The sequence below is a fragment of the Mercenaria mercenaria genome, chromosome 13, assembly GCF_021730395.1.
Source record: "Mercenaria mercenaria strain notata chromosome 13, MADL_Memer_1, whole genome shotgun sequence".
In the NCBI taxonomy this organism is placed as follows: domain Eukaryota; kingdom Metazoa; phylum Mollusca; class Bivalvia; order Venerida; family Veneridae; genus Mercenaria; species Mercenaria mercenaria.
In genome coordinates, this window is record NC_069373.1 from 56,623,299 (window position 1) to 56,695,387 (window position 72,089).

The following is a 72,089-nucleotide window of genomic DNA, read 5'->3' on the forward strand; positions in this document are numbered from 1 at the left end:
CCGCGTGAACAGTTACCTGAGAGCCGGATATTCCCATCTGCACCTACAACCAGTGACAGAACCTTTTTTTTTTGCAGAAATAAAATCAATCGAACGGCTTTCTTCTTAGAACTATATCTTCTAGCAGCGTATTTAAACAAAGGTTGGGAAACTAACGTCCGTAAACAGGAAAAACGTCATGACATTTCAAAGACAAATAACAATGTTTAGTTCCGGTTTTGTTTTATCAGTTGCAGCGTAACGTTATGAATTTTGGATAAAATAACGTTTTTTGAATCGAGAAATATACTATCAGGAAACAAGAGGAACTGTCAAAGTATCGGATTTTTATTCCGTTTTATGAAATAAAATGTGAATTGCTACATATATGTAGTTCGTTATACGTCATTTACAGCACGAGAGTCATCTTACACCCCGGGGTATATACTCAGTTCCAAAAGAAAGTGTTCACTTTTTAAGTTTAAATATTTCAAAAAATTCCCCGACGTTTTTGTTTCATTTTTTCATACACTAACTCTCAGGTTTAACTCAAAATCTAAAATGCACACCAATTTGTTTACGAACTGATTTAAATTTTGGTACCAAACATTATAAGTTTTCAGGAAAATAACCGAGAAAAAATAACAGAAAACTAAGTGCACACTTTCTTTTGGAACTGAGTGTAAGATGGATTTTTCCAGCACCGATAAAAAATAACGGAAATCCCTGTCTAGTATGCAAGAAGTCATCTTATTGTTCAACTTTAAATATCTGCAGCTTTAACAGACATATAAAAGTATGTAAAATGCAATGGCATATTGAAGGGGCCTTGAAATGGTGATTTTGAGCCGAGAAAATGTTTTAGTGAGGTTTTAGTAAACATATACTCTATCTTGCCTAAGACCAAGTTCCAAAAAGCCATTCATATAGCCAGTGGTGTATATACGAAAATAATTATCACAACAATGTACTGTATTTACAAATCATGTCATTATAAAGAATTATAAAGTACTTTTGGAAAACAGCGGAAACAAGGTCTCAAACTACTTGTGCGTTATAAATTTTTCCGCTAATATCTATCCTTTCGGCGGAAACACATGGCGGTGTTTACAAACATAAACTTTAGATACTGTGAAGTTAGTTATTTCTGCGGTAGAAAATTCGCAGACCTGTCCCATCATAAGACATCATAAGAATTAATGCATGTTTTCTTGCACACATTTCTGTTTGTCAGTGAATCGAGAAATACACTATTAAAGGAACGGAGAGAAAAGATAAAGGTATACCTGATTTTAATTATTTTACATAAATAATATGTATATTCAGTTTATGAAGTAGTCCGTCACAGGAGTGTGGGATAACCTATGTGAGATAAGAATTTCCAGCATTTCTAAAAATAGAGATTTTTCTGTCCGATATTAACCACTTCTGTGCCAAGGGCCGATTTTGGGCCGATGTTGTTTACTACGTTGAGTGCCAAGGGCCGATTTGGGCCGATCTAAACTGAACATTTACCCCGTTTATTTGATGTCAGTGTTATTATTTTCCAAGCAGATATACATACTATTGTCTCTATGGAAATGAAAACATAACAATCTTACTGGCATTTTATGACGTCATTTTTGAGTTGACGTCACTTTAAAGACGTTAACGTATCAAAAGTTCCCGCCGAAATAATAATTACCAATCGTTGGTTTGGGTGTTGTACGACTGGCCGAAGAAACGTGATAAAATGACTACAACGCACGTTTTGCGAGAAGAAATATTCAATTGAAATGTTTTTTATTCAGTAAATCGAAATACATTGAACAAATTACTAAACATTATGTTGACAGTACTTGTTCAGCCTAGCAAACCATTTAAAAACTAAGATATTTCCTAATAAAAAGTCGAACAAAGTTCTATTAAATCAAACTGGAGGCATAAAATATTTTACTGAAAAAGTCCTTTTCACGCTCTGTGTAAGGAACTTCCAAGTGTCGTGCACTGCCTTTGAAATGTCTCGACAGTTTAACAAACTTGTAACCTATATCTTTCATAAAATCGTGATGAATATTTTACAGATATAAAAAATAATTGTGATCCTGAAATAAAGTAATACTTTGCAAGATTTTATTGTTAAGGTGCCTTCAGCTTGAGTAATGTTTACATTAATCTGAATCTAGAGAATGTTTACAGTTAGACCCCATTGAATTGTGTTTAGAGGTCTCATTGGCAGAGTGATAAAGGTCACTGACTTCGAATCACTTGACCTTCACCGTCGCTGGTTCGTTAGGGTGTTGAATTATTATATGTGAGGAAGCATCCGGCTGGCAAACGGAAGGTCAACGGTTCTAGAGAGTCGCCACATGACATACAATTATGTCGATCTGACTTTAAAAACCAAACAACATTTTATTTCATTTTTAATATAATATGATTATACTTTATATCTCGAAGGAGACTGAATCAATATTCAAATAATTTGAACTGTATAAATAAGTGTGCGACTGTTCGAGACATTCCCCGTACGGTACCGATGTGATAAAAATACAGTAGACATCCAATGAAGTATGTAAATAATACTAAATATATATAAATGTGTGTGTTGTAATTAGTTTATAAAGATATTATAATCATTGCCGGTGTTGAAAAAAATGAAATCAAACAACGCATACAACGCGCACTCAAGTACAGACAAACAAATAAAAATATAGTTTTACCTATAATATTTGAAACGATGTCGATATGAAAACAAAAGAACTTTTAATTAAACTATGGTGTGTTTAGATATTGAATACTATTAGGATAATTAGGATATTTTCAAACTTATGTTGTTGTTGTTTTTTTTTAAATGAACGACGGAACACAGTTTCTACATTCATCTTTATCGTACAATGTATTGTTTGTTTGTTTTATTTTTTTTTTTTTGTGATTCATTTCCCTTTCATGGCTCTTTTTGAAATATAGAAAAGTAACGTTCACATTTTTAGTTGCACACGTGTTTCCATAGTAGAGGGAAAGCCGAGTTAAGAGTAAAAAGTAGATTTTTAGGCTCACATTATAGTTACATTGTAACACCTCAGTACGTGGACTTTTATTTTTAAAATTAGAGAAGTCACACATGATATGCGCAACGCAATTTGCCTTTTCTTGCATGCTGGACAGGATTTTCCCGTGTTTTTGTCGGGGTAAGTTCACATCGAAGCTCTAGGGTAGAGTAGAGACTGACACTGTACTCGATAACCCACTTGAACGGTATAAGTTAGTACACCATCGTATCTTCCCTGCTGAAGACCTGAACTCCGCAAACTCCATGGCGAGGTAGGGTTTACTGGTTCCTTGCTTTTATCACAGCGCTCAGTGTGCAGGGAAAAAAGTCTTACATACTTCCACGGCCCAATTTTTGATTGGTCAGTTACTTTACTGGTGGGGTAAGTATCATTTACACAACAGCCTACCCTTCCCTAGAGCTCCGATGTGAACTTACCCTCGGGGTTTAAGATGACTCACATACTGTAATTTATGAATGAATGCGTAAATTCATACGCTACTATGATGAAATAGTACTTAAAAGGAAATCATTTGTTATATTTAATTGAAGAATACGGTATGCAGGAAGAAGAATCTACCATTAGTTGGTGTGGATTGAAATTTATGACTCTCGGAGCCTTGATACCGCCTAAACAGTTACCCGAGAGCCATATATTTTCATTCGCATCTTCAAGCGGGCCGCATTACCGCAAAACAGTTACCCGAGAGTTACATATTTCTATCCGCACTTTCAACCATTGAAAAAAAAAAATGATGAAAATGCTCGATTGTTTAATGAGAAATTGAAGGACACATTTTCGATAATAAATATGTCATCCGGTATATCGAATGTTACCGTAGAGGGATCGATCCCGATTTTCGTCGTTTCGCGCAGGATCGATTCCCTATCAATTTAAAGGTAGATTCTGGAATAAAAAACAACACTGCCCATATTTGTACTGATGTGCAAAACGCAAGTTATGTCACAAGGAAAAAGCGTATTCTTCCAAAGTCCGAAGTCAGACGCTCTGTGCACGTGCCGGAAGCACAGATTTTTTTAATTCGATAGTATATATCACATTCGGTATATCGCATGCTACTGTAGAGGGATCGATCCCGACTTCAAAGCGACGAAAATCGGTAGGATCGATTCCCTATAAATTTGGCTAAAACTCTCTCGATTATCATTTATTGTAACATGACAGCGTTTAAGCTCTTCTTTTCAGGTTTATGTAAAGAAATCGTAATAAAATAATTAAAAGAAATAATGCCATATCTACTTTTAAAGACAAGTACAATGAAATGTATTTACTTTATATAATGCTCGCCGGGAAGCTATATATTCATATTCAGGAGCTCGGATCCTGGGCGAGACATATCACGGCTCCCTGTGGTGATCGGCTGGAGATCGGGGGAAACTGGTAAAGAAACACCGTATGTAACTAAAATGCTCGTGAAAAAAATATCGGTAAATCCATAAAAACATCAACATATATTTTATTAATTTAAAACCACATGTAACTAAATCGCTTCTGAAAAATTGCATAAATAGTTCAGTTTCAGTTCCATGTATGTTGAAAGTAACTACCGTTGTTGATATTTTTTATTTAGTTAAGAATGTCTAATATTATGTTGACATTGATTGTAATGGAGCTGTTGTTGCAAATTACAATAATTACATAGTCAGAGGCATAACTATAATTGTCTTCAATATGTTGTTTTTTTTTGTTTTTGTTTTTTGTTTTTGTTGGATTTAACGTCGCACCGACACATGATCGGTCATATGGCGACTTTCCAGCTTTAATGGTGGAGGAAGACCCCAGGTGCCCCTCCGTGCATTATTTCATCACGAGCGGGCACCTGGGTAGAACCACCGACCTTCCGTAAGCCAGCTGGATGGCTTCCTCACATGAATAATTCAACGCCCCGAGTGAGGCTCGAACCCACATCGATGAGGGGCAAGTGATTTGAAGTCAGCGACCTTAACCACTCGGCCACGGAGGCCCCTATTGTACGCCATTAAGGTTCATGTAAAGTGTTTGGACACCACCCCTAAGGTGAATTTTGATTTTGGAAATTTATTCTTCGAAGACCGTTTCTATTTATTATAAATACACTGAATTGTTTAGAGGAAGTAGGGAATACATTACACAAAGGTAAGCTTCTTTGAGAATAAGTATTTTGTCTAAAATTGCAGGTACTTAAACCGTCACGGTTCTATTTTGTAGAAAATATCAAACTTTTTTTTCAAAAGTATTTTTTCTTTAAATACGTTTTGTTTGTGTCTGTAACATATTTATCTAGTACTCCTAGTATTGGAATACAGTTAACTTACATATTTTCTGAAATATAGGAGTATTTTGTCATTTTGACAGCTCTACTTTCACTTTCGTTTTGCAATTTTGGCAAATTTTTGAAATGTAGATGTATTGTAGCAATTTTAACTCTGGGAGTACCTGGAGAAATATGTTAGGCAAACAATAAGTAAATACCTAATGTCAAAATATTTTTGAAAAAGAAGTTTGATATTTTTTACAAAACCGAATGTGGACAAGCAAAGTACATGTCATAAAAGAGAAATATTATTGTACCGAGCAAAACAACCTCTCTTGAATGACATGTCTACTCCTTCTGAACGGTTTGGTATACAATGTATGCAAAACAAAGGCTTATGAGGTCTCAAAACATGAAACAAAAATTTACTCGAGGGGCAGTCTCAAACACTTTACATGAACCTTAAGAGGCTTGCCTAAAAGCTCCCTAAAGCGGTAGTCAGTCAATGTGATGTAAAACAGAATAAATTAGCTGCGCGTAGTTTTATATCAAACTTGAAATACTAATGATTTGTGACGTTTCATATCAAGTATGTATACATATCCAATATGTATACAATAGTGAACGTTTGCTATCTGTTCGTCTTGAGGCTGTCCCTTTGAGGCAAAAGAAAAATAAAAGCAAAATATTAAGACAAAATTGAATCGGTTAAAATTGGTTTGAAGAAAAACGCTCAAATATTTTCAAATCATGCACAACTCATAAGGAGATTTAAGGGGTAATTAATTATCTTGCTCAAAGTTGTAAACATCCACAAAGCAGCGGATATATTTTGAATGAGTTTCAGGAGTATTCGTATTAGGAAAGATCAAGTGTGGCAATTTGTCTATGTAAATCATAATGCTGCCACAGCGATTATCAATTTTAAAATTTGTTTGTCATATATCGAACGTAAAATCCGATCAGCTTACGATGTACTGCAAACGAGAAGTCTTTGTTTTTGTTTCTTATCCGCCAAATATACAGACGAAATATATACTTTTTTTCACAGCGTAAAATATCTTGTTTCACGGGTTATCCAACAGTTCTCGGCATTCGCGCATGTTCTGTCTTCTGTAAATTGTCATATGTAACATCATAATAAAGTGTTTTCATAGTTTTATGTCCTCGGATGTTTCACAAAAGAGAAAAATTGTCTGTTCTTATCCCTAATTAAGAGTGATCAGAATATGCATGTTGAAGCTTACAGTTATATATGTGATTTACCCAAGAACGAACCCACGACCCGAGAAACAAGTACAGTGTATTGCCAAAGTATTCATTTTAGCTCTAAACATATAGAATTACCTGTCTTATTAAATGTTTTTCAGTGACTTATCGAAATGTTAGAGTGAAATATAGCTGGTATTTTCACAGTGAAAAATATTAAATACTGAAGATATTTTTCACTTGTAAGAAACTATAAAATGGGTAAAGTTAGTCAAAACAGAAATAAAAAGAAAATTTCTTTGTTTTTACATGTAATATCTAAATATCTTTCACTCATGGACGCCATATCTGATATTTTCACCTGTGGGTAAACCACTCATGAAAATATTGTATTCGGTGTTCACTCGTGAAAGATACTTTAATCTCACACAAACAAATAACCTGTATATGATCGGATTTAAGAAAATTTCATTTACTGACAAAAACCCCTAATTATAATCGCAATGTAAAACAATTCAATTAAAGCATCAATTAGCATGAACATAACCGCTGACGTCAAGATTCTCTAACGGTTTTCGACGTCATCGACGTCACTTTGGCATCTTTTGAATTTTCCGTTGGCAGCGAAAGGGTTAAAGTGAGAAAACGACCTCCTACATCTAGTGCTGTCACTGTGTTTAACTGACTGTGTATTTTAAAATATATTTTATGCTCTTCAATGAAATACTGCGGAAATTTATCAGTGAAATAAAATTGATATTTTCACTGTTTCCAACAGTGAAAATATCATTTTTATTTTTCACTGGTACGGAACAACACTTTAATGCGAAAGAATATGAATTATAAATGGAGCTTATAGAACATTCCTTGCAAAATATACTTCAGTAAAGATATAGATGTATAAAAATACTAACAGGATTATAAATATATACACTCTATCATAATAAAACGTTTACAAAAGAAATCAGGAAACGGAATAGAACTATTTACAGTTTGCTCTGCGAAGACATCCTGACGTCACGACATTATGACGTCATGGTGTCATTCACGTGATGTTTCGCAAACAAACTGGATATAATTTGGTTAAAACCATTAAAAGCACATAAAATAACTAGAAAATTTGTTTGTTTTAGTGTAAAATCAAAATACATTTCACTCGCGAACACCATAATTTACATTTTCACTCGTGGCTGCGTGAAAATGTTGCATAGTGTTCACTCAGTGAAATATATTTCGATCTTACACTGAAACAAATATCCTCTCTCTATATATATTTTATATAAAGTGAACTTTTCAAGACTTTTACAGAATAACTGTTCTAAGATAACATAATTGAATTTTACAAAATACAAAACACCCACTGTCTTCAAGGCCAGACTCGGAAATAATCCTACCGCAGAAATTATCAGTATTACGCCCTACTTGTTTATAAAACGTTGTTTTGCTTGAGAGAAAAAAGATCTTTCATACACGTGTTTTTAAGAAAATGCATCAATCGAATATGCTTATGCTGTGCTTGTTTGTTGTTTTCGGATTGTCAATCAATGTTTGTTTGCTTGAAGAACCATGCTACAATAGATGTGGATGCGATTTTAGTGTAATAAAAAAGCTGATTAAATTGGAGGAAGAAGTCGAAACTATTAAAGATGCTCTTAAAGGTATATTTTGAATTTTCACCCCTTCACGCATGTATTTTGCTGATGTGTTAAACATCACAACGGCACAATTATAGGTGTTATGTCAATTTTTAAGCTTTGTATGTGGAAGAAGACCCAATTAATGTTCCACACAGCATTTTTGTCAGGCAGGCACCTTGGTAGTTTAGCTACCGACCTTCCGAAAGCCAGCTGGATGGCTACCTCACATGAAACAAAGGCGGTTAGTGGCAAAAATGATTTAAGATTATTGTTCCGTTTCATATTTTGATTTAAAAAGAGGTAGGTTACCTGAATGTTTGTATGTGCGCATGTCCAACCGCAAGGTAACGTGACGTTTTGCGACGACGTTTACGACAAACTAAATGTGTTTGTATATCCATTCTTCTGAAAAAAAATCATGAACCTGCCACCGATCTGATGCTTAATGGTTTAATAATGCAGAAATAATGAATAAATTGCCGCAGAAACGCTTCAAAACATTATTGCCTTAAAATGACGTCATTAACGTCAAGACGTTACGTGTTACCGCGCAAAATTAATAGGTTTTATTTTGAATGTTCGTAATTCTGTGCATTTTCTTCGTCTAAAACATTTTTATACAGCCATTATTTGCTGAAATATTTTTACGAGTCTTTCGCTCTGAATAATGATCAATATTTTGCTTTTTTTATGTAGTTATATTGAAATGTTGTGCAGAATGTAAGAAAATGGATGATGGTAACTGATGTTATTGGGAATATAGCTGGGTGAAAGGTTACTTATTACGGCCATTTTCAAATAAAGATTGGGCAGTTTGATTTGTAGTTTCCGTTTGTTACTTATATACTAAACCAAGCTCTAAAATTGTTCAAATTTCAGTAGAAAATTGTGGTTTCTTGAATTAAATTGATGTTACCATGAAAACGAAGCCCCGTGACCTATATAATTATCTAAATGTAAAATCCAAAAGCGTCGACTCTGGTCTATTTAAGGAACACAGCTTCGGCTTTTTATTTGCATTTCAACAATATCCATGAGAATAATAGCAGCATGCAAAACTATTTTCCATAAAAAATGTCAGACGAGGGGTGCTGCTGTAAATATTTTAAGCTGTGAAATTTGTTTAAATAAATGCAAATAACACGATAATATTACTTGCGTTAGAAATAAAATGTTTTAAATCTACATTAACAAGAAAGATAATTTTATTTAATATTTTTTATAAGAAATTACGATAAAAAGCAAGATATAAGCTATTCTAAACATCTTTGTTGCCATTGTTACTTTAAAATTTAAGAAAAATAGGGTACCATGTAAAGTGCTTGGTATTTTGCTAATTATATTACCCAAATATTCCATGTTGGTCATTAACAGAATGGCACTGAAGCCGTCGAAAAACCCGTTTTCATACATAGTTGTTTAAAAATGAGAGAAAATGCGTTACCATGGAAACACGAGCCCCGCGACAAATACATTTAAGCTAATATTAGTCAGCTAACGCGCATACTGATAACATTATCAATTATGCCGACTTCTACGGATAGCAATGAAACCAAAATACACTGACAAGTGTTAGATATCCGTATTTTCCTTCTTCTTTCAATATAAAATACCTTTGGAGGGTCATGTACTTAAAACCTGGATAACAACTGAACTTGAAGGGATAGAGATAAACGTAATTGAGATTTTAGCAGTTAAAACATTTAATTACACGAAATACAAAAAAAATGCTGCGGTTCAACTAATTTGAATTTACCCTGGTAACAAGGTAACCTACCTCCATAAACAGTTTATAAGTACGTAGTTTATTTCTACAACTTTTGCTTGTACCATGTGGAGCGACTAATGAATGTCGGTAATTAACTTCATAACATTTATAGCTACAAACGGTAAAAGCAAATGAGAAAAAACTGACCGCAACGTAATAATTTATTACAGAATAACACATTGACAATAAAGCATAGATCAGTATGCTGTCTATTTACAGAAGTCACAGGCAGTGCAAATTGCAAGAATGTAGCATTCAGAGCTCAGTTGACGCAGGATCTGGGATCTGTCACTCTTGGACAAAAGATTATTTACGACAGCGTTGAGCTGAATCTTGGCAACGCATTTCATCCTTTCCACGGCGTATTCACCGCTCCTTGTGACGGGATATACCTGTTTTCTATCACCATTGGGAACAGTAATAGATCTGGAGTTATTCACCTGAAGAAAAATAACGTTACAATCGAGTATGCCTGGGCTGGACACAATGCAGGTTGGGACATGGGAGGGGTCACAACCGTGGTAAAACTGAATGCTGGAGATGATGTGTGGGTAGAAGGAAGAGGAATTATCGCTGGAGCCAACAGTTTTGATGGAATTGGTGCACGTAAACACACCGCTTTCTCCGGAACATTGCTGCACGCCCTCTGACGCTCTAGAAATTTGGAAATATACAAATCACATATAGTTTTAAGTGAAAACAGTGGACTTAAAATTCATTTTGTTTAAAAAAAGTATAAAATAGCCACATATTAGCTTCTATACCTATGTTATGTACCTGATAATGACGATCTAGAAATGGACTATTATAAGTGATGCCATTAAAAAACTGCATAAAATACATATTTTGCTATCTAATGTTTCGTACTTACAAGTTTTTGTTAAAAAGATGAAGTGGTTAGTGAAACAGGTATCATTTCTTAACCACCAGATGCAAAAATATATTGAGATTTTATATGCCCACCACTATCACACAATGGAAAGTAACTACTATATATTAACTCCTTCTACCCTATAATATCATACTTGTTCCTTTTCAAATAAATAAAATGTTTTTAGAATTATTTTAATATTCTTGTCATTTAATTTTGTAACGTCATATTCTTAAATTTGTTAATTGACGTTGGATGAAAACGTGTCTTTTGAATTCGGACATTGGGTCTCTTAGTGTACTGAACCCGTTCAATATTGTATATGTCTGCAAGAACACAACTTGCAACAGTTATACAGATTTTAATAAGTCCCTTTTTCGGCATATATTCTGATGAATTTTTTCAAGAACAAAGCATTATATACTACGCATAGCATACTAATATAATAAAGAAATGCTCTTTTTACATACCGCCATACACTTTACAAATAAAGTCACATATTATCATAAAGCTCCTTTGAATACGTCCTTTCGTCTACTAAGCTGACCAATTTAGCAAACTGTATCGTCAAAATTTCTTTTAGTGGTGTCCTCAAGTACTATAAATTTCTGGTTCCCTGTCCTATAATGGTTCCAATCAAAATGACTGCGATGTTTGCACGGGACTAGTCTACAATTACTGCGCTAAGCAGCCATTATGAATGCTTACTTACATGGATTTTCAGGGGTAAACCATATTTCGTTATCGGGTTAAGATAACGATATAATGCACTATTTTACCAAAATCACATCTTATAGCAATAGAAGAGGCATCTAAATCAACTAATCAAAACGTGGCTCTTTGAAATTTCTTTCAATCGGTTTAATTACCTCTTATATGCATTGAAATTGAAAACCGTAGCCATTCGTATTATTTATGCCGATTTAATTGCAAACAAATTCCAAGACTGACGGTCAGGAAAGAAAAGATTGTGATCACAATGAACTAATATTCACCGCTATGCAACTTTTTCGTTTTCTTGCATGAATGACTTCAAAATTAGTTACTGACAGTTTATTATTGTGTATCTCTATAAAAATATTCCTTCAAATATTCCATTTATTTCCTACATTCGAATTTTAAACTTGTTGCAAATTAATACATCTCTCATTGTACCTTAAATGATAAATGGATAGAGTCAAGCGTAAACATTGTCTATTTGACCTGCTTCCTTCAGCAATGAAATAAATATGCCGATTAGGCTAAACCAATATTAATTTATTTCATATCGATTGCGAAACAACTTCTACAACTCTACAACTAATCGCTTTCGACAGCAGGCATTCATCGACACAAGGGAAAGAAAACTAAGTTCCCGTTTGAATGCATAGCGCTAAGCAAGTGAGCTACTGGTACAATATTCGACGTTTTCATCATGTATATCCGAGAAAATATATTTACTTTCCTTGTTTTACAAAATTATAATAGATGTCGGCTAATTTTGTTGACCAATAATTTTGAAACGTTTACCTTTTACATGCATTCAACGTTTTGTATTTCTTTGTATTATGAAAGTCGAAGTGTTTTTAAAGTTACGAAAATTGAATAAGATGTGTACAACAACGTATAAACCTTTATGACAATGTTTCAATAAAAATGCGTTTTTCTCTTCTTTAAAATGATATTAGAATGCTATGTTTTTATTTTTTTAAATGAATAGTTTTTATATCGTAGTATGCAATAGTAAGTAATGAATTAACAAAGCTTGAAAGATAGAGAATAAAATAGAATAATTAAACAAAATGAAATGAATTACTTTACTGTTTTATTTTTGTTGTCTTCTTTTTTAAACAAATTACACATGCCTTTCTATTACAACAATTAAGTAAAAACTTTGATCGATTTAATCCTAATAGGCCTGCAAGCAAAACAAATGTTAAGATCGACTGTCTTTACCGAAAGGAGTGTCTGTGTAATGAAAAGCTGTTTTGTGAGAGTAAAATCTTAAGATATATTTCATATATTTAAGAACACGCGTTAACCGAATATGTTTATACTGTGGTTGTTTGTTATGTTCGGATTGCCAATCAATGTGTGTTTGCTCGAAGAACTATGTGGCAATAGGTGTGGATGTGATTTCAGTGTAATGAAAAAGCTGATGAAATTGGAGCAAGAAGTCGAAACTCTTAAAGGTGCTCTTAAAGGTACATTTAAAAGTTTATCTTTTGACACATGTTATTGTCGGAGGGTGACCTCAGTTGCTCCACAGAGCATTATTTCAGGTGGGCACTTGGGTAGAACCACCGACCTTACGCAAGTCACATAAAACGTCTACAATCCAATCGAGATTTCGAAATAAAGCCAGTTAAGGGCAAGTGATTTGAAGTCGGTGACAGTATCCACTTGGTCACGAATGCACTCTCCAGTTCTCATTCAGATTGACCAGTACATTTTATTATATTTCATGTAACATTTTTATATGTAACAGAAGTATCTTAAGAATTTTTGTCAATGATTGGCTTACATGCTTAAAAATACAGCCATCTGGTTAGGCAAGTCTATATGGTGGTGCAACAAGGTTATTAATTAAGACTTAATTAATATTCGAACTCCGGTCATTGGCAAAGCTGTGAAAATTTGACTAAAGACATCACTTACATTTTAGTGTTCCTTTCAAACACTAATTCGCATTTTTATAGGTAAAGTAGAAACATTTATGGCTACACATGGAAAATGGCAAATGAGTAAGAATACAAACGTATTGGCCGTATACATACTAATTTATTACAGGGTCATAGCTTAACCAAAACAAATTGACAATAAAGTATGAACCAGTATCCTGTCTAAACTTTATTTACAGAAGTCACACACATTGCGAAATGCAAGAACGTAGCATTCAGAGCTCAGCTGACGCAGGATCTGGGATCTGTCACACTTGGACAAAAGATTGTTTACGACAGTGTTGAGCTGAATCTTGGCAACGCATTTCATCCTTTCCACGGCATATTTACCGCCCCGTGTGACGGGACATACCTGTTTTCAATCACCATTGGGAACAGTAATAAGCCCGGAGTTGTTCATCTGAAGAAAAATAACATTACAATCGAGTATGCCTGGGCTGGTCATAATGCAGGTTGGGACATGGGAGGAGTCTCAACCGTGGCAAGGCTCAATGCTGGAGATGATGTGTGGGTGGAAGGAAGAGGAATTATCAATGGAGCCAACAGTTCTGATGGAATTGGCGTAGTGAAGCACACTGCTTTCTCCGGAACATTGCTGCACGCCCTCTAACGCCCATAAAACTATTTGGAAACATACAACTCACATATGTTTAAATAAAAATAATGGATTTAACGGTTCATTTTGATTTCAACAAATTGAATATGATTTAGCCGCACATGGGCTTGGAAAACATATATTATATTCTAATTTAAGTACCTAATAATGACGGTCTAGAAATGATGATGTTGTAAGTGGTAGATGCTTTTATAAGTGATACCCTTAAATCATGCACAAAGTACATTTTTTATGCTATTTTGTGTTTCGTATGAACAAGTTTACGTAAAGAAAAAAGTAGTTTGTGAGAGCGATATCCATTTTCGTGTTTAAAAGTCTTATCAATATAAATATATGAACAAAGAACAAAGAACAAACACAGAGTTATGCAAAAGATTGATTATTAAAACTATACAACTTGTATTAAAATAGAAGGATCCTGACGGACTAATCTCCAGATTTTCTATTTCCTACTGTTTCTAATATCTATGAAAAACTACAGGACTGTATGTGAACTATTAGAAAATATTAACGACAAGTTACAGAAATATAGTATGAGTTTATATGCCCATTACTGTCACGCTACGGAAAATAACGACTTCGCCCGACTACCGGCGAAACCGTTATATCTCAAGGTAGCAGGATACACTTCGAATATTTGTAATAATTAGAACTTCGTGATTTTGGATGTCTGTAAATTAAAGTGAGAGATAATGATTGTTAATTCTTTAGAAAATTTAAACAGCTGATACATGTAAAATTCTGATGTCAGTTGTAAAACTAACTGCTGCTAGCTTTGTATGAATCGATGAGTCACCTTGGCGCGGGAAATTCAAATAATAGAAGGGTTTCATGCTTGTTGATTGATACTCAGGAACAGTTTTGCTATTTTGTGAAAAAAACGAGATGGATGGCCCCCATTCCATTAATATCCTGTAGTTCAGTAGGGACTATTAAATTGAGAAATGCAATAAAATTGGACATTGTTCCTGCAACGGGATCATTGCAGGCTGTTCAAAAAGTGCAAAATTGATGATTTTGGCATGTTATTTTTAATGGATGGTGTAAAACTTTCGTTTTGATAATTTTCTGTATTCTTGTATGAGAGTCTTGATCTTGTTATTAATTAAAAGCACAAAACATGCACACAATTTATAAAACGGCCGCCCTGATTCTGCTCATTAGGGAAGTGCAATATTGCGATTCGCTACATGTAAGCCTGGCCGTGCCCAAAATTTACGAAACTAAGTGTACCCTGCTACCTCACTATCCTATGCTACCAGACTTGTTCCTGTTTATTTTCAAACAAATAAAACCTTTTTGGAATTAGCTTATATTCTTGTCATTTAATTTTGTAATGTTATTTAATTTTGTAACATTACTTTGATCAATATTTTTATATAAAAACACAACAACAATTACTTTATTTGCAATCAGGTGACATAATTGTAACAACATGATTAAATAAATTCTTCAGAATGTGGGAATGTATTACTACCAATAATATATTCATAATATTTTGGAGAGACAAAAGTGTCATATGGGGACAGTGCTGTTCTTTTCAGCTAATCTATATACAGGTAAAATAACTAAAGCAACGAAGTTAATCAAATTATGGTTGTGGAATGTGCACGCTCGTTTGTACTGCTAGGCGCTTTGCCGTAATTGGTCTGGTATATTGTGGATGATGATTAGTTCTACATATATATATATATATATATATATATATATATATATATATATATATATATATATATATATATATATATATATATATATATATATATATATGTCTGTCCTGATGATTGTATATGAAACCGGTAGGTAGACAAAACAAAACTGGATCTTATACCTTATGCCTGAGTTTGCATTCTATAGTTTTCTTATATCAATCATCACACTTTAAGCGTAATTTTGTTTGCGAATTAGCGGGGAAAATGATGAAAAAATACAAACATGTGTATATTGTTTTTATCATATAAAAGGGATGTGATAACATGTACCAGCAAAATAAGAATGTTAATTTGGAGGCCTGTGACATTGAGATTTGGGTCTAGTTATTGCACATGTCATATCGTCTTGTAATGGTAAATATTTATTCAATTTTTTTTTAATATACTTTAAAAAAGTTACAGACCAGAAAAAAGCATTTACCTAAAATATTTTATTTCAAAGTGTGACATTAACCTTTGAATTAGGGATCTGGGTCTTGCATGCTACAAATCGTTTTGTTATTCTAAATGTTTTTGCCCTGTTACTTGAATATCCATCCGTGCAAAGCGACAAAAATAACAAATTATCTTTAACCTCTGAGTAAAACCTTGACTTTGGAACTAGAGGCGTGGGTCTTGCGTGAGACACATAATCTTATTTTTAGGAACATTTGTGCCGAGTAATCTTAAAATCCCTCAGTGGATGACAGGGATATAAACCGGACACAAAAATAGACACGGTTAAACTTTGACCTCCAAGTGCGACCTTAACCTTGAAGTTTGGTTATGTGCGCGACATCATACAATAACATTTTTTAAGTTGACGTCCTTTTAAGTACAGAAGACGTTAGTCGAATGGACTTTGCCTATAAAATGGTAAAGAATGAAGAAATTTCGATGATTCAGCAAGAAATAGCTTACATGTACATGTGATTACACTTTTCGTCTTTCTATATTGAATTCATTAAAGGAGTTAAATAAAGGCAATTCTCGACAGAGCTTCGCATTTTATTACTTTATTTAACTAGTCCAATACAGCCACTCCTGTAATATCTTATATATAAGATTCACAAAAGACGTTCAATAATGTGAACCATTTCATCCTGCAAAAGAAGCTCCAAACAGCACGTCTGGTTAACGGCATCTTACTCTGGTTCAGAATTAACGTTTTGATAAAATTGCACGTACAGTTCTCAACCAGGCATCGAAAAAGTAATAGCTGTTATAGATGTAATACAGTAACTACTCTGTTGCTGCTACCTCCACGCTGGCTACATTTCAGTTATGAACGAGCTGATCAGATAATCTTTGTCATGTCGAAAAATTAAAAATGGTTAAGCTCCAGATTACACAGGAGAGCATTTTGTTCCTGAAGATACTGTTCCTACTTAGCTACAAGGGTGTCTTTAATAGATTGTTGCCACTGTCAGTTTAGTTGTTTTAATGACAACTTGCCTGGTCTGCCTGCTGCGTCTTTGTTTGTCGCGTGTTAAAAAATTTGCAGCAGTCCAAAATGAAACAGAAACAAACAAATGAAGAGATTTATTAAATACAAAAACGAACCCAAAATGCAACAAATTATTTATTAATACACATTATTAAAATTAAAACTAGCATTAAATACGAGTCATACCCAGCTTAAAGGCTAGTTTAAAAAAGTTTTGATGGCAATAATTCATACTCAATTTTAAAAATCTATACAGAAAAGTTAAAGTAACAAAGGTATTATCTGGACAGAATCCAATAAAGGAACATAATTTTAGAATTGTTCAACAAAAAGATTTTGTTATTGCGCAATGCAATATTCTTTTACCATTATATTGATTAACCACACACCCATCTCCCCGTCCCAAAACCCATTGCCCATTTATAAAGATATTTCCTACGAAGGGGATATTGTTTAACGATTCAAGGTAGAGTTGTATTTTTTTTTAAATATATCATACTGCCGCATCATTTAAAGTCATTTAGGAGGTAAACCTTTATTGTTTCAAATAATGAAAAGCTTTACTGTACGAACAGTGAGGTAACGTTATCACTGTTGTTCAGCTTGTGAGCTCTTTACTTCCATTTATCCTTGTCATGTTTCACTGATTTCCCAGCACAGCAGCCTTAAATATATCGTGACAAACAGTCGGATATACAGACGGTACAAAATGACATCAGTATAGCTCTATTGTTTGGCTGGAAGTATAATAAATACTACATTAGAGTAGAACGAATTAATATAAATGTGTGTAAAGTAATGGACCTGCCATTTTTTAATATTATCACAGAATAGGATATAAAAAAATCTTGCTCAGAAAATTGTATGCAAACAAACCAAACTAAAATCTAGAAATTCTTTTTAAGGACTGTGACTTCTTCGAGAAATAAATTCAGAAATTCCTTTTAACTCTTGACAGATGTTTAAATATCAAAGATCTGCCTTTTCAAAAAATTATTGATAGGTAAGATCTGAAAAAAATGTTGAAATGTAACGAAAGGCGTATATAATAACTGTCAGAAATAGGTTTTAGTTTCGTATCTTCTTCCTTTACCTTGACCTTAACCTTTAATTGTCTTTTATGCTCCCTAAATATCCTGTAGGCTACTTACTGAGCCGGAAATCACCAAGTATACAATTATTTATCGCAAGCTCGCAGACTGTCAAATGAACTTGTTAAAGATTCATGTCATAGCAATAAAAAATAGGAATGCTAGGAAACAACCTAAAAAGCATTGTATTAAAACAATTTAAATTGGTGTGTTTTCATACAGTATGACATTAAATACAATGTCAGATGTTAAGATGCTAGGTTTCGACCAACGTTTTGACGTAAGCGGTTAAAACTGTGTATACGTAAGAGCCTTTGCATCATCTGTTCGAGTTTGATTTCAGTTATATAATTGTACAAGTAGATGCCTTTGCTGCACTTTGCATTTCCTGTTTGAGTTTAAATGCAGTTAAAATAGTACACGTAGAAACATTTGCTGCTATTTGCATTTTCTGTTTGAGTTTAATCACAGTTACAATATTGTACACGTAGAAGTCTTTGTTGCACTCTGCGTTTTCTGTTTGAGTTTAATTACAGTTACAATATTGTACACCTAGGAGCATTTGCTGCTCTTTACATTTTCTGTTTATGTTTAATTAAGTTACAATATTGTACACCTAGAAGAATTAACCTCTCTTTACATTTTCTGTTTGCGTTTAACTATAGTTGCAATATTGTACACGTAGAAGCTCTGCTGCTCTTTACATTTTCTGTTTGAGTTTAATTATGAGTTACAATATTATACACGTAGAAACCCTTGCTGCTCTTTGCATTCTCTGCCGGACTCTACGTCTATGGTTTTGATGTAAGCGGTTACATCTGTGTATACGTTGGAGCCGTTGCATCATCTGTGCGAGTTTGATCACAGTTACAATATTGTACACGTAGATGCCTTTGCTGCTTTTTGCATTTTCTGTTTGAGTTTTATTACAGTTACAATATTGTACACGTAGAAGCCTTTGCTGAACTCTGCATTTCCTATTTTAGTTTAATTACAGTTACAATATTGTACACGTAAAAGCCTTTGCTGCACTTTGCATTTTCTGTCTGAGGTTAATTACAGTTACAATATTGTACACGTAGAAGCCTTTGCTGCACATTGCATTTCCTGTTTAATTTTGATTTCTGTTACAATATTGTACACGTAGAAGCCTTTGCTACACTCTGCATTTTCTGTTTGAGTTTTATTACAGTTACAATATTGTACACGTAGAAGCCTTTGCTACACTCTGCATTTCCTATTTTAGCTTTATTACAGTTACAATATTGTACACGTAGAAGCCTTTGCTGCACTTTGCATTTTCTGTTTGAGTTTAATTACAGTTACAATATTGTACACGTAGAAGCCTTTGCTACACTCTGCATTTCCTATTTTAGTTTAATTACAGTTACAATATTGTACATGTAGAAACCTTTGCCGCTCTTTTCATTTTCTGTTTGAGGTTAATTACAGTTACAATATTGTACACGTAGAAGCCTTTGCTGCACTCTGTATTTTCTGTTTGAGTTTAATTACATTTACAATATTGTACACGTATAAGCCTTAGCTACACTCTGCATTTCCTACTTTAGGTTAATTACAGTTACAATATTGTAAACGTAGAAACCTTTGCCGCTCTTTTCATTTTCTGTCTGGGGTTAATTACAGTTACAATATTGTACACGTAGAATCCTTTTCTGCTTTTTTCATTTTCTGTTATAATTACAGTTAAAATATTGTACACGTAGAAGCTTTTGCTGCACTTCGCATTTCCTATTTGAGTTTAATTACAGTTACAATATTGTACACCTAGAAGCATTTGCTGCTCTTTACATTTTCTGTTTATGTTTAATTAAGTTACAATATTGTACACGTAGAAGAATTTGCCTCTCTTTACATTTTCTGTTTGCGTTTAACTATAGTTACAATATTGTACACGTAGAAGCTCTGCTGCTCTACATTTTCTGTTTGAGTTTAATTATGAGTTACAATATTATACACGTAGAAGCCTTTGCTGCTCTTTGCATTCTCTGCCGGACTCTACGTCTATGGTTTTCTATCACATCCATCACTTCCTGACATTCTTCTTCTTCAGCAATATCGTATGCTGTCTTTTCATGCTGAAACAGTTAAAACTATAGTGTCATTGCGCTACATTCCTTACTGTCTTATTATGATCAAAATATGAGCCGCGCCATGAGAAAACCAACATAGTGACTTTGCGACCAGCATGGATCCAGACCAGCCTGCGCATCCGCGCAGTCTGGTCAGGATCCATGCTGTTCGCTATCAATACCTATTGCAATTAGAGAAACCGTTAGCGAACATCATGGATCCTGACCAGACTGCGCGGATGCGCAGGCTGGTCTGGATCCATGCTGGTCGCAAAGCCACTATGTTGGTTTTCACATGGCGCGGCTCATATGTTAAATCATAATCCAACGGTTTTATTTTCTTTACGAAGTCGTACTACGAAATAAGGCTAGACTCCTAGTCTCATTTTGATTTTCTTATCAGTGGAAATATTAAAATCTTGATTTAAATTAAGTTTGAAGAGATCATTAGGAATAGCAAGTTTTCAAACTGAAGTGTCTGTATTGAAGAGATTTTTTGAATTCTCTTAAAATGTTCCATTAAACTGAATTATGGTTGGACGATCTTAAATGAATGCTGCCCTGCTATGTTTAGCAAAACAATTCAAACTAAATGGACGAAATAGTGTAAGAAAAATACTCGTATATTACATAAATATTTACCTTATTTTTCAGATTGTAATCACATTTATGAGTATCAAGGAGCACCTGTGCCTCTTCATACTGGTTCTTTGTAGCAGCCACATGCAGGGCTGTACTCTCACTCTGTGAAATTCAAATGGAAAAGTACGTGTATACTGACAAATGTCCTAAGGCGAAAACTACTTAAAATATGTGAAGTTTTAATATGATCACTACTACAAGTTAAGTATATAAATGAGATGACCCCTACAAAGAATTGCATAACTACAATCTATAAGACGATTCTTTTAAGGATAGAGCACAACCAAGCAGATAATAAAAGACTCGGTCCTGGAGATGTTATGAAATGCGCAACAACTATTAAAACCTCTCTAACACTGACAGAAGCAAAACTCTACTATTCATGAAATATTGAATGGACTCAATGATCCAACTGTACTAGAAAATATAACAGCACTGAGCGTTTGCAACAATGATACTGTAACTCCTTTTTTATGAGCTCTCGAAACTAGCCTGCATCAAACTCTTCTTACGAGGCAAGTCTATACTGAAAGAAGAGAAAAGGCTTGTCTGCGTTTTTAAGGAATTATAAAATATTCTATCCATTTATTGTAAAAATGATCATGTCTATATTAAAAGAGCATGTATACAAATCCTACATACGTTGACAGTTTTCTGGTTAATATCAGCACCAGCCTCTATCAAACTTTTTAACATATCTATTCTTTCATCTTCGTTTTCCATCTCTCCACGGATAAGTACGTGATGAATGGGATAAAGTCCATCCTGTACATTGAAAAGTAAACAAGAACACAATTAATGCTCAGCATTTAAGTCGTCGCAAACCGGCAACTTCTGACATTTATTAAACCTACGTACGGTTTATAGTTGCACAATATAATTTTGTAGCTTCTATCAATTTTCTGTATTAAACATATAGATTTCAATCAATTTCCATGTCTATATATATCTGATAAAAAAGCACATAATAAAACGAACACATTTATAATTCAATTCCATGAATTCACATATTATGTTAAAATATGTGGCCCAGACATTTCTAAATCATGGTCAGGGTCTATTTAATGCAAAGTTATATTTTCAGTTGAACCAAAACTTCATTTTAATATTGCATTTTAAAATGTGTGCATGAGAAGAAAACCATGATAATGGCTGTAATTTATGGAGTTAATTTTTCATCATTCCAACAGCGTTAATTTGTCACGATTTCAATGGCCACTCCTTCAACACCAGTTTCAAAACACAGGTTATTCCAATAATGGAAACAGATCGATTCGATAAAGTTCTTCAACCGGTATTGTCCACCGACATTTCTAATCAAGCTCCCCAGTTCAATAATCGGAAACAAAATAAATACAAAAGGACAAGTAGAATTTTGAAACTATGCATCAAAGTCGCCGAAAACAATCTGATTTAGAATGAAAGAATTTCTCTCTTTTAAAATCCACCAAAGTGTATTTCAAAACGAAACGTTAGGACCAACTGATATTTCTATCTAATGGATTATCTTTCACGATGGGCTCTATGAGCACTACAATGGGTACTATGAGCACATCAAATACAGATTACAAATATTCTTGCATATGTATTTCTTGTTAAGCAAAACAAAACAAAAAAAAACCAACAAGAAAGTAAGGGGCGCAAAAAAGATCAAGTTTCTGGAGCAAGTTATTTGTGCTCTTGCTCATGAGTAAATTATCTCGACATGGTATTTCGAGGCCACGAGATCAATTAAAATGCACACATTTCCCCTCGGAACTATTTCCATGTAAAAGTTACTTCAGAACCTATTAAGTAGAATAACTACATGTAACCAAATCAGTTTTGGTACAAACAGAGGTATATTGACGATGCTTAAAAATCTATGCTGAAACAAAAACTAAAAGAAATAAACACAACTAGATACAACTAGATACAAAATTCTTACATCTCCAGGTATATTCGGATCAGCCCGTAGTCCAAACAGGGCCTCGTTCACTTCTTCCAACGTCCCCTCTCGGATTGCTCGCACAAGGGTATCCTGGTAATAAATATCAGATTTTAGAATAGGTATAGTTCATGCCAAATAAAAATTATTATAAGGAAATTAAAGCAGTTAATGTGAAATAACCACATAATATTTGTAAAAAGTTAACGCCATATATACATTAGAAATAACTTGCAAATGAAACTGGAACGGTTTGGATATATCATTTACGTAAATGTGAGTGTACTTTAAAATTTGACTGCCGGCTTAAAAACATGTTAAGTAAGTTTGATACGTAAAACCTATATGCAAACTTCATAATATCAATTTAAAGCTATTTAACACTGTTAACAAAATTTAACCTTTTATTTTTGTTTACACCTGAAATAAAGACATGTGTTATTAAAACTACTTACTAATGTGAGCGAAAACTGAAACGTACATAGTGACAATGTTATTTTCTAAAGTAACGCATTACAAAAAGTGTTTATTTGTAAAACGTATGTCTACAGTGAATACTACGGTGTTGCGTTTGGAAAACACAGATTTTTTTTCTGAAACCCATATTACGAAAGTCGAAATCGTGAAACTACGATGATGAAAGTCAAGCCCAAGTACGATTGAGAAAGTTGAAATCACGAAACTACGATGATGAAGGCGCGATACGATTTCCCGTTCCTACCGTTTTAGTTTCGATTTTCTAGTTTCATCATTGTAGTTTCCATTTTCTACTTTCATCATCGTAGTTCGCAGTTTCAACTTTAACCATCGTAGTTTCGACTTTAAAATCAATACCAATTGATGTATTTACTGTCATCATCATTTCATGTAGAAGTATCCCCTTTCAAAATAGATTGATATACAATAATAAGGTCCGAATTAAGAATTAATTTACTGGTAGGGACACAGGTTGAGAGTGAAGGCCTCGCCGGTGCGACGTGTAGCCCAGAGTCGGGATACGGGGGAAGCAGGCCCTCCTGTAAGTGGGGTCAGTAAACAATTGAAAGTCGAAAGACGAAACCACGCTGGTGAAAGTCGAAATCACGATGGTGAAAACGCGAAATTGTATTTTCGTGACTTCGTGTTTTCATCATCGTAGTTTCGTATTTTTTTCCATTGTGACTTCCACTTTTAGCATCGTTTTTTTCAACTTTCGACTTTCATCATTGTAGTTTGAATTTTCATCATCGTGGTTTCAAGTATCGAGTTTTAGGGAGAATGGTTCTTACGTTTGATGGTGCGTGGATACTGTAAAAATTACACAAACATATATAGTGTATATATCATGCAAAATAAACTGTGTGCTGCTACCCTTAGTCTACGTGATGCCAATTTTCAATACTTGTGCGCCAAATGGAAAATGGCTTAATCACTTTAATACAAACACTGGTAAAAGGAATAACGTGACTTTTATTCCTGTAAATTGTGATATTATTCTGTGAATTATAAACCCGGATTATGGCATTTTACCCATTCTTGAGCGTTGTAGCCCTGTTCCGATTCAGGCGGAACCGGGGTGCTTGATTGCCAAACACCGTCACGTGGGGTCAGGAAATCGTTCATTATATGCTTTAAAGAAACATGTAATTATTTCATATACATTTTCATAGCAAACAAAGCATTTTCATCATTTCGTGGCCTATTTTACGGTTTTTCCTTTTCCATAACATTTAGCTACTAGAAAATCACACTGATTGAACAAAACCGAACAGTTCTAACAATAATCTTACAATCATGGAATACAATATACTAAGTAATCTGGTATATGAATCATGAAGAACAATGGGAAAGGAAGTCAAAAGATCATTAAACAAGAGCTGTCTCCATAGGATGACACATGCCCCCGATGTCACTTTGAATGAATAGTTATTGCCGATGTTAGAGTTTAGGACCTTTGACCTACGGACCTGGGTCTTGCGCGTGACACGTCGTCTTACTGTGCCACACATTCATGCGTAGTTATTTTAAAATCCATGCATGAATGACAAAGATATGGACCGGACACGCCCATCAATGCAGTATCATGAAATATGACCTTTAACGTCTAAGTGTGACCTTGACCTTTGAGCTACGGCCCTGGGTCTTGCGCGCGACACGTCGTCTTACTGTGGTACACATTCATGCCCAATAATTTTAAAATCCATGCATGAATGACAAAGACATGGACCGGACACGCCCATCAATGCACTATCATGAAAAATGACATGTAACGTCTAAGTGTGACCTTGACCTTTGAGCTACGGACCTGGGTCTTGCACGCGACACGTTGTCTTACTGTGGTACACATTCATGCCAAGTTATTTGAAAATCCATCCATGGATGACAAAGATATGGACCGGACACGCCCATCAATGCACTATCATGAAAAATGACCTTTAACGTCTAAGTGTGACCTTGACCTTTGAGCTACGGACCTGGGTCTTGCACGCGACACGTCGTCTTACTGTGGTACACATTCATGCCAAGTTATTTGAAAATCCATCCATGGATGACAAAGATATGGACCGGACACGAAAATTGCGGACAGACTGACAGACCGACAGACCGACAGACGGTTCAAAAACTATATGCCTCCCTTCGGGGGCATAAAAACAATTAAGAATACTTAGCAAAGTAACGTTCATGATATTTAATTAAACAGGCCTATATTAATTATAAACATTACATAATACACTGTGTAGAAACCAGCAATTCCTTTGAGTTGACATTAAATTTCATATAATATGTTTAATAAATATACTTATCGAAAAGTCTAATGCCCCCCAAAAAAGCAAAGACATCATTTCATTCATTTCACGACCTCTACACAGAGATGTACATTCAAGTTGTGTTTTCATTAAACGTGCAAATATAATTTATAAGGCTGCATACTTTTCACTGTTAAATGGTCAAATGTTAATCCAAATTCAAAGTTGATTCCAAAATATGACAGAATAAAAAGAATTATTTTGTTTTTGTCATGATTTTATTCTGCCTCAAAACGAAATTCGTTCGCTTGTAAATTGTATCTATTTATGTGTTTTTTGATGGCTGTTTAGAATTTGACAGAGGCTGTAAAATAGATAAAATGAGCCGCACCATGTGAAAACCAACATAGTGCATTAGCGACCAGCATGGATCCAGAACAGCCTGCGCATCCACGCAGTCTAGTCAGGATCCATGCTGTTCGCTTTCAAAGCCTATAGCAATTAGAGAAACCGTTAGCGAACAGCATGGATCCTGACTGCGCGGATACGCAGGCTGGTCTGGATCCATGCTGGTCGCAAATGCACTATGTTGGTTTTCTCATGTGCCGCTCAAATGATATAAAAAAAAATGTCACTTATAACATGCTGTTCTAGACATGTAAGAAATTTCAAAAATATAAAGTAAGTGATATGAAAGAAATTGCCGCTATATCGAGGTGCGTTAGAATTTTCGTTAAGTGTATATTATCAATTTTTCACTAATGTAATTACACTCACATAGAATTACTGTTAAATAAACACTGCACCTAAACATTAAACATAAAAAAAACAAAAATGAAATAAGGAAACTACTACAGAAAAGGTATACTAGTGCCTGTGAGAAGTTGAAATTGTGTGAAACATTGTGTTATGGCAAGAGGATAGAATGCTAAAATTAAAGTGCAAGGTAACGTATTACTTAATGAATAATGTATCATAAAAATGGTGTCTGGAACTTCCTGTAGTGCTTCTCAGTTAGGGCAGACACCACAATCCTATATTTAAAGACATGTATGGGTCTTATTTAAGTATACAGAAGAAAACGTTAACATATGAGCCGTGCCATGAGAAAACCAACATAGTGGGTTTGCGACCAGCATGGATCCAGACCAGTCGCATCCGGCAGTCTGGTCAGGATCCATGTGTTCGCAATAACAGTTCTCAATTCCAATAGGCCTTTAAAACGACAAGCAAAGGAGCCTGGAAAATGCGCTGATGCGCAGGTTGGGTCTAGGATCCAATGCTGGTCGCAAAACCCACTATGTTGGTTTTTCTCATGAAGACGTACTATGACGTTAAGGTATTAGGCAATATCTCTGCAAAATTAGTGTAACAGATGGCATGCAATGATTAAAACTAGTGTTATCATGCAACTGAACACGTGGTGAATCTCCGCACAACATTGAGATAGGCTATATGCTTGAACCTGTGGCATCATTGGTGGTGGGTGGTTCGACTCGTCTTCATCCGCAGACAGTTCGTCTATATCGGGTGGTGGCGGCAAAAGCCTTGGTGCGGGAGGCAGCTGAGCTGGTTCTCGAACCGGTGGAGGCGGAAGTGGAGGCCGAGGTGACGGCTTCATGTTCTGTCCCGGCGGAGTAGGCTGTGTAATTTGTCTACGTGGCTATAAATTATTTGACATTCATGGTATAAGAGATTAAAAATATTTAAAACTTGAAATCACCCTTGAAATATGCTATAAATAAAACCAGGTGTGCTGCATACACTAAGCGACAGGTTATGCGCTAAGTAAAATATGAAAAAGAAAAGTGTATCCAATCATAAAAGCATAGGAAAAAAACAACAAAATGAAAAATGAGGATCACCTTTGTCATGTATATCGTTTAAGATTCTATTTAAGATTTTGGAACTAACAAAGCAAATTATCAAATTGATCATCTAGCACATTTTTCAATTAATGAACATATCCCCAAATTTATACAATACACAAGCATGCACAATGAAGACACAAGCATGCACAATGAAGACGAAATTAACTATTACAAAGAAGCGTGTGTCAACAGGTCTACGTTAAGATGGAAAGTTTGTAGAATATCGGAGAAACTTGATTTCTACTAGAAAGTTAGTTGTCTGAGAGAGCTATTACTTCTAATTCAAGGTTTCTAAGTTTTAGTTTTAGTTGCGAGAAAAGTTAGTTCCAGTTCAGTTCTATTCTACTCGAACATCCGGGTATGAATAAACAAGAAAATGCAAAGCAAGACTACTCCCGATAAATAAGCGGCTTTGAAAGAGAAGGTACAACTGACTGGGAAGTATAAGAAAGATTGCTAGTGCTTTACCTGATAATATCCTTCTAGAGTTTCATTCTATCCCAGAGATCTTTATTTAGATTATTACATTTTTGATAGACTTTTAAAGCATGTGATGGCAAACACAACAAAAATAGCCAAATGTTCTGTTATAAAAATATTACAAATTTCGGTATTTCTGTGAAAATATCTCTGTTTACTGTATTTTACATTAAAAAACAATCATGAAAGATTGTATCAGATATTAACAATGAGGCCAGATTTCACTGACTGTTCCATCTACACAAAGCAGAATTATCAGGTAACAAAGGTGTAGAAGTAAAGCTGCGAAAAAAAGAAACCCTTAGCCAGAAGTAAAATAGTGCATGCATAAAGGGGGTACATGCGAGATTTTGTGGCATTTTACCTCCGCACTATCGGTTGCCGGTTCCGGTTCTTCGTTTGGTGATTCCGGAAGTGGAGGTAATATTTCTTGACCTCTGGGTAATGGCGGCGGATGATCAGCTTCGGAGTCATCGACCGGAGGTAGCTTTTATGATTTAGCAAACTTGGTCAATTTTGTTCACATATTCTTAATAAAATCTAAATTATAAGGTAGATTATTGTAAACCTAAATTACAACAAAAGTTCTTTACTTAAATGGGAGTTAAACTATATTTAGCCCTATGACTTGCAAAAACAAATCTAAAAATAGTAACCACTTATATTACCTGGATATGCTGCGGTCTACGATCCGTGAGAAGCTTCACTATATCATCGTATTGTCTCTTTTTCGCCAAGCTAAGTGCGTCATTTCCGTCCTAAAGTCACACGATGACAAATGTGTCATGTAAGTGTACATGTATTTTATAAAAGTGGAAAAGATATTACCATTCCTGTCCAAAATTTCAGTAGAAATATGTTTTGCTTTTATGAAAATGGTCTTTAATATATTTGTACCATTTAACTTCCTTTAATCCAAAATGCATACTAATAAAAGTTATCAGATAATATTTAAATTTATGAAAATATGTTTCAAATCCTCTTATAAAAAAGAACTGAAATCAAAATAGTGACAAATAAATATAGTTCCCCTAAAATATTAATTTGTGTTCATTGTTTGAGCGACCTGAATCTTTCTTTTTAACCATTGAAATATTCTGTAAAATCCATTATCTCTGAAGTACACGTCATCATAGTTTCTGTTACTCTAAACTCACCAAGTCCTTTAAGGTAGAGAGTGCTCCGTTCTGAACCAGCAGTTCGGCACACTTATACATTTCTCCAGTGTCCTTCAACTTGGTCATCTTTATCACAAGATTCAATGCAGTGTCCCCTTCCTGAAAATATGTTGAAGTGTAATGAGGACGATGGTAGATGCATGAGGTTTTAAATATATCTATATTTGTGTTAGACACTCACCGAGGTACTCGGAGAATCATTTTTAGATTGTGATACAATTTAAAGCAAGAAAAATCTTTTAAAAGCATATTTGCCGTAACATGTGATTTAATGGTTCTATCATAGAAACTGATATTAGAATTATTTGCAAAACACATGTTTTCTGAAGGGTTTTAAAAACAAAACTGCGTCATTCATGTTCAAAATGGAGTGACTATAAAGAACGTGTTAAACGTCTACAAACTTATTTTCGTTGACTGTTCCTGCTGGTACAAGAAAACTCTTTAAATTACACAAACTATTTCGGAAATTACAGAAGTGAATCCTTTCGATTATAAAACTTTGGATACTATTAGTCAAGCGTAGATAGTAAAACCACCTCCGATGAAATGCGCCGTTAATAAAAAGATGACCCGTGAATAAGCTAATATATCAAAGAGGGCTACAGAATTAAAGAAACAAAATGCAACTGAAAGAAAGGACGTCCCTCTTAATCATGCTATCTGAATTCAGATCCAACAGTTCCCTTGAAACTGACATTTAAAACTAAATTTAGAACTGGTGTGATATGGACCTAAAATACAAAGCCTTTATTTTCTTTCCGAATAACGGTGTACGTCTCTGCCAAAAAACGTGTTGTTATCATATCATTTGCTTCACTCATTAAACATATTTACAAAGACGAACGAACACTTCGCCAAGGTATTCGCATTAATGATAGATCGGCAGAAGTTTTCTTTAACTGATCAAAGTTTGTTCTTTGAAATATGTAAAATTAGAAATGTAACATTACTTACATCATCTTGTAGGTTGACGTCAGCTTTACCGTCTATGAGTAACTGTAACGTCCGTTGGGGCGGTAACGTACAATGTGTAATTGCGTAATGTATTGCACCATTTTTATGCTGAAATGGGAGTTTAAACATGTTATTTGTCATTATATTAAGAAACTACATTTTTAACTTTTACTTGACTTGAACGGGGGAAAATATCACTGAGCATGAGTCTACAAAAATCACACTAGATTTATCGAAAATACACAATCATGTTTATCTATTTAATTTAGTGCCTTTTCTGTTGTATAACGACAGTCAGATAACGTAGCCAATGTTTCTGAATTCTACACCAGTACTCGCTTGTTTTTTACAAGTAAAGAACAACTTCCCCGCATTTATCAGAGATGTGTGACGAATAATAACAGAAATGCTGGACATTTCGCCACAAATCGCCACCCACTTATCACGATCAGTAAGTAAAATGTATGCAACAATATTGCGAGTAGAAACTGAAGAAGAATGTCTGAATGAATACTTACTTCATTGACATAATTAGGGTCAGCACCAAGTTTAAGGAAATCTTGTATGTCGTTCTCGTTGCTTCTCAGCACTGCGTCTATCAGTTTGGCCTTGAATATATCAAACACATTTTTCCAAATTCATTCGAAGGCAAAAATGCACATTTCGAGAGACAGCTCAGAGAATGGTGAACATAGTATGGAGGTCACAGGAACACTTTCTTTTTTCCATTATCATTGTGGTTTACCTTTATCTTACGCCGAATGACACTCACATGATGCGGCATGTGTAACATAATAATACAGAGCTATGTTACATTACAAAGTTGTAGTCAGTACCAAATTGCGGCCGAGTATCGGCCGTACCAAAATGCGTCCGGGTACTGGCCGTACCAAAATGGGTTGAAAAGACGTTGAAGGAATAGAAAATGAAACGAATTTCGGTATGATATTTTAGAATATCTATTGAAAAACACAGACCAGTTGTTAATAAAAATTTAGATCATTTCATATTTTTAGACTTTTTAAAAATAATATTTACATGTACATATGTTTGGCAAACCTAGACCCGTGATGATAACTTGTTGTTGTTGTTTTCATTTGCTGTCCATTGTCTGTCCAACCTTTCAAGTTATCAAATCATATTGGACAAAAGTATATTAAGAAGCTGCAAGTCAGTTTCCGTCTTGTTCAAATTGGATAGGAGTTTTACCCATTGGCTTGGCAAGGAAAGCCACTTGTCACCTTGTATACGTATTATTGTGACACAAAATAATAACCATGACGATGATAATGATATCATGACGGTGGGTGGGAGAGAAGGGGGAGGGATTAAGTGCTTCGTTTGTTGGGCATTTGGAGTGCTGATTTACAGCGTTGTTGTGTCGCAGGGCAAAACACGACAATTAGAGGTCGCCAAAATGACAAATACAGTCCACGGACGCGGCGAGAGACCGAGACACATTTTTTTTTTGCCATCGCAATGTAGTGTTTTCGCTTTTTCGTCCTTTCAAGACGTAACAAAATTCTGAATGATACAAGTACTGGACAGAACATATGTTGTAGACATTTGGTTGAAACTCTCTGGAATAATTCCTATGTTTTAAAGATTTACCTTCCTTAGTAAAAAAAATGTGAGCCAAATGCAAAATTCCGCACAGAAAAGACTTTTCCAAGGAGATGCGGATTTTTACCACTTCTGTTATAAGTAAAACATGTTCCAAAAATATTTGCTGTGTAGCAATAAGCATGCTTAATACTGAAAATATAATAAAGTTTTTTTGTTTTTTTTTTTAAATGCGCATTCCTTTCACATAAGTCTGAACATTTTTTCGATATATTTTTGTATCACAAAAGAAGGTATCACTGTTGGAAGTCGTAAAGTCAAAATGAGCTAATTTTATCAAATTAAAATGTTTACTTTGGACTGTCCTAAAGTTTCTCCGCGTATGTCCTTTTCTTATTCCAAAACACGCCGTTCAGAAATGTTAAACTTTTTTCATGGTCGGAAAAATTGCAAACGTCTACAAAAACATCTTGCAAAAATAAGGCTGACTTAACGACAAGGTTGTCCTTACGTTAAGTAACGATTAATTTAAAGTACATGTGTTTTCTAAGGAAAACTATAATAAAGCACTAGACCTAGAAACCTAAAACTCTGCTGGCAAAATCACTCGTGCAGCATGGAAAACTTGTGCATTTTGTTACCTGGAAATAACGCTTTGTTCGAGGGGACAAAACTCGTTTCTTGGGCTATCAAATTAAACGATTCATGTGAATTATTAGCTTGTATTTGAATAATAAGATTAACATTTCTGCTTGAGATATTAATCGGATCATACGTAGATAAACTTCCTAGATACACGTGCCTTTGCTCTTGGATATAACATATTAAATACACGTATTTTCAAATACACAAATTCAGCTTATAAACTAATCAACCCCAAATTCTGTCAGTTTTAATATTTCTTTCGCAAAATTATGATTCCCTCGCGATGCCTTACATAAATTAACACATGCCTTTAAAATCTATTCTTTTAACAGAAATTTTAACATTTGCCTTTTATATTACTTACGCCGTATATGGCTGCTATCTTGTTTTTGTAATATTCTCGTGCCTCTGATGCTGTCATGTGACCATCCAGCACTTCAGCAAGTTCAAATTCGCCACGTGCAAGTGCCAAGTCGTAAGGTGTTCGCAGTTTCTTGACAATAAAAAGATACATTGCAATTTATGTGTAAACTATATGATAATGATGTAATCACTGTGGCGTTTAGGATGAAGACGGTATCAATGACAAGATATTATGGATGATGATGATGATAATGTGGTTATTGTTGACGACGACGTTGAAGATGATGTCATGACAAATGTGATGATGATGATGATAATTAGGATGATGCTGAAGTTGTTGTTGTTGAAGACGACGACGATGAAGGCGATACCTTTGACGAATGTGATGATGATAATAATAATGATAGTGACGTTGCTGTTGTTAGCGACGATGGCTACGATAACATGACGAAAATGATGTTAATGACGTTGAAGAATGGGATGATCATGATGATGACAATGGTGATGATAATGATGATGATGATAGTGGATGAAGACTATGTCAATGACAATAATCAATAGTATGGTGACGACTCTTACCTGTTTTTGTTTAAACTTCAAACGAAATCAGCAAAATATCGTTCTGTTGTGGTGGCGGGGTGAAAGAACGAAACAAATCAAAAATTGCAAAATATCGTTCTGTTGATTTGGCGGATGCGACAGAACGAGACAACAAAAATGGCTGAAATCAGCCACCATATTTTACCCTATTTCGTATTTGCAGATCGGGGTTATACTCCAGTATCTTCAGAACGAGGGGAAACGCTGCTTTTACGTCAATATGTTCTACAATCAGGTGCAGCACCGTGTCATCTCCGGACATCGTCTGATCGTTCACGTGAAACCCGTTCTGCAACATCATATCCAATATGACCTCAGCGTCCTTTCGGCCAGCAATGGCCACCACATGCATTGGGTTCATACCATCCTACGAGACATTGATCATTGATACATGTGCAGTTTAAGGTTTGAAATGTGTAATGTTAAACCGGAAGTACTAAATAAGATAATGTCTAACAGGGGTGTCAGATGCACTAGATGTGTATTTTTTATTCCGGTGAGAGTGCTTTAAAGTGTAGTATCGTACTCGTTAGCATCGATAAGCGAATTCTGATTATTCTGTGATAAATCAATTTACAAAGAAGAAGAAGTATCTTACATGTAAGTATATATGATATACAGATGTATGATTGAAGGACCGCCTTGAAATTCCATAATGCTGCCCCCCCCCCCCCCCCAAAAAAAAAAAAACAACAACAAAAAACAACAACTTGAAAACAGATGAAACAGCTTTCCAAATAAACGTTATATGCGTACTTACATGGTTAGAAATGCCCTATTTTTAATATTGTGCTTGAACTATTATAGGTAAAGCCATAAAGGGAGATAATAAAAAACAATAAAACAATAGATTCAATAAAACATTCTAGTATATCCAGCAAATATCAGAAATAGAATTTAACAAGAAATTAATGTATTTTATGATCATAATGGAAAATACGGCAGCCAAATTTTAAACAAAGGCATTATGAATCTTTAACTAGCCCTTTCTACATTGAATTGTCACATATGATATATGGGTAAAGGGCTAGTTAAAAATTCATAATGCCTTTGTTCAAAATTTGGCTGCCACTTACTATAACTTACTGTACTTTCAATTGCTAAATATGACTACCGGACGGCTTTAACAGAATTGTGGTTGTCATACAATTAAAACCTTAAAAGGACAGCTTTAACTAACCTTTATATACAGTGAAGCAATGTCTCCATTCCTGCAGTAGTTTCTGATTTCTTCCCGGCTCCCTTTTAGACATGTCTCATATAAACGAGCCTGTAACCAGTGCAGTATATAATGACATGTGCATCAATTTGAAAAAAGAAATCTATGGAATTTGTATCTAACAATAAGGCGTAAAAAATTATTTGTTTCCGGTATCCCGACCTAAATTTTTGGCCCGACCCTGAAAGTTTTTATGGCCTTGGAGAATGTTTTTTTCAACTTGCAAAACTGCACTTTTTATGCTTTAAACATGGCAGTGATGTTAGAAATCAACTTACTGGTGCTCTAAACCCCCTTATTTGTATTCATTTTTTTGACACAAACATAATTTGTGAAATGTTTCCCTTAATAAAAAAAAAATCTAAAAAAAAAAAATCCGACCTACCTACCCTTATTTTTTTAAACATGTTATCCTGAATCGCTCACCTCTTCCCACATGACCCAGTTTTGAGTATGACGTCGTTTTTTATATTATTTGACATAGTGACCTAGTTTTTGAGCTCATGTGACCCAATTTTGAAATTTACCTAGATATCATCAAGATAAAAATTCTGACCAATTTTCATGAAGATCCATTGAAAAATATGGTCTCTAGAGAGGTCACAAGGTTTTTCTATTATTTGACCTATTGACCTAGTTTTCGAAGGTACGTGACTCTGTTTTGAACTTTACCTAGATATCATCAAGGTGAACATTCCAACTAATTTTCATGAAGATCTCATGAAAAATATGGCCTCTAGAGAGGTCACAAGGTTTTTCTATTTTTATACCTACTGGCCTAGTTTTTGACCACACGTGACCCAGTTTCGAAACTAACCTAGATATCATCAAGGTGAAGATTCAGGTCAATTTTCATGAAGATCCATTGAAAAATATGGCCTCTAGAGAGGTCAAAATATTTTTCTAATTTTAGACCTACTGACCTAGTTTTGGACCGCAGTTGATCCAGTTTCAAACTTGACCAAGATATCATCAAAATGAACATTTAGACCAACTTTCATACAGATCCCATGAAAAGTATGGTCTCTAGAGAGGTCACAAGATTTTTTTATATTATTTGACCTACTGACCTAGTATTTTATGGCACGTATCCCAGTTTCAAACTTGACCTAGATATCATCAAGGTGAACATTCTTACTAATTTTCATGAAGATCCATTCAAGGGTATGGCCTCTAGAGAGGTCACAAGGTTTTTCTATTTCAAGATCTACTGACCTAGTTTTTGAGCTCAGTTGACCCAGTTTCAAACTTGACCTATATATCATCAAGGTAAACATTCAGACCAACTTTCATACAGATCCCATGAAAAATATGGCCTTTAGAGAGGTCACAGCGTTTTTACATTATTTGACCTACTAACCTACTTTTTGTTGGCACATGACCCACTTTCAAACTTGATCTAGGTATTATCAAGATAAACATTCTGACCAAATTTTATGGAGATCCATTCACAAGTATGGCCTCTAAAGAGGTCACAAGGTTTTTCTATATTTAGACCTACTGACCTAGTTTTTGACCGCACATGACCCTGTTTCGAATTTGACCTATATATCATCAAGATAAACATTCAGACCAACTTTCATACAGATCCCATGAAAAATATTGCCTTTAGAGAGGTCACAAGGTTTTTCTATTATTTGACCTACTGTCCTAGTGTTTGACGGCACGTAACCCACTTTCGAACCTGACCTAGATATCATCAGGATGAACATTCTTACCAACTTTCATACAGATCCCATGAAAAATATGGCCTCTAGAGAGGTCACAAGTTTATTCTTTGATTTGACCTACTGACCTAGTTTTTGGCGGCACGTAATCCACTTTCGAACTTGACCTAGATATCATCAAGATGAACATTCTGACCAATTTTCATGAAAATCTCATGAAATATATGGCCTCTAGAGAGGTCACAATGTTTTTCTATTTTTAGACCTACTGACCTAGTTTTTGACCGCACGTGACCCAGTTTCGAATTTGACCTAGATATCATCAAGGTGAACATTCAGACTAACTTTCATATAGATCCCATGAAAAATATGGCCTTTAGAGAGGTCACAAGGTTTTTCTATTATTTGACCTACTGACCTAGTTTTTGACGGCACGTGACACAGTTTCAAATTTGACCTAGATATCATCAAGTTGAACGTTCTGACCAATTTTCATGAAGTTCTTTTCAAATATCTGGCCTCAAGAGAGGTCACAAAGTTTTTCTATTTTTAGACCTACTGACCTAGATTTTGACGGCACGTAACCCAGTTTCGAACTTAACCTAGATATCATCAAGGTAAACATTCTGACCAGTTTTCATGAAGATCTTTTAAAATATGGCCTCTAGAGAGGTCACAAGGTTTTTCTATTTTTAGACCTACTGACCTAGTTTTTGACGGCACGTGACCCAGTTTCGAACTTGACCTAGATATCATCAAGATGAACATTCTTACCAACTTCCATAAAGATCCCACGAAAAATGTGACCTCTAGAGTGGTCACAAGCAAAAGTTTAAGGACGGACGCACGGACATTCTAACGAAACGGTATTTATGTGACACCCCCATTGTTCAATCTATTGTTCTAACAGTCACATAAAAAGAAAAAGGTCACATAAACAGAACGGAATGAATGACATCAAAGAGAAAGTACCGTTATGCAGTCACGTAACCATCATTTCGCGGGCACGGACGCACGCACAGACGGACGGACGACGGACGTTGCGTGATCACAAAAGCTCACCTTGTCACTATGTGACAGATGAGCTAAAAAAAGCTATGGAATTTGCTATATAATGATACCTACATTATGTATGTTGTAGAACATGTTAAATGATATTTTTTTTATAAATTAAGAAGTAATATTTTCTATAGTGAAAGTATTCCACCTCTAATACTAGCAAGCGTATTTTTATAAGATGGGTTTATCAACCGAAGTTAAAAATGATGGTATCTGGAATGGAATTGTGGAGGTACGGTTGTACGGACACCATTTTAAAATGTATGGCAACCAGTTGCAGTCTATGTGATGATTTTCATACACAAGGTCTTAAATAGTACAGTATAGTCTGCATTTATGTCAATTCAGTTGATATATAGGCTAATACAAGCATTATGAGATAAGGTGACATGTACATTTTTAACCGTTTATGACAACATTTCAACTATATACCAGTAGATAAAGTTACGTGTTTGTCTTAATCTTTCAGGTATTTAAACAGTGATTTGAACTTAAGCCTGTGCAAACAGGTTCAAGAACTCTTGTAAATATTCTATCGTTATAAATTTGGTATTTGTTTTTAGGCGTTAGTTACTTGGAAGGATCCGAACAAAGATTGTAAATGATGGCAGTTTTTTATGTTTAAGTTTAAACATATTTATTCCTAACAATTTGCATACTTTTGTATATTCATGTTTACGTATATTATTTATGGATATGCAAGTCTTATAGAGTTCTTCTCCGCCAATCTCCGAAGATGCACAGATAAATGACTATTTTGATATCCTTAGGACGGCCAGCACATATTTATGCAATCTCGCCAGGCATATGTATGTTTTTGACAACACAGAAAATGACGTAACTCGACCTTCAGCTATTTCCGGAAGTAAATAAAATGAAAGTAGAAATGCTAAACTTGAAAATGAAAGCCGCATTTTGACTCGTAGATAGTCAGGGGTCACGCGCAGGGGTCACCCCGTCTAAATGTATGCGCGTGGACTTTTTTTTTTTTTTTTTTTTTTGCTATTGGGGAGCAAATTTTCAGCACTTTATTACGAATTGAAATTACCTGGGCTTTAGTACAGCATGTCAGCTTTTAATCTATGAAAAAATATTTTAGCTCTGGATAAACAGAAATCCCACAGGGGTCCGTAACGGACCAAGTGTACATTGATAATTTTGGAACTTCATCAAATCGCTCAAAATGTCATTTTTGATGGTGTCTGAGAGTGTCAGTATATGCCTCAGATGTAAGATATAACCGTATTTGAGAGCTGCAGACCTAGACATTTCAGAAATATTTTCAAAATAAGTCTCGTATAATAAATGTTGTTTCTACGGAAGCGTGAAAGGGCCATCAGACGCTAATACGTTTTAGTACGTTAAGGCTGCGGAAAGGATATAGTACAGTCAGACAGTTACATGAGTCGAATATCTGAAAAGATTTTTTTTCCACAAAAATATGAATGCTTATGTTTTATGCACTTGCTGCATGTCGTACAATGATATACTTTCATAGAGCATGCATATGGCGCGACAGCTGATTAGTTATCTTTGAAACATATTTCAGAGAATAAAACATGTACAAGTGCCTCAACCTTTCATTTTTGTGTGTGTGTGACCATCGCGTTCGTCTTAAGCAATAACGAAACTGTATACCTAAAAGTATAAATACTAAGTAAAATTTGTAAGCTGTCTACAGACCCATAAATGAGGATTTATTTTCAAATCAAAAATGTGTGTCGTCACGTCAAAAGGGACCAACATGCAGAGTAACGTCTTTATATCATCTACTTCCGGTTCAGAAAAGTTAGTTTAAGTAATGATTTCACAAAGTTTAAGATCAGTTTTAAAATAAATGCTTTGTTCACATTTGAATATATGTTACCTTATCGAGAAAAAAAGTAATATTAGAAAATGGAAAATTATCAATTTTGAAAAAAAATCAACTAGATGGTTTTAACCCATTATTAAATTGTAATGACGTCACAATTATTACCTGATCTGCCGTCTGTTCCTCAGTATCAAAGTATGAGAGCATCATATTGTAAGCGGTTTGGTTCCACCATGATTATGAACACATTATATCCATAAATGAACACATTTTCTGAATGACTTAATTTAGTAATTTCACTATAATTCTTTGTCATATTTTGTCATTTTGTACTTAGTAAGTTATTCTTTAAGCAGTACGTAAGATTTTTTTTTACTATACAAATCTTCTCTTATATTCCAGCATGAAATTACGTTTTCTTTAACAAAATTTCCTCAAATTGTTATGTCCTGTTTATATGATCTCCACGCATGCTAAATATACTTAAAAATCAGCCCACTTAATACTCGACGTTATTTCCTTTATTCAAACATTGACCTTAATCTTAAAACATACCAGGTAGAATATACTTAACTGTATACATAATTATAGGTAAAACTTTACCCTTATTAAACCAATCTTTTCAATAAATACAACTGCCTATTCAACTGCGTACGCCTAGATCGCACTTTAACCGTTCAAATGTAGCAATATCCAATATACCGCGGATTAAATATCTTAATTTAAATATATCTCAAATGTTTGCGAAAAACAAGAAAATATACCGACCAAATTGGAAATTTTAAGACTTAGGATATAGAAATTCAGTTTATCATGTGTGGAGTGATTTCGCTTTACCTGCGCTTAATAACAAGTCAATTTATTACTCTTATCTGTAAAACGAATAGAATAGATAAAACAGAAACTTCAAACAATCGCCGCTAACAGCAAACTGATATGTTTCATGTAGATAAACTTGTAGTCTTCCAATAGAAAACAAATCAATTGATAGCAAAATGCCCATTTTAGTTGAAAAGCTTACATTTCACTTATTGTAATAAGTTAATTTCACACAAGATGCTTGTTATGAACCAAATTTCTATTTCAAGTTATTTAAAACAAATGCATTAGACACATCAATATTTGCAGACTTTTTCTCTTGTAAGACATTCAATCTGATAATGCCAAGGAACCTTGGATACACCTGATTTAATCATCAGGGAGTAATTGTTTTTATCGATTAGGATATCGATCATACTTTAATGAGACATTTAAGTGTACAGTCTAGGACAAAAAGCAATCCAGTATGAGTCATAATGGCGTTTAACGACATTTATTTTCGCATCGATTATGTAAGTTAAAGGTTACTTATTCAAATCCTTCTTTGCTTCATATGATATATCTACTTTACATATTTTAAAAATGCACCTACTTTTCATTAAAGGTCTTTAAATATGACCAAAAAATATGGGAATTACATTGTTCCTAACGAAAAAGGTTAGTCAGAGGTTGTCTGCTATTCTAAAACAGACGTTCATTTGCTCTTGTCCGCACGAAGCCCTACTTCCGGTCCCAATAGGCAAAACTTTTCATCATTGGAGTATAAACGTGAAAAACTCTCTCATTTCGTGCAGTATATTGTAGCAGTGAAAAAGTGCGATTAAAGTACTTATTTTAAATTAAAGTACCCATTCTACAAAAAATGCGCGAAAAATATCTGAACAAAGCCTGTGAACTCGATCCGATACCCATAAGGCCCAAAAATGTAATTTGACATATGTTTGAAATTAACGAAATTAAATTTTCAACCCCCTGTGATATATCTGTCATAATCTTTCATAATATTAATAGTACATTTTCTGAAATATTTAGAAAATTGTAATGAAAATAACACATAAAAATTAGAAAAAAAAGAATGATGCTACAAATATCACTTTGTTCATTCTATCCAGTTTTAAAAGGTCACAGACATGTACATAAAGATCTACAATTTACAAAGGAGCGAATTCTCGTTATATTACACGAAAATATTCACAAAAGCAAAACGAAACTTCCTTATCTTGTCTTATCTTTGGAATAAATTTACATTTAGTAAAAGTCAATGTAGATACTTCTGCATCGTTATGAAAGATATTGGCTCGTTTTATAAAACACTGATTTGATGTGTAATTTTTTACTTTCTAACAAATGGGAATAGATCGTAGAATGAATCACATGATGTCTTTGAATAAATTAATTTTGTTGGATAGGCAGTGAAGTAAAATGCAGGAATTCAAATTATGCACTATGAACAAATTAATCCTTAATAGCATAAACAGTATGTAGTACAATGAAAAAAGTTTAAAATCTAGGCAATATCAGAAGATAAAATTATGCACACGTGATTAAAGAATAAATGTTATTTGTAATCTGCGCACCAAAAACTCTTATGTGAGAAAAGTACGGGAAATTAAAAAGCTATAATATTGTAATTGTGTCTGCATAAAATTAAACACATGTAATAACAGAAATAGACTACACGGCATAACAACACATGTAAAATGTGAACTCCGCAAGACTATTAAACTTCGTGATAAAAATGAAGAGTAAAACAATAAATCAGAAAAAAGGAAAGAAAACATAAAATAATAGTAATAATAATAATAAAAAAAAGCAATTAAAAAGATATGACAAAATGTATACTGTGGCTGAAATGTCATATGAATTATACACAACTAAACAGAATAGGATAGACGAAGGAAAGGAATGCAATTAAGTACAATCAAGTGATATTGTAGATGGTCAAGATCATAGAACTGGAATGCACAAATAAAGAAATAAGGAACGCAACAGCCATTACAGCATCTTCATTTCGAAGGTCCCGGAGAAGGCAGTTCATGCCCGTTTAGAGCAGAATCTACATAAAAACTTCATGAGGGTTTGTAGCCTGCACACAGAAAGTTTCTTCAACATAGTCGTCTCTGATGAAAGTGTCAGTCTGTTGACTAAATCTGACTCACAGTCACCATGTTGCTGATTCTGTCCAGAAACACTGCTACACCAATAAACTCCATTTCGGAGATACAGAAAGAAAAAGTACATACATGTAAGTGAAGTAAGTAAGTAAAGTGTTTGTTTATTATACTATAGTGTCAACCCTACTGAATGGGCCAGGTAAGTTGCCTTATGAGACACCTACATACATTGAACAGCATTACTACCCGATTCCTATTTTTTAATGCCAGGCACCAGGGAGGTAGGCAATCAGTTACCATTATTTAACTAACTGGCGGCTCACCAACCGATCTCTCTCCAGTAACAAGATCCGCCTCTGACAGGGCTCGAACCTTCGACCTCTCGATTACGGGACAGGTGCCTTCTCCATTAGGCCACCACAGCTCGATTACACAGCTATCTAAACGACCGCTATTACAGTTCGTTTTCGTAAACATCATGTTTATAAACATTAAAGATTGCGTTTTGTAATCTTAACTCAGGGTTCCATATATTAGTGTGTCTTGTATAAGAAACACACGAGTTCAAGCTAAAACAAAACATAATCAAAAAGTACAATGGTCATTTTGCAAGTAGAGAAATTTTGGATTGAAAACGGGTAAACACGTATGACTAGTAATCGGACTGTAAATGGTGTGTTTTGATGGTGAGTTATTTAAGCTCGTGTTTGTTAAATACAGTTTACCAAATAGATCGGTACTATATGTATGTTAAATAAACCCATGCATGAAATATGCCGACGCTACGGACAACATCCTCATGTCTGCTCTGATGACTCAAATCATATTGTCTGTAAAGGTGTGATATCGTCTTGAAAATGTATTATAAACATGCTGAAGCCGAATGTCAACAGAAGTGATGATATTCACATAAGACGATTACTGCAGGCACACTGTTAATGTATCAGTTAAAAGAGTCTGAAACCGTGAGAAAATCAACAAACTGTGAGAAGAGTGTCGGGTGAATTTATACTTTTATATAGATAAACAGCACTTCGACTCTGTGTGCAGCTCTCAAAACGCAATATTACATAAAAATCACATAAACGTTCTCCTGTGAATTGTCTTGTTACATCACGTACAGTCTGTTGTCATGCGTTGTTAAGTGGTATTCCAAACTCCATATTGGACAAACTGCGACCCAGCATAGTCATGTTACCCGTGTATTGAAGGAACTTGACTTGCTTCCGAAAGAAACAAAATACCGAAGAAATATTGACCCACGTTTTACTAATATCTACGATCATTCCCCTGCCTATATACCGGCTGGTTAGGAACTATTGTAATTAAAAGACACTGTGTTATTACTTGTGCCAAAGACTTGAACACTGCTCCTAAACCCACTCTGATATACTGTATACATTTCTAAAAGTCTATTAAACCCCATTATTTCATTTCTTTCATTTATAACCCTTTTCAAACAGACTAATTAAAGTTGTCTTTTTGTATGTTTATATCAAAATCCGTTTATCTTGATAAAGGTTTTTGTCTCCATTTTTTGTATCCGCTTTAGGTATTTCAAATAACAGTTTTTGGTTACGTATGTTGCCAGATGTACTGTACGGGCTGCTAGCAGCTCCGGAATTTCTGACTACTCCGGGAAGTCTGGCAGCGCATTTCTTTAAGCATGTGGCGAACAACTCAGCAATCATTTCATACTCATTTCCTTTAGATTGTCTCCCTTTTGAAAGTAAAAAAAACAAACTAGTTCAACCAAGGTTACGTAGATAACAGGTCGTTGTGTTGGGAAAATATTTCAGTGAAAGTTACAATATTCACCGGAGTTATCATTAAAATCTAAGCAGAATGTATTAAGTTTAATTTTCAAAAGCGGTACACGATGTCTGAGGATGGAACAAATATTTCATCTGGAAGTATTCTTGAACAAAATTGTCGGGAAAACTGGCCAAGGTGGACTTGTTTGTTCGCAAATATTTGTGGATTATGTAGCACAGCTCTCTGGTTTATCGTACTTCTTCCGCAAGTATGGAAGAACTTCCACAGAAAATCAGTGAAAGGACTGAGTGTATTGTGGGCAACAGCGAATTTTACGGCATCTCTCATTAATTTGTTTTTCGTGTTTATTTATGTATCTATACCATTATACGGACAAATAAGCTCCATTTACTGCCCTATATTAGAGTTCACACTGCTGATTCAGTTTTGGATTTATGGAAGATACAAGAAAGTTGAGAAGATAGTGTATGCTACAGCCTGTTTCATTCTATGGGGGATCATAATAGGTGTTGAGCTGATTTTCACGCTAGAAAACTTTGTTGAATATGCCGCCATCTTCCTATGGTGCATTGAAACATTTCCACAAGTAAGAGAATATTTTTTTGTTTCATTACTAACTGCTGATGTAATTACATGGGGTGTAGCCAGACGCTAAACAATGAGGTGCAACATTTTTAGGGTCCTACCGAGTATGCTTCATCGCAAAACATCATTATAAGGTTGTTTTTATAATAGAAGCATAAAGGGAAACGTATCTCGGGGTAGCTACGTTATTGATTACGTTTAATTTTATTATTTTCTATTTTATTGAATCTTCGTGTCCCATTTATATTTTTCTTTAAAGGTCCAATACTAAGGAAAGTGAACATTTTAATTTCTTTTAAAAAGCACATAAACTATTTCATTTTATTGGAAAATGAAAGTTGGTATGTAGAAATTCGAAATAAATCACAGTATATGTACAATTATTTTTCTATGAAGTATGAAGAAAGTTAAAAAGACCTGGGGGGTCATTCTGTCGATTCATTGAAAATTAAACATAATACGCATACATTTCTTTGAGTTCCAAAGACCTTCTGTAAATTTTGACCTGCCAATCTTCATTATTTAGTGTCTTGCAGAAGTCTATGCACTGGCTATGAAAAAAATTGCCAACTCACTTTCCCTTAGTAATGGACCTTTAAACAAAATATAAAATATGGCGCTTGATAGTCGTTATCTTTTTCTTTCATTTATTGCACTAATGCACCCTTTGTACTATTCATATGTCGTATTTCAGATCATACTTAACATGCGACTTGAGTCGACCAGCGGACAGTCGACGGGTTCGGTGCTCATAGCTATGATTGGCAAGACGACCGACTTCATATCCAACAACAGTCTCGTGATGCCCCTCCAGTACGTTATTATGGTCTATTTCTCCAGTAGTGTGGCCTATATAAACGGTCTTCAGGTCGCGTGGTACTATGGTAACGATGACTTCCGGCAAGGTGAAGGTCACGATCAGTTCTGGAACCCGGAAAATTCCGGTCACGGGGAACATAATTATAATTTTCACCAGTCTGTGGAGTCAGTAGAAGGTGGACATAACAAATGGAACAACAGTTCTATAAAAACGGGATCTACATCAGAAACGGCAAATAAGCAGTCTAGCTACTCGGCCTTAGAACAGCCAAATAAACAAACAGCCGTTGTGTTTACCATTCGATGGCTATGTATTTTGACGCTCAGTGTACTTCTTACAGGATGTGTTGCAGGTTTTGCTTGGAACATAGATTCCTATTACGGATTATTTGCCCCTGTTTCGATTGCGTGTGTTATTGGTGCTGCAAAGTTATATTTTAGTTTCTGTACGACCTCAAAGTACACTCCACAAGTAATTACATGACATAGAGTGGATGACCTATCAAATACAATGACTAAAATGTTGATAAATAACCTAATAACTTAACGTTATTCTCTTCCTGGTTTAAGTTAACTTTATCTTACAAACCTTGAGTAACAAAGACATATTTATCAGCATATCAAAAGATATTTCACAAAATTTAGATAAGGAAGTGCAAATACTAAAGTCCAGTTTCGACTGCGGTGTATTTCGATGAGTTTTGATTAGTAATGCGCTTTTTGCTGAAATTTAGCCTACATGTCAGTTAATTTTCACAACTTAACTGAACGTTGTATAAATGACGCCCAACTTTTAAAACGACCTTCCAGCCAGGAAATAATTATTACATACTGTAAAATCATTAATATTCGTGGGGGACTAATTTTCGTGGATTTCGTGGTTGAGTCAATCCACTAAATTTAATCCCAACGAACAAGTAAAATCCCCATTCACTTTATGTTCAAAAGTTGTAATCCACGAATTCATATCCCGACGAAATTGCCGTTTTAACCAAACCGCGAAAATTCATGCCCACGAAATTAAATGATTTCACAGTAGTTCTGCATTGTAAAACAACATAGCACCATTATGGCATTGCCAATGTTCCAAAATCTTACTTGACCACAGCCTTTTGAAGATCAAGGTATTGGCAAAGTTTCACAATCGTTCCTGTCGTTTGCTCTAAATTTTAGGTGAGGAAATGAAATCCTGATTTATTTCAGTTTTAGACATAATATTATATTTGGAACATTGGCAATTCATTAATCTGCAAAAGACTTTGGTCAAGGACGATTTTGGAACATTGGCAATTCATTGATCTGCAAGTATTTGAAATAATTATTCAACTTCTTAATTACATTTAAGGGAGAGTTGAGTTATGAACATGTTAGGTAAATATAGGTCTAGGAAATAAAAAAAAGTTTGTATCAAATATTCCCTTACAATATTTTTCGAACATCTCTGCATCAGTTAAATAAATGAAAAGTGAAGTTATTTGCTATTTAACGACATGATAGTTTTAATTGAGGCTGTTCATGACAGGAAATAAAATATGCAATACATCAGACGCCCTCTAGCATCGGCTTAGCGGAATTTTGTAATAGTGAAAATAAATGGACTCCATGACCCCAAAGGTTAAAAAAATATAACTACCTTCAGTCCACGCATAGCGGATTTCTTTTGAAGTGAAATTGAATAGACGCAATTATCCCAACAGACCAGATAATATAACAACTTATGTTTCATTCTAAGCATAAATCTAGTACTTGTGGCAAGATAAATATGTTTGACGAATATATTCGAAATTGCATGCATGTTTATGTAAGTTTTATCTTTGTATATACTACGCCCTGCTAATTTTTTTCTTTCTCTTATCAAACCGGAGTGAGCAAGTCCACGTATGAGCACATTTTACGTAAATGTATATTAAATATGCATCTATATTTTGTGCATGTGTACGGGGCTTAGAAACGAAATTGCGAGACGCAGATAAAAGATCATCAGGAGTTATTTTTTTAATGAGTATAAAATTTGAAATTTCAAGTCAAAGTTTAGAATATTAAAACATTTCTTTTCTTTTCCGTCATAATATTGCATTAGCTGTTATTCTACTGCGGATTTTGGCTAGGTCACAAAATAGGCGTAATAAAAATGTTTTAGTCAGTAATTTTGAGTAGGAATCTCCCCTTAATTTCTTGAATACCTGAATGATTTGCTGATCAGGTCAGAGAGAAAGCCACATTTAAGCCGCACCATGAGAAAACCAAAATAGTGCATTTGCGACCAGCATGGGTCCAGACCAGCCTGTGCATCCGCACAGTCTGGTCTGGATCCATGCTGTTCGCTAACGATTTCTCTAATTGTAATAGGATTTGAAAGCGAATAGCATGGATGCGCAGGTTGGTCTGGATCATGTTGGTCGCAAATGCACTATGTTGGTTTTCACATGGTGCGGCTCATTTATTGTATTTCACTGACATGAGACTTTCGGACCGTAGTCTAGAAGGTACGATCGCTGACTCCGAATCACTTGCGTTCACCGCCCGCTGTAGGGTTTAGCCTCACAAGGGCTTGATTTATTTGTGCGATGAATCCATCTAGCTGTATTTCATAAGAAAGCGGAACCGGGCCTAGAATAATGCCAAGAGAGACCTCTAGGCTCATCTTCCATCAATAAAGCTGCAAAGTCGCAATATGACCTATGGCTGTCAATTTGAGTTAAAACTTACAAAACTTTGATGAATGAAAACAAAAATCTACATTACTATTCATTTATGCCAATCAATTTTGATACATCTCTGTATCGCAAGTACATTTTCAATACATCCAAATATGTCAAATATACAGACAATGTATTGGGGCCTAGGCATACATTACTTATACTACACACTTATTAAACGGCAGCGGTCGACCTTTAGTGGTTATTAGCACGACGAAGCCTATATTTGTACGAGGGTGCAGCCTTAGTGCAAGTATAGACTTAGGAGAGCTAATAACCAAGTAGGGGCACGTTACAGTTATTTATAGTTAAAACATCTTTTTTATCCAATGACAAGCGAAGGATTTTCAAAAAAGTAACCAACTTATTTTCATATTATTTTATAACTGAAAAGATTGGTCCACTTAATCATGAAGTAGTACAAAATTAATGAGTATTCATTGTTCCGCCTACTATGGATTTCCCACATTCAGGGAGGCGGAGCAACTACCAAAACAGGGACTGCATATACATGAAATAATGTGTCTATGTAATGAACGGACCAAGTCTAATATCAATTGTGTTGTTTTTTCTGCTGTACTTTCATAGTTCAAGTTTTACCTTTCTGCACCTTTCACTCTTCGTATTATCTCCACGATTTTAATACAGCATTGACCGGGAAGTGCACCAATTGTTGCTATTTATATATTACGGAATCCTGTTTCCGCCATCGACTTTTCGACTAGACAGATACGCGAAAACTTGAAATTAAGCATCTAATTTCAACTTTTCGTGCTATAAATTTACCGCGAAAAGTCAAAATCTTGAAGTTTTTGACCCGACAATAGTCGTGCAAACGTCATCTTTTCGACCTAGAATCAAGCGCGAAAAGTAGAAATTAAGAGAGCTAATTTCAACTTCTCGTGCTAAGATATTTCCTCGAAAAGGTGAAAGGTCGAAGTTTGTAACGTGACAATTGTCGTGCAAATGTCAACTTACCGACTGAATTTGTAGGGCGAAAAGTATAAATTTAAGTCTTAACTTCTACTTTTCGAGCTAGTTCTTTGGTCTATAATTTCGCGATATTATCGCTTAAATTTCGACTTTTCGTTCTAGGGTTAGGGTTACTTAGTTTAGGGTTAGGGTTAGAGTTAGTTAGTTAGTCCCAGAACGAAAAGTCGAAATTTAAGCGATAATATCGCGAAAATATCGGCCAAAGTCTTGGTTGAAAAGTTGAAGATAGGCCACTTAATTTCAACATTTCGCGCTAGATTATGGGTCGACAAGTTGATGTTTGCACGACAATTCTCGGGTGCACTTACTTTTTTAATTTATACATGTAGTTGCTTAGATAGTACTGTTAAATTATTAGGAGTTAAACCTGCATATTATATTTTTATTGAATAAGAATGTAATATTGTGTTCTACAAACTACTCGATAAGTGAGTCGTCTACTATGTCCACATGATTTTGTGTACAATCAATGTTGGCCACACCTCCCAGGGAAATTCAAATTCAAATCTAAATTTTTTCTCAAAGTCACCTTTGCAAAATAAAACAGGAACAGATTTTTTATCAGATATTGTAAAAACTCACTATGTACAAATGGGTAAATTAAATAAAATATGTTTCTACTGATTTACGGTGTTCCCCGTGTGGTTTACCTTACTTGAGACGGAGATGTCGCTGATTGATGAAAAGGGGGCGTTTTAACTATAAGTCGGTTATAGATACACTTATTGACATTCTAATGCATTAAGTTTTGCCTTCACTACGCTACGCTACGCTCCGTTTCGGCAAACTAAATTGCATTAGAAAGTCGATAAATGATCTATAACCTATACTTATTGACTTATTTAGTGTGTACCTTAACATAAAAACGAGTACGTGATCGTTTAAATTCATTTAACGAACGACAAACTATTTAACGCGACGACGCAGTGTAAAATGACGTCAAAGCTAACGTCACACATCCATGGCGGTCTTTAACCAGTTATTGAGCCCGCTTCTTGTTATTGGCATGGTTAACAGGGCCCTGACCTGTGAAAATTATTTGTAGTAAGGTTTATTATTTACCTTATTATAAAAAGTAATAAAATTGCACAAAAACAGAATCTTGTTACCCAGGCCAAATAACGGAAGCGGGCAATATAACTGGACGCGGGCACAATAACATGTTATTGGAACATCAGCGATGTCTGACGTCATTTGTATTGTCATTTCACCCTTTGTCGTAGCGAATATTTTATAATTATGTTGAACTGATTCAACAAATCGAGTTATCGCTATTGTGTTTAAGTATAAAATAAACAAACTATTAAACGGCAATGACGTTCCTTACGTGGTTATTAGCACGACTGAACCTATACATCGGCACTCGGGCTAAGCCCACATGCAAATATAGGTAAGTCGTGTTAATACTATTAACTGGATTTTACATACAACTACCGTTTAATAAATGTATGATGTAATAATATACATTAGTGCGTGAAGTTAACTAAACTAACGACATACATGTTCAACATAACTCGTGCGAAAATATTTGAATGTCGTTCAACACGTGACAAATATATGACATTTGAAAACTAGATGCCCACGGGCAACATGTCGAGACCGCCAGTAGTCAAAAGGACTAACAGCACCAAGTTTTAACCTTTGACCTCTAAGTATGACCTTGACCTTTGAGGAAGGGGTTTGGGGTTGCACGCGGCACTCTGTCTTATTTATGCAAAATATTTAAAAGAAAGATTGCTTTATGCATGGCAAAGTTACAGCCCGGACAAGCTCCAAAATGATCTTTGATCCCAAAGTGTGACTTTGACCTTTGAGATAGAGACCCGAGGTTTGCGCACAACATTCTGTCTCATAGAGGTGAACATTTACAGCAAACAAAAAAGATTGCTCCATACTTAACAAAGTTATGGCCTAGAAAGCTCCAAAATGACCTTTGACCCTTAACTGTGACATTGACCTTTGAGATAAGATAGGGGCCTGGGGTTTGCACTTGACATTCCGTCTTACTGAGTTAATCATTTATGCCAATTATAAACAAGATTCCTCAATGCATGTCAAAGTTATGGGCCGGACAGGATCTGACACGACATTTGACCTCCAGCTGTGACCTTGACCTTTGAGATAGGAACCGGGGATTTGCGCATGACACATCCATGCCAGATTAAACAAGATTGCTCCTTGCATGTCAAAGTAATGATCCGAACAAACAAATCTGGCCGGACGGACGCACGCAAGCACACACAACCGAACAGCCATTTGGACAACTATGTCTTCGCATCCGTAAGCGGGCTGGACAAAAATGAATGCCGTGAAAAAACGACACTGGACGACAAGACACCAATAACCAAAGTTCAGTCAAACAGAACAGTTTGTATACCTATTTTTTCTCCTCGGCGATTGCTTATGTACCACGTTACCGTTCAATATATTTTCATATTGGACATAATATATTCCATATCGGACTATGCAACAACAGCGTCTTCTCTCCGCCCCCCCCCCCCCCCCCCCCCCCCCGTTGCGAGTAAAACAAATCTTCTGTTTGATGCATTCTGGAAATCTATATATTTTATTTTTCTTGCATACCAGAGTGGGATTTCTGTTGATTTCACCGGTGCTGGAAAACTCCATCTTAAACCCCGGAGTGTACGATGACTCTCGTGCAGTAAATGACGTATAACGAACTACATTTGTATCATAGTAGATTTTATGTAGTAATAATTATGTTTTACGTAAAACGGGATAAAAATCAAATACCGGGTACCTTGATAGTTTCTCTTTGTTACTTGTAACATATTTCTCGATTCAAAAAACGTCATTCAACAGAAAAAACATAACGTTTCACTGCAGATGATAAAACAAAACCGGAACTATTACGTTGTTTTCGTCTTGTAACGTCATGACGTACTTCCTGTTTACGGACGTAAAGTTCCCGCGCTTTGTTAATACGCTACTGTAAGAAAAAAGTGCTATAAGAATATGATTCGTTTGAATTATTTTTACTATTATTTGTTGAATATTGCATGCAAGAAAAAGGTTCAATCACTGGTGGAAGGTGTAGATGGAAATATCCGGCTCTCGGGTACCTGTTTAAGCGGTAACTCGGCGGAGCCTCGTTACCGCCTAAAACTGTAACCCTCGAGCCGGATATTCCCATCTGCACCTACCACCAGTGAAAGAATCTTACAATTTTATTTTGACTGAAACAGTTTGATGCCGAAATAACTTTGATAGAAACAACCTGGTGCCAAACGACTAGTTTATACGAACCCACTCTTCCCACCCCCACAACATGATAAAAACAAACAAATCAAACTAATATTTATTTCACTAAAATGTTCTACTGAAATAAGAACAAAAATATGCTATATGAGTCGTTTTATTTATTTGAAAATAGATAAACCACCCATGACAAAACAAAACCAGAACATAGTGAACGCTAGATCTAGAGATGTTTTTTTTTCACGAAAAACGATTGTCTTCCACTACTTGTTAAATGGCACAAATTAAGGGTCATAACTCCAGCAAAAATGACTGTACCATATCATTCCAACGATATACTCAACTTGGCTTGGCAATAAACACTCCTGTAAAGTTTTGTGGAATTCCAATCAGTGGTAAGGGGAGAAGTAGCACAAACAATAGAATTTGACAAATCAATGGTTATTACTCCGTTAAAAATCATTAAATCGGAACATGCCGATGATATACATACACTGACGAAATATAAAAACGCAACAAATGTATGTCTGGATACATTTTTACTACAAAAGGACCACCACGTACACATCTCGATACTCTATACCCTTTGTGTTCAAATTTAATCATCACAACAGACCATAAAATTAACACAATGGGTATCATGGGTATTGAGTATCGAGATGTGTTTGTGCTGAACATTTCAAGGTGATGCTTTTTTGTAGTAAAAATTTTTCAGGCATATGTCTGTTGCGTTTTCATATCTCGTCAGTGTATTTGTACTTCACACAGGTTTTGTTCAGCCTAATACGGTAAGTAAACACTGTGAAATAGACAAACCAAGGATCATAACTCCGCTGAACATTACAGAAATGGAACATGCCGATGGCTTGGCGCGGTTAATTCCTGTTACGTTTAATGGAAATATTCCCAATGGTGTAGGCGAAGTAGCCAAAAACAACATAAAATTTGACAAATAAAGGGCTATAAGTCAGCAGAAAATCACTGAACCAGGATATGCACACGATATGCACGACTAAGCTTGTCAATGTGAATGATCACTTTTTTGAAGAGTGTTGTAATTCCTCGTATCGGAGCAGTTGTGCTGACAAGGTAAACTTCGGCAAAATTTAACTCCACTGATAATCACTGAACCGGAACATACGTATTGTGCATAATTAGGCTTGACGCGGATCACTTCTGTAAAGTTTGGTGGAAATCCGCCCTTAATATACATTTTTTAGAAGTCAAAACATCATAAAATTACACGAATCAAGGACCATAACTCCACTGAAAACCATCGGACAATACGAAGTACTAGGCTTGACAATGATCGTTTTAATTAAATTTGGTTTAAATCCGCCTGGTGGTGTCGGAGGAGCTGCGTTGGCAAACTTCGTGACATACAAACAAGGCAGACTGACAGACAGATGGACAACACTAAATCAATATGTTGCCCCACCACGGGTGGGAAACACAGTTATAACATTTTTTTTAATTTCTCCTCCTTCGTCGCCGTCTCCTCCCCTTTCGCACCGTCCTCTCTTCGTCCTGAATGTCACGGGAGCACGGTATCCCGGCTATACATTTCATACACAGGTCACTTCTATGAGGTTTCTCCGGACCTTTTTCTTCCTCAAATTCACAAATACAATCGTAACGATGTTTATTACAGTATATACATTCACATTCACAGTCGTCACGGTCCAGCCCACAATCTGGACACTGGAGGTCCCTCACCTTGTATGGGTTTCGAGGAGTGTTGCAAATTTTACACTTCTGTTTGAAATACACCTAAAAGTGATAGAAACAATGCAAATTATTCTGTTCTGTCGTGTTTCAGAACACTGTATATGGTCTTATACATCTGTAACACATTTATTTTCTTAAATACTTTCTTTATATACAGGGAACTATTCTATGATGATTAATTTCATAAACTGCGATTTACATCTAACTGAGATAATTTTGTTGTATATGTAAATTGTAACAACAGAATGGTTCTTCAAATACAATACCTAGTTTTGCTCTCACACTTCAGACTGTTAAAAATATTTCATTTTCATTGACCAGTAAAAAAGTCTCCTACCGGAAGAAGTCATTTATGCTGCCACAGGAGCCAAATGTTTTTGTTTTTTTTTAAACTTACTGAAGAACCTGCATATTCTTTAGATAACCACATACTTATAAGTCAGTGTTCAAAACTTCTTGTACAAAGTATCTATCTTTTGTTGAAAATAAACAAGCAGTTTTTCTTTAATTCATTCTAACACCAACGTTGTATATCAGATCCTTAATTATTGTTTGTACCATACAAAAACAACTACTGTAATGAAAATACAATATAATCGTGTTGTTAAGTCTTCAAGTGGCGTACCTCCCCTACCATCCCAAAACATTTAATCTTAAGTACGTCGTATGAATAAAGACAAACTTTCATTATCATATAGTTATCAGCATCTATCCAGTAATAAAATCCAAAACATGATTTAAGGTAGTCGTTCGGTGTCCAGTTTTGACATTTAATTGTCTTTCTTACATCTCGTTAAAAGAATATAGATGTTTGCTTTACCGGAATGAACATCCTTTACATCCTTAACAAGTAAATATCTCGTAAATACGAGAAAAATATCAAAAATAATCTCGTTTGACTCTTAACCGTTTGACCCCAAAAACAATATGGGTCATCTACTCCCTAGCCTATTTACCCTATGTAGTTTGATGTTTGTAGGTCAAATGGTTCGAATGATATTGACTGGATTTGTTTTCCAAATTCAGGCCCCTCTGACCACGACCTTTTATCCATTGTTCGCAAAATTATTTGTGGTCAACAACTGACCAAAACAAATGGGCCTATGAAATTTGAAGGTTCTCGGTCAAATGGTTCTCAAGTTATTGAGCGGGAACTATTTTCAATGTTCAGGTCCCTATGACCTTGAACTTTGATAAAATGAATTTAAATCTCTAGCGGTCAGACCAATAATAATTTGATAAGATGATTTGCTCGTAGTCACGAGATGTACAAGTAATATCGAATTTTCTGATAATAACCTGATAATTTTCTCGAATAAATTTACGAGATATTTTCCTGTTATGTAAGAAATTTTATCTCGAAATCTTGTAATTACAAGGTATTAGTTTCACACAAAAATAGCTGATTTGACTGAAATAATAATATGTGATTAAGCATTTATTGTTCTAAACGTAAGATATATTAAAATAAATTTTTATAGTTTTAAAAACATTAGTAAAATATCAAGTGTTTTGTAGAAAATTTGTTCAGTACCATGCAGCATATATATATAAAAACTGCTTTTTATTTCCGATGTTGGTTAGATCTACTAGTTATGACATCATTTTCAGTGTTCGTCTTTTGTTTACAAAAGCATTTCTAGCATAAAGCCTTGTACAAAGATTTACACATAAATTGCTGAACTGGTAATTCTGTAATTCTGAAAAAAACACATACCCTGTACGTCCCCTCAACACAGTACACATGAGCACTCGCCCATGAAGATTCCTTGCTACATGGACAATGGAATAAGCCGAATTTTCTTTCGAGTCGGGGCCTTCTGCGACGATTTTCTCTTCTCTCTGGTTCTCTCTCCATAACGTGTACTTATCACACCTACATTTCAGAAGAACATGAACGTTTAAACAATGAAATTTATAACGCTTGGAAGAGTTAATACAATTTCTATTACGACCCGTTTCATTTTCAAGACAACTGCAACAAAATCTTTGTATGTCACAATTATTACGTCATAGCGTCAATAGCATAGCAATGCCCAAGATATTTGGTTGATATCTTCAACGATGATGTAGATAATTGTAATGATAACATCTTAGAATTGAAATAATATATGTGTATAGCTAAACAGTTAACTTCTTTTGAATATAACCATCAAAGCAAGGACTTTGTTCAACAACAAATCACTTTTGGGATACGGTATTTTATTTTTTAAGTATTTTGATATTTCGTAATTAATTTGTGTCGGGAAATACACACTAACTAAATCTTCCAACATTTTGAAATATAATTTAATAATATATTGTTAGATTCTATTAACATTGAAACTTTTACAAAGAGATATACACTCAAACAATTTTATTCTGTTTACGACATCACTCCGATTTAAATGATTCCCAGATATGCGCATAATCATTATTTTCTAAAGCTAAGTGTATTCACAATCTGACTAAAGTACATCTCCTATTACGCTACGCATAGGATCTGAGAACGACCTATTCATAGCCTCGTTCTGACGACCCTTTCGCTAGCCAATCAGAGCTTAACTTACAACATTTTGCAAATCTACCTTTAGCCTCGACTTTTGATATTTACAATTCTTATGTCGTAATGTGTCAGATAGCCGGTTAGCTCAGTCGGTAGGCCACTTGCTCTGTAACCGAGGGGTCCCGGTTTCGAGCCCTGGAATGACTGCACATTTTTCTTACTCTTTGACATTCGAACAAGTCGTCTGATTGGTTCAAATAAAAATAGATTTGTGAAAATAAAAATAGCAATACTGGAAATCCAAAATATACAGAAGACGTATGTGAATAGGTCGTTCTCAGATCTTCGTTTAGAAGATCAAGTACTTAAGTCAGATTGAGTGTATTCAGTAATTTGAAATATACTGGCAAAATATCAAGAACATGTGTCATATGACAGATTGGTGATTACAAGTATAGCAAGTCAAACTTGATTACAGTGCTTTTTCTTTCTGTATTTCAAAAGAAAAGTGTCGATTCTTTTCAAAACATTCAGCTTTGAATAAAAATTCATATGTTTTTTCTTCCATTGTCATAGTTTACATACGCGTGGATTTAGTGAGTAAGGGATAGCTTTGGCATTTTTTCAATAATTAATTATAAAAACCACATCCAAACAAACTTCTCCGGATATTTACACTATAAATCAGAATAATAAAGTATACTCTTTTCAATAATATTCAGCTTTTTAAATTTCTATCAAATGCTTTTCATTCACTGAATTTTTACATACTGGTTTGGAACCAGTATCCGGACAGGGCCAGTCTCCGGACACATGTAATAACCGCTTTATTTGGGCGTTATCCACGCAATCTGGATCATTTGGATGATTGTTCTTCATGTCTACAACAATCCACTGTTTTACAAGTCTGTATAATGTATAATTATCAAGAATTCGTGTTAGACGAAAATCGAGTTTTCAGAGTTAGACTCTCTTTGCTTTCATAGCTGCTATTGAGTCAGGTTATCTTTCATGTGCATTGTTGGAGAGATTATTGATAAAGAAATGTGTAAAAATAGTTTAATTGCTTATTTCAATATCAAAATAACAGCAAACCATCGTCAAAATATTTGTTCGGCAACTGGTTTGCCTCACGGGGAAAGTAACTTCTTTTTGAAGTTTGTGCAGTGTGGGCTTCAGTGATGTCAAATATTTTTTGAGAAAATAATGGAGCCAAAATATGAAAATTTGTCCGGAAACTGGTTCCAGTACACACCAATTTTGTCAGTACAGGATAGCTTTGATTTTCATATGATGTCAAATGAAAACTAACACAATAATTTAATTCTAAATCCTATCCTCTATACCCTAAACTCCGCTATAACCTAAAGCACTGTACATCAATAATTGATACTCATAAGAAACAAATTAACACTTTATCATATGCACTTATGAGTGGTCGTACTCATAACTGTGTATAAAGTTTTAAATCTAAATTTAAATGAAACGTTTTCTAGTATTTTAATTATATAGATCTAGACCTTGTTTTTTTCAAAATGAAACGTGAAAAAGACTTACCCAATTAGAGGTAATCAACAGCTACAACCTTTTTATTGTTGCTGACAAGACAATTCCGATTATTTGAACGTAATACGCTTACATCCTTCTATTAATGTCAGTCAATAGATTAGGTTATAGATATAATAGCCCATTTGAATCGTTTTTCGAAAATCTATTTTTAGAAGATAACGGTACAGTTATAACGAGGCTGTAGATTATATTTTCGGAAAATAACATACATGTATAAATGTCACAAAACAACGGGACGTTAAAATTGCTAAACAAATGAACAAGATAACTTTGCTTTCCTCCCTTTCTAGTCTAAAGTTAACAGCAAATGAATTTACAAAACACCGACACTGTGTTATAGTAGACAATACTATAATAATAATAATGATAGATTTCTAAAAATAATAAAGCCTTTATTTAAAGAGGAACAAGTCAGTCTTCCATGAGGCCCTCATATAACTTAAATATATACATTTCTGTGGATATACTAGAAAGCAAGACGTCTACCAGTTTACGACCTTTATTTCCCCCAAGTAATTATGTCTATATTCCAACAAGCACTAACAAAGAAGGATCCGATAACTAGAATAAACATCACCTTTTATAACATGTATGCTCCAGTTAATGGAGCTGATGGAGTTATAGGAGCATAGGAGTAGAGTGAGCTTTGAGCTTAAAGGAGCAGTATGTCGCTCCGCTACATTTAGATATATTTACATACAACCATGACTGCTGAACAAAAAACGGTTCAACAGACCTGTAGTTGTAGTAGGACAATATACAAACATATAGTAATTTATTTTTTTCAAGATACTGTCTTAAATGTTTGGTAACATAACGTTCTAGTATGAGAGATAGTGTTAGGATATTGAAATTGGCCTGTAATTCGCCTATCCTTTTGGGGCTCTTTTTTGGATCGGGATAACCTTGGCCTTTTTGAATGCCCGAGGAAATGTGTTGCAGTCTATACTTTTTCATATATTTTTGTTAGCACCGGAGGAGAAAGTTTTAGAAATCTGGAACTAAGGCCATCATAACCTGTAGATTTCTTGTGATCAAGAGACATTTAGTTCATTTTGAACAAATGACAGATCTTGGTTGTTATAGAGTTCTAAACGTTTAATTATGTATTAAAGATGACATGTCGTAGCAAATTATTTTTAAAGAGTACATGTTTTTCAAGTTGACAAAATATAGTTAAATTTTTGTTGTCAATCTAAAGTTTTATGTTTCAATGAGTAATTAATTATTGTCTAACTATATCCAATTTTGTATTTGTTATTTGGTCTGGAAGTTTATTCAAAATTTTGAAATTAGTACTCGGTGAAATGTACGTTAAAATTCATATGCCGAAGCTGATGTTTAATGAGTATTGTTTTTTTGGTAATAACAGCTCGTGTTCTTAACTTTAAAATTTTCAATTTTGTTTATTATGTATCTAGTAAACAAAATAAAGGCTATTTCACTTAGGGTGTCGAATAATCTTCATATAGTTCTGTAGTAAAATGTTGTATTTCCATTGCATGGTAAACTTTTGTTGTTGTTTTCTTTTTAAGAAAAAGCAGGTCTAATGTTTTGATTACTGTGCTAAATATGTTAAATCTGTAGATCTTAATCTATGCAATTTCCATGAACTGATTGAGTTATGCGCGTGTGGACTGGCCGTACCGTTAACGAAATCAGTTTCTGCATTTTGTTGCTAGATGTAACATTATTTTGGATACTGTATTGATAAAAAAAACCTACGTATAAAATTTTCTAACAAGTTCTATGTGTAACTTTAACTAATGAATCAATATTTTATCATATTTTCAGCCATACTTTTGTTTCTTAAGAAAATATTAGCTACTTATGTTCAACATTCAATATTGTTTAACTAAATTTTGCAGTTTCGAGTAAAATTACATCTAATTAGTTTACATTCCTGCCTTTTTTGTAACATTTATCGCAAAATTGTAATTTTGTTCTTTAGGGAAGGTGGAGTGTGGCAGGAATGACTTTTTCTAGCCTTATTTTACACATGTATCCTAATATATACTGTTTAAAATCTTGTATAGCTAGCAGTCGGTATTCTGAACCTTGTCCTAGTCTTAATATTATTGAAACACTGTTAAGTTAAATAAGCTTTTGCACTTTCAAATGTAATTTTGCTTATAACTTTATTATAAATATTAGTGCATTTTGCTAATTACAGTATTCGTTCTACTTAAAGTTATAAAACCTTATTGTGGGTAATAGGTTTACACTATCATGTACTTGCTATACTTATGATATTGCAATCACTCAGGTGTAACTTTAGCATACAGTCATGTAAGGGTTGATACAAGCGTTTACATAAGCTTGACCATTCTTTATGTATTGTTAATGCTACAGGTAATAATTTCACTTTTATGAATTTATTGAACACTCCATGTGTACTGCAATTTTTCTGCATGGGTTTTTCATGCGTTTTACCAATGTGAGGGTATATAAGCCCTGATTTTGGCAGTCTCTGTGCTAGTGTTCACAGACTCTCGACAGGTAACTTCTACCTTTAGTCAAAGCCTAGCCATTTCCCCCCTTACTGTCTTTGGGTATATTTTTTCCTTTTGGACCAGGATCTAAATTTAAAGACAAAATTATTTAAAATGACGTTAGCTTCGTTAGGTGTAGGACTCTAATTTCTGTAGGTTGTAATTATGGCTTAGTTGTTTCGAATATTGTGAACTGAAAATGTATAAACTGTCACTGATGTATTTTGTCTATGATGTAAAACGAGCCATGTGAAAATTATAAAATACATCTTGTACCCGGTAAACCGCTTTTGTGTTCCTTGTAGTTTAAAGAATTTAAAAATCTAACAGAGTAACCTGGGCATAAGTAGTAAATGCTGCTACACATTTAGTTCACTTTCAACAAATGACAGATCTACTGGAGGTGGGGTGGGGATTCTGAATAGTGGTGTATTATGCAGCTTTGCTGAATTGATGTCTGCAAATTTCATATTTTCAAATGTAGGAGGTGGGTTATTGCTTTTGAAAGCCACACAGACAGAAACAAAATGAGCATTGAACGTGTTAGCTGCCATAAATGGGTTTGTAATGGGTTGACCGTCATCAACTATAAAGTACGGTGTCCTGTTAGGGCTGTCACCGCATAATGAGTTCAAAACAACGAAAAAACGATACTGCGATGTTGAAAATTCGAAAAAACGAAAGGACTTTCGTTATTTCGACTTTTCAACATCGCTTTATTGTTGTTTCGAGCTCACAGTATACGCCGATGACCCTAACGGGAAACCGTAGTTAAGAATGAGGTACATCAATTTCGTTTTGCTAGTGACAGAAAATGTAACATATGGCATACACGTTTAAGATGCCAGTGTAGCAGTTAAACTACGATTTATAAAGAGTTAATATTATAAAAAAATAACTTGCAGATCTGGCAATCATTATGAAAATGTATATAGCAATGACGTGAAAAGATCTCTTTAATACGAGGAATGTTTCTAATAATAAGGATATTACTAACACTTTTGTCCGTATGCGAGTCTGTTTGTCTTAAGTACATTTTTATCATCTTGTTACTTTAAATCCCTTAAAGAAGATATATTGACCTGTGCAGAGGCTTAGACAGTCAGAGTGCTGACTACAGCTATTTTGCATTCAATGTCATACTCATTATATAACTGAATACCTTTTTAACTGTTTATTCTTAAAAAATTAATAATACTTAGATGAGAAAACAACAATAGAAAGACTGTTAAAACAACATTAAATAGAGGATATTTGTTTGTTTCGGTGTAAGATCGAAAATTTATTTCATCGAGTGAACATCACATGAATATTTTCACGAGCGGCGAATGTAAGATCGAAAATTTATTTCATCGAGTGAACATCACATGTTAATAGTTTCACTCGTGGCGACACATCACATGAATATTTGTGAAAATATTAATAACATGTGATGTTCACTCGATGAAATAAATTTCGATCTTTCACCGAAACAAACAAATTTTCTGTTTATTTCATGCTTTTTCAGTGGTTTCTTCTATAAAATCGTTTTATTTTTAAAAAGTTTCCCCGCAGGGAGCCCCACTGTTTACGACCTGTCAGCGCTGTGTTATGCGTCTCAAATAGTTCTGTAAATTGGGTCCAGGTTGTGTTTTGTCTCACAGAAGAATGGAGATTAATTTATTTTTAAGGGATACAAATAACATATTTGGTACTTCCGAATTTTTTTTTTCATGTGAGTTCAGATATATTTAAACAAACAATGTATGAAATTCATACTCGCACTCAAGTCCGCCATTTTGTTTTACTTTAGTCAGCAGATAAACAAGAAATGTCTTTAAAAAGACAAACGGCGTAGAGGTAATAAGTTTTGGCGCATGGAAAAATTCAGAATTAAACAGAATGTACAGACAGAAAAGATTTGGATATGGATCAATGAACACATGATTCATTTGCAAATATTTCAACTAAGCGGCAAATTTAAATGATCAATATGTATCCTTTCAGTGATAGAAAGTCAAAATGATTTGATTCTGAAATAATTTCGTGTTGGGTCAGAATCCCCCATAAGTAACCCACTTGCACAATATCTCGACCCGCATACAATTATTTGGAGTAGAAATAAAACAAATCCTAGAAGCTTTTGAATCACTTGTGGCCCCAACAATTCTAATAACTCGATTAAGTTCTCAGTTTTAATAAAACTTAAAGCAATTAAAAAATCAAGTTGAAGTCAGTTGAATATTTGCAGTTTGGGAGAACTTCAATAACTGTTGAAATAGCTTTTATTTGGGTAAAGTAATAGGTAAATACTTACATATATAATTACATATATAATGGAATAGTGCTTCTTCAATTTAATTTGCACATTGTTGTCGTTTGCATAGTCATTATTCTCATAAAATTTAAGATTGTTCAGCTTATCTTAGCGGGGGATGAAGTATACTTTCGATTTCTCTTGCGATGATAAATTACTAAATACTTTAGAATAAATCATTTTAGTTTGTAGGTAACAAAACTACTAAATATTCTCTATTTAATAGATGCCTTCTGATATTCAATGTCATTCAAGGCTTAGTAATAAATGGTTTATCTTTTCAGCGCGCACCTGTTCCGTGCCCCGATTACTATAGAATATAGGTCAAAATCCATGTTATTCAGCTAACGCCGAAAAACTATGAACGAATAACTGTAGAAAAAATAAGAATAGTGTAACAGTCGTATTCTAAATGGACTTATAGTCAGCTCTCTTGTCGTGAGTATTACAGTTACTTTCTAAAATCGTTCTTATTCGTTTGAATGGTCTGGCAATTGGCGAATCGAGCATGTCAGAAACAGACTCTGCTGCGGCCTTCGTTAATTGTCGACATCTGCGACAGTGTTTCCGACACAGATGTACTGTAGAAATTGAAAGTCACAGGGCCATGGAAAGTGCTGTTTGCGAAAAGACTGCGAGAAAAAAAAATTGAATGGAATTTTTATATCATTGACCTGTGAAATTATTTCAAGGCATAAATTATTTTATAGAAGCACATTTCCTTTCCGTGCATACTAGATGGGGATTTCCGTTGTTTTCACCGGTGCTAGAAAAACTCATCTTACATCTTACATCTATAGTGCTTTAAGAAAGTGATTCTCGTTAATTTCATATTGTCCGTAATTTAAGTATGGTATGCAAACAGAAGAATCAATCACTGGTAGCGGGTAAAGATAGGAATATCCGGCACTCGGGTAACTGTTTTGGCGGTAACTCGACAGAGCCTCGTTACTGCCTAAACAGTTACCCTCGTGCCAGATATTCCCATCTTTACCACCAACCAGTGAAAGATTGTTATAGCCTTTTAATTGGGCCAAGGTGATCCATCAGACAAAAAAAGTTTGATTCAGCGTTGTTATATTTTCTGGTTCTTTGGGATCATGAAGTCCAATTCAATACAGAGTTCCGCTTAAGCCAGTGCTTAGGGGCGTTAGTGGTGTTGCACTTTCCATTACCTCTCATGAACAGGCTCAATCAAACCGAGTCTGCTATAATTTTGCTTGGGTGCATTCTATACTTCCAAAGGATCTTCTTAAAGATTGCATTACTTGTTTCCGGTAACGGCTCAGAAAAAGAAATAGAGTCGGTACGGGGGCATAAGTTTTGTTTTTTTTCAAGTTGGCTCACGGTCTGATAATTACTTGAAGAGTCTTGTTATCTAATGTCAAACTACTTTAAATATACTGAATTTGTGCAAGTATGACTATGGTAAAGGTATTTCAAAAGAGGATATTTGACAGTTTTAGGGTGTTTTTTTTCTTTTTTTTTCAGAAATGAATTTGAAAAGGAATGAAAAAATCAACATGTCAGATTTGAATTTTTTTTGATTGTCGGAAAAAGTTTTAGCGTGCATATGAAGGCTAATAATTTCCGTACTTGGCATTCCAGTAAAACCGTCATTTTAAAGGTCTGAATTGGGAATTTTTGCCGGAAAATTGGGGAAAAATATTTTCAGTTTGGAACTTTTTCAGTTTGGAACTCAGAACAATTACGGCTAACAAATAAGGCTAATAAAACACCGCTGTATAAGGACATATTCAGCTGTTATTATATCTAGATAAACCATGGCAACACATAAAATAAGAATATAGATGTATAATGTACACACCTGTAAGGCGTAATTCTGGGATTTTCAATTCCTGCTTCGGCTTTCATATCTCTCATAATTTTGTAAAGTTTATTTATTCCAAGTGACTGGGTTTTTTTCTGAACCAGCATCTCTGTGGTTTCTCATTTGGTGTGAGGAAGAATGGGCTGTCAGGTTTGCACATGTCGTCGGGTCGTTTCTGGCTGTACAGCTTGTACAGATGTACAGGATCTCTCTGGACGTCATCAGTGGCATAGGCTTTGGGTTTTGTACCTCTGAAGTAATGAAATTTACACTGTTTCAACAGCTTATACATTATTAAAATATTTATCTTTATTAGAGTCTGTAACCTTTTGACAGACTTTTAACAGAAAAAAATGCCAGTCTTAAACTCTAAATCGTAATGGTGATTGTAGCAATATACAACAGTTGTGCATCCAAATAGTCCAGCGGAAGGACGGCTGTTATTAAGTAGCAGCAGGCCTGGGTTTGAATCCCAGTTTGGATAGCTGTTATGTTGTTCGTCGTTATCGTTACAATTCTTTTGCTGTTATAGATTAAAAAATTACCAGTACTTTTTTGTGGGTTTTAAGGTTTCAACTCTGTAAAAAGTACCTACTTACTCTCTGAAACAGCATGGGTCAATAGTGAGCATCAAACCAATCTCCTTCATCCCATAAGAGGTTACAGTGCCACCAAAACAAATAAATTTCTGTTATTTCATGCTTTTTAGTGGTTTAATGTAATATAACGGTAGATTTCACATATAATAAAACAAGGACATCTTGTGCAATTTTAAAGATATTTTAAGATAGTATCAAAAATACCAAATATAACCCTTTGTGCATGAAATAAACAGAAAAGAAATATCAGTGGAAGAATGAGATATTTCAATTTGTGAACAACAAATGTGAAAATACCCATTTTATTGCTCAATCAGTGATACATATCTCAATCTTTCACCGAAAAAACCCAACAATTATCCCTATATGAATTAAAATACTAAAATGCAATTGAAACGTACCTAATGTCCCGAGGATTTGAGCCAGATCTTGTTTTGGTTTGTCTCTCTTGATAATATATTGGATACGCCTCACCAGAAGTTTCATCCATTCTAAGATGAATATCTCCCCAGCAGAGATCACGGCATTCTTTGCTTGTCCGCATTCCAAAATGGTTTGTGCATACAAACCACATGGAGTGTAACAAAGACCTTGGGGTGTAGTCACCTAGTGTCCTGGCTTCATGCATCTGGTCAATGATAGCCTCTGTCAGGGTTTCTGCAGCTCTTATTGCCCAATCCCTGGCTTTTCAGCTGCTGCTGATTTCTTGGAAGGACAGCTCTGGTTTTGGAAATTCTCTGTCCTTGAATATGGCAACATTGCTGTCACTTGCTTTTAAATATCTGTCAGTCAACAGAGCTTATTAAGCCCCTAAAAGTTGTAGACTCATATTCCCTGCCGTCTTTCTTGGTAACACCCAAGATAAATTCACACAGTAATGAATTAAGCTGATCTGGGGGAATGTATTCTGGTTTTCTCATTTCATTTTTTGACATCAAAAAAGAGAAGAATGACTTCATGTCACTGTTTTCTTGTGGGTATTTTTATTTTCATTTTCTTTAACAAACTGGTCAGTCTCCATATTCCTTCTGGTCAAAGAAATTTGTGAAAATATTATTCAAGACCTCTGGATCCAGTTCTTCCACAGACATCTTGATTGTAGACTAAAGCAGACGTCAGATTTGTTGTTATTGTTATACAAACATGTAAACAAAGGGAAGCTTCTACAACTAACCTGTCACCTCATGTATATATATGTACAGAGAGAGGTGTCCATGTGGGGGAAGAAAGTAGTCCGGCACAGTGAAAATTATATTTTGATAAATTTCACTGTGGGTTTATCAGGATATAATCTACCATTATATTACAGTAAACCACTGAAAAGCATGAAATAATAATAAAAATTCCCATTCTTTCTTTACAGATATGTACTGATTAAAAAAACATGGACAAAAGTCCATCAGTAAACGCCACATTCAAATAATAGAACGTAGACACCTAAGCAGCATCCACATGGAAATAGAGGTATGTGTAAATGTATACACTTCTTGCATCCCGCCTAAGCCACCCAACAATCCCGACTTAGTCTCCCATACGGCACAAAAATAGACACAAAACAACGTCATAAAATCAATGATAAGACGTTTGTGCTTATCATTCTTATAGATACTGATGAAACAATTATTCGATGACAGAGTGCTACTTATTTTGTTGCAAGTATTAACCACTGTTTCATCCGATAACGACAACGACACCAGAGAGGAACCAAGATACAAATGTACCAACTTATAACGTCTAACAATTGTAATGTTAGACACATATATTGCAAAAACAGATAGATTTATTAAATAGGGCAAGGCAAGGCTCCGAATGGACACAAAGTCGGCATTTTGGGTTAATTTGTAAATCTGTTGTGTGATAACAGTCATTCTTACACTTTTAAGATTTTCTTTTATATAAACAAAGCAGGATTTTACCGTGTATTGTCTTGTCGATTAGAGCACGTTTCGCAAAATGGCTATTCCGGTTTACTCCCTCGTTTTTAAAACCGCATTTTATTCCAGATTAGTAACCCTTCTTGGTGTAATACGTGTTTTTTTTCCCAGTCAGATGGGTCGTAATTGATCACTCATGCCTTCGGCCTTCGTGATTAGATTACGACGCACCTGAACTCAAAACCGTGTTTTATTTGCCAACAAAGCACTCAAAACTAAAATCTATTTCCCAAACATAACCAACAAACCTAAATTGTTTAGTTATGAAAACTTGGCAAATATACTTCTTCTAACGCCAAAATCCATCCTGTATCCTGATATCATGTGTTATCGACACATATGTATTCTCGAGCTATTATGGAAATGACCTGCGTAGTTTTGCATGTAAAATAATCCTCACAAGTAAATACATACGAGTGTCTACATTGTAAAAAACAGCTTACTTAATGTCATTGAAAGCATGCTGTAGCTCATTATCACTTATCGACACCTCCTCTGAAATAGAATTATCAAGGTCGTCATAAACTACGATTTCACGGACGTCCCTGTTTTGTTTCGAATTTGACGCGCGCTTACTCAGCGGTATAAAATGGTATGACCAGTGGCAGTAATGACACTCTTGGCCACGTGCTAGACGGACTGTAGGTGTGAGGATAGAGCACTTTCCCGATTGTCTCTGAAAAACCTCGGAAGCGGCGGTGGTGGTTGCGGCGGTCTTTGCGGTTAGCGTCTGACATGTGTCTTTTGGCGACGTTTTTAATAGATTTTGACATTTTTGACACGTGATCCTGTGTTGAAGATATTTATTTAGCTTGGTTGGAAGAAATTTCCAGGGTTCTAGCTAATGACAGAATTTCTGATAGCGACTTTTCTTCTTCCAAGCATTTTCTCTGAAAACAGCCCTGTATAATTTGAGTCTTTATTTCACCTTCCTTATCCTGAAATTCACAGTGTTCAGCCTTCTGCCGGAAGACTGTGACGACCTCGCCAATTGACTGTCCTTGCTTTAGTTTAAAGTTCCGAAATTCAATTCTTTTCGCATTCTTTATTCTTTTTGGGCTTGAAACAATCAGTAAGTTTCCTTTTGCCAATTTGGTAACGCCATAATTGTCGTCACTGCCATCAAGATTTAGTGTTTCGTAAATTTCGAAAACTTCGTCACCTGAATAATGTAGTAAAAGCGCTTTCTTCCGTTTGTTTTTGTCCACATTCAGTGCCACAATTAAATTTTCTAGCTGAACGAAATGCTTAGTTCATCATATTTCCACAGACTTTATGTCACTTTTAATTTCGAATTTCGGGAAATGTGGTAATCCTGGCATTTTAACATTGTGTTAACTCCTTCAATTTTAATCCCATTCTCGAAGCCAATGTAATATTGGTTGAGTTATAAAGATAACTGACCAGAAGATGGTTGGCTATATATTATATATCTCTCTTTATTTATTGTTACAACAACACTACGGACTATTCAAGCATCCTCTGTTATACTATTTTATAAACTGATCCGTTTTGCAAAATATGTGTCCAACATTACAAGTATTAGATGTTGAAAGTTGATATATTTGTATCTTGGTTATTTCTAAAACGTTCCTCTGTCTTGGCGTCGTTGTTATTATCGGATGAAACAGTTGCAATTTCATTGATATTTGCAAGAAAAGTAGTTACACCCTGTGAATAATTTTTTTATCAGCCCCTTTAAGAATGATAAGCACAAACGTCTTTTCATTGGTTTAATGGCGTTGTTTTGTGCTTTTATGTGCCGTATGGGAGACTAAGTCGGGAGTGTTGGGTGGCTTAGACGGGATGCAGGTGTTGGGTGGCTTAGGCGGGATGCAAGTGTACACATTTACACATACCTCTATTTCCATGAGAATGCTGCTTAGGTTTCTACGTTCTATTCTTGTGACGTTTCCTGCTGGACTTTTGTCCATGTTTTTCCAGTACATACCTCTAAAGAAAGAATGGGAATTTCTTCTTATTAACGTTGGGCCTCACTGTGTTCCTTTATTTGTTCATTTTCTCTTAGTGCGTTTGCTTTGTGTGATAGTGTGTGTGTGTTGGTCGTGTGCGCGTCCGCGGGCTGTGTTGGCGTTTAGGGAGGCTGGGATGGCTTTCCCTGTTGCACATTTATCCTTGTTTTTTAATTTTGTTTTCTGATCTACATGTTGCTAAAGTTTGTTCTGAATAAACAGTTAAAAAAGTAATTCAGTTATATAATGAGTATGACATTAAATACAAAATAGAATTTTATGATATTCATACATCACTACACTCAGCACTCTGACTGTCTAAGCATCCGCACAGGTCAATATGTAATCTTGGGATCTGTGTCTATTACACTACAGGTCACGAACACATCCAAGAAGACTTGTTCGATCTTTCTATACTTTTATTACCAGATGATTACAATAAACATTGTCAGCATGATCATTCTTCCAACTATACAAATCTCTAACTTCTAAGCTAACATATACCAAAACCTTTAGGTCTGAAAATAGACATATCAAACATATCCTAATACGATTACGAAATATCTTATTAGAACAAGTACAGTAATTAATCAAAGCTATCAATAATTCTGTCTTCAAACATATACATTCAATTCTATTCATTCAATTAATAAATATAATTCATAAAACAGTAAAACATATCAAATTCATAGTATAGTGGTCTGAAACCTTAAAATTATACATGTAAATAAAACAGCTGATCAACACATTTTTTAACAAACACGTCAACGGACATTTATAACACTTACTGATCTGATGGGATCAAACCCTTTCTGCAAATATACACACCACGTCTCTCTGTGTCTGTGCTCAGGTTACTGTGAACAAACATATCATATTAAATACATGCTAGGTTATGTTCAATTACAGAAGAACAGATGAATCGACCCCCATTTTCAAAACAATGGAAATATGTTTAGAAGCCGAAATTATAAATAAGAGACCAAAAACAAATCATTCCAGTCATTACAAATTACCTGTCACTACTCTACAAAAGATGAATGTCTACAAGACTGAGTTTAGAAAACTCAGACTCAAATATTTCCAGTCTCTAAAGAAACATGTCCGACCTCTGTCAACTATAGCGAAGAAAGACGTAAAAACAGATATAAAACGACCACATGACTGATCACATGACCAAAGAGCGGGAACTAAAAATAACTACAAAACCGAAAGTAAAAGTAGAGAGAAATATGATTAAGTATTAACCGAGAGTTAATAAAATAAATACAATAAATTCAACCCGGTTACAAATATATCTTCTTTAAGTGGTTTGAAGTGACAAGTTGATAAAAATGTACGTAAGACAAATACTCTATGATTCCTACTATACTATACAGTATGAAATGATTGATCTAGCCCATGAAATTTAAACTAACCAATCATTTGTGATATTTTTTCTAATTAAGTCTCTATTTACTGCACAATTCCTCTCACGTTTTTACGTTAGCTTAGAAGGACTTAGAAAAACGATTGTAAATAGAGAATATTAGGTTACTGTCTTTCTTAACTTAAGTTTATCCACCGAGTTGGAGAAAGGTTTATCAACCCCGAGGCTTGCCTATTTATCCTGCAGCCAGTAAAATATGTGTATAATATATACAGTTGAATATCGTTACCTCGATATCGGTTAGCTCGATACTCCGGTTAGCACGATGTGTTTTAGTCGGTCCCGATTTTTCCCTATATATTTCAATGTAATTATTTATCGTTACCTCGATATAATTAGCTCGATATTTTGTTTAGCTCAATGTGATTTTTTCAGTCCCGTCAACTTACCTGTACTGTTTTTACACCTGGTTTCGTCGATATTACAGCTTTTCAAAAATATCCATGTTATTTGTAAGGTGTGAAAATCAACCTATTGTTGTCCGGCGATGTATTAAGCATAATCAAGTTAGTTTGTGTGTTTGTTTTGTTTGTTATTTAATTTTTAAACCAATTTAAATGTCAGGAAGTTTGCATGTAATTCCCAATAATTAGTCTTATAAAACAGCGTGCAAGCGGGCAATCTCTTTTCCAATATAACAATTAATTTGGATGAAATATTTTTCTGTTTGACAGAGTAAAAATCTGCCATTTAGGATTGAGTAACAATATGCGTATCTAACTGGCAAATGTTCGATATCGAAGCACAGTCAAAATGACTACTCAGTTAGGCACATTACCGCTGCATTTAGACTTGTTTAAGGAAGGAATAAAAATGCTAATGTTTACACGTATATTTTGAAAACTTAAAACGTTGTATGTATGTATGTACTATTTAATTAACTTGTTTTATTTGTCAATGAAATTAAAATTGTATTTACGTTTATATCATTTCTTTTTCCTCGAAAAAAATAATGGATATTATGACAATATAGACGTCCGACACAAGTACAAAGTAGTCCCAGATAGTCGATATCGTTACGTCGAACTTCGGATACGTCGATGCAATTTTTACAGTCCCTTGGATATCGAGGTAACGGTATTTGACTGTATTTGCTTAAAAAATGTTTTTCGATACAAAAATAATCCACACAGATTTTTACTCAATTGTAAATTCCTACGCCCCTGCTTGATTTCCTTACAGTAAAACATTATCCCTTACCTCATGCTTTGCCTTCTGTGTATTATAAATCATCGGTGCTTATTGGGGTAAGGGACAGTTAATTTGAAAATTCCATAAATCTGCGCTGATACCAGTGCGAAAAAAATCATGAAAAATCCAATTTTGAAAAATTCAAGAAAAGAATTGAAAGAATATATTGCATAGACTTAGCACTTTATTGTGTGACATTTTCAGCCTGCCGATTCTGTTGCTTCTGTGATAAAAACGAGCACAACGCAGATTTCAGGACACTAAATTTTGAGGCAAAAATGGCCCAAAATGCACACCTTGCGCGACCTGTACCGTATTATCTGCAAATGACTGACCTAAAACACATGCATATTTTTAAAGCATGTGGCCAGACGAAAATAATTGTGGGAAGAAAAGTGTCTCATAACCGTTTACTTTTTCCGCTATTTTGAGCTGAATCTGGATGGATGAATGACCGTTTCCATTTCGTCTGAATTCCGT

General features: G+C 34.7%; 5 protein-coding genes across 9 annotated transcripts; 3 read left to right on the forward strand and 2 right to left on the reverse strand.

The window, feature by feature from the left end:
* The first annotated feature begins 7,913 nt into the window (after positions 1-7,913).
* Positions 7,914-10,942, forward strand: LOC123528971 (heavy metal-binding protein HIP-like). 2 transcript variants are annotated; one of them, XM_045309089.2, is made up of 2 exons: positions 7,914-8,132; positions 10,081-10,942. In XM_045309089.2, the coding sequence occupies exons 1-2, from the start codon at positions 7,961-7,963 to the stop codon at positions 10,527-10,529; spliced, it is 621 nt and encodes a 206-aa protein (XP_045165024.2). In that variant the 5' UTR covers positions 7,914-7,960; the 3' UTR covers positions 10,530-10,942. The 2 variants fall into 2 exon arrangements, with proteins under 2 accessions (XP_045165024.2, XP_045165025.2); XM_045309090.2 differs by having other exon boundaries at positions 7,921-8,132; positions 10,099-10,942.
* A 1,713-nt stretch (positions 10,943-12,655) lies between these two features.
* On the forward strand, positions 12,656-15,335 carry LOC123528972 (heavy metal-binding protein HIP-like). 2 transcript variants are annotated; one of them, XM_045309092.2, is made up of 2 exons: positions 12,656-12,933; positions 13,590-15,335. In XM_045309092.2, the coding sequence occupies exons 1-2, from the start codon at positions 12,777-12,779 to the stop codon at positions 14,018-14,020; spliced, it is 588 nt and encodes a 195-aa protein (XP_045165027.2). In that variant the 5' UTR covers positions 12,656-12,776; the 3' UTR covers positions 14,021-15,335. The 2 variants fall into 2 exon arrangements, with proteins under 2 accessions (XP_045165027.2, XP_045165028.2); XM_045309093.2 differs by having other exon boundaries at positions 12,658-12,921.
* A 1,909-nt stretch (positions 15,336-17,244) lies between these two features.
* Positions 17,245-39,967, reverse strand: LOC123528562 (serine/threonine-protein phosphatase 6 regulatory ankyrin repeat subunit B-like). 3 transcript variants are annotated; one of them, XM_053521906.1, is made up of 15 exons: positions 39,224-39,967; positions 34,481-34,570; positions 33,446-33,667; positions 32,702-32,830; positions 32,334-32,378; positions 30,648-30,737; positions 30,130-30,237; positions 29,152-29,271; positions 28,663-28,752; positions 28,359-28,481; positions 27,109-27,306; positions 22,918-23,010; positions 21,633-21,755; positions 20,991-21,092; positions 17,245-20,354 (listed from the first exon to the last, which is right to left on the reverse strand). In XM_053521906.1, exons 1-15 carry the CDS (start codon positions 39,266-39,268, stop codon positions 20,220-20,222), a joined length of 1,713 nt encoding a protein of 570 aa, XP_053377881.1. In that variant the 5' UTR covers positions 39,269-39,967; the 3' UTR covers positions 17,245-20,219. The 3 variants fall into 3 exon arrangements, with proteins under 3 accessions (XP_053377881.1, XP_045164302.2, XP_053377884.1); XM_045308367.2 differs by lacking the exon at positions 32,334-32,378 and having other exon boundaries at positions 39,224-39,933; XM_053521909.1 differs by lacking the exon at positions 27,109-27,306 and having other exon boundaries at positions 39,224-39,930.
* A 3,769-nt stretch (positions 39,968-43,736) lies between these two features.
* On the forward strand, positions 43,737-48,536 carry LOC123528537 (uncharacterized). Its single transcript, XM_045308303.2, has 2 exons — positions 43,737-44,353; positions 45,047-48,536. The coding sequence occupies exons 1-2, from the start codon at positions 43,871-43,873 to the stop codon at positions 45,653-45,655; spliced, it is 1,092 nt and encodes a 363-aa protein (XP_045164238.1). The 5' UTR covers positions 43,737-43,870; the 3' UTR covers positions 45,656-48,536.
* A 3,634-nt stretch (positions 48,537-52,170) lies between these two features.
* LOC123529338 (zygote arrest protein 1-like) lies at positions 52,171-58,007 on the reverse strand. Its single transcript, XM_045309644.2, has 3 exons — positions 57,853-58,007; positions 55,528-55,686; positions 52,171-53,852 (listed from the first exon to the last, which is right to left on the reverse strand). The coding sequence occupies exons 2-3, from the start codon at positions 55,666-55,668 to the stop codon at positions 53,553-53,555; spliced, it is 441 nt and encodes a 146-aa protein (XP_045165579.2). The 5' UTR covers positions 55,669-55,686; positions 57,853-58,007; the 3' UTR covers positions 52,171-53,552.
* Between the last annotated feature and the right edge of the window lie 14,082 nt (positions 58,008-72,089).

Bases quoted from the DNA above. Each gene is read 5' to 3' on its own strand.
- LOC123528537 (XM_045308303.2), top strand. From the start codon at position 43,871: ATGTCTGAGGATGGAACAAATATTTCATCTGGAAGTATTCTTGAACAA. The intron at 44,354-45,046 runs GTAAGAGAATAT...GTCGTATTTCAG, and splicing joins GCATTGAAACATTTCCACAA to ATCATACTTAACATGCGACT.
- LOC123529338 (XM_045309644.2), bottom strand. From the start codon at position 55,668: ATGGAGAGAGAACCAGAGAGAAGAGAAAATCGTCGCAGAAGGCCCCGA. The intron at 53,853-55,527 runs GTATGTGTTTTT...TATCACTTTTAG, and splicing joins GTGTTGAGGGGACGTACAGG to GTGTATTTCAAACAGAAGTG.
- LOC123528971 (XM_045309089.2), top strand. From the start codon at position 7,961: ATGCATCAATCGAATATGCTTATGCTGTGCTTGTTTGTTGTTTTCGGA. The intron at 8,133-10,080 runs GTATATTTTGAA...AGCATAGATCAG, and splicing joins TATTAAAGATGCTCTTAAAG to TATGCTGTCTATTTACAGAA.
- LOC123528972 (XM_045309092.2), top strand. From the start codon at position 12,777: ATGTTTATACTGTGGTTGTTTGTTATGTTCGGATTGCCAATCAATGTG. The intron at 12,934-13,589 runs GTACATTTAAAA...CTTTATTTACAG, and splicing joins TCTTAAAGGTGCTCTTAAAG to AAGTCACACACATTGCGAAA.
- LOC123528562 (XM_053521906.1), bottom strand. From the start codon at position 39,268: ATGATGCTCTCATACTTTGATACTGAGGAACAGACGGCAGATCAG. The intron at 32,831-33,445 runs GTAAAATATGGT...TTTATTGTCAAG, and splicing joins ATCTGCAAATACGAAATAGG to AAACTGCGAACACCTTACGA. The intron at 30,238-30,647 runs GTAAGTATTCAT...CTCCCATTTCAG, and splicing joins ACCCTAATTATGTCAATGAA to CATAAAAATGGTGCAATACA.